This window comes from Vigna umbellata, chromosome 1, assembly GCF_029865625.1.
Source record: "Vigna umbellata cultivar VRB3 chromosome 1, Vumbellata_1.0, whole genome shotgun sequence".
NCBI classification, from domain to species: Eukaryota; Viridiplantae; Streptophyta; class Magnoliopsida; order Fabales; family Fabaceae; genus Vigna; species Vigna umbellata.
In genome coordinates, this window is record NC_142165.1 from 53,487,505 (window position 1) to 53,559,593 (window position 72,089).

The 72,089-nt window shown below is 33.6% G+C and overlaps 4 protein-coding genes, 3 long non-coding RNA genes and 1 pseudogene across 10 annotated transcripts; 2 read left to right on the forward strand and 6 right to left on the reverse strand.

The window, feature by feature from the left end:
* Window positions 1-14,271: 14,271 nt before the first annotated feature.
* LOC124848691 ((3S,6E)-nerolidol synthase 1-like) lies at window positions 14,272-18,129 on the reverse strand. The gene is made up of 7 exons (XM_088105172.1): window positions 17,881-18,129; window positions 17,465-17,735; window positions 16,807-17,179; window positions 16,506-16,724; window positions 16,286-16,424; window positions 15,791-16,039; window positions 14,272-14,631 (listed from the first exon to the last, which is right to left on the reverse strand). The coding sequence occupies exons 1-7, from the start codon at window positions 18,127-18,129 to the stop codon at window positions 14,344-14,346; spliced, it is 1,788 nt and encodes a 595-aa protein (XP_087961298.1). The 3' UTR covers window positions 14,272-14,343.
* Window positions 18,130-21,008: 2,879 nt separating this feature from the next.
* LOC148205736 (uncharacterized) lies at window positions 21,009-28,968 on the reverse strand. 3 transcript variants are annotated; one of them, XR_015783342.1, is made up of 5 exons: window positions 28,858-28,968; window positions 28,589-28,764; window positions 27,345-28,475; window positions 26,818-26,878; window positions 21,009-25,170 (listed from the first exon to the last, which is right to left on the reverse strand). It is a non-coding gene; the product is annotated as an uncharacterized LOC148205736 (long non-coding RNA). The 3 variants fall into 3 exon arrangements; XR_015783340.1 differs by having other exon boundaries at window positions 28,589-28,950; XR_015783341.1 differs by lacking the exon at window positions 27,345-28,475 and having other exon boundaries at window positions 28,589-28,950.
* A 5,181-nt stretch (window positions 28,969-34,149) lies between these two features.
* LOC124848700 ((3S,6E)-nerolidol synthase 1-like) lies at window positions 34,150-37,270 on the reverse strand. The gene is made up of 7 exons (XM_088103756.1): window positions 37,084-37,270; window positions 36,653-36,923; window positions 35,766-36,138; window positions 35,465-35,683; window positions 35,245-35,383; window positions 34,768-35,016; window positions 34,150-34,671 (listed from the first exon to the last, which is right to left on the reverse strand). Exons 1-7 carry the CDS (start codon window positions 37,249-37,251, stop codon window positions 34,384-34,386), a joined length of 1,707 nt encoding a protein of 568 aa, XP_087959882.1. The 5' UTR covers window positions 37,252-37,270; the 3' UTR covers window positions 34,150-34,383.
* An 8,460-nt stretch (window positions 37,271-45,730) lies between these two features.
* LOC148205737 (uncharacterized) lies at window positions 45,731-46,771 on the forward strand. Its single transcript, XM_088105179.1, has one exon. It carries the CDS (start codon window positions 45,731-45,733, stop codon window positions 46,769-46,771), a length of 1,041 nt encoding a protein of 346 aa, XP_087961305.1.
* Window positions 46,772-54,100: 7,329 nt separating this feature from the next.
* Window positions 54,101-55,184, forward strand: LOC124823669 (ubiquitin-conjugating enzyme E2 20-like; annotated as a pseudogene).
* A 1,780-nt stretch (window positions 55,185-56,964) lies between these two features.
* On the reverse strand, window positions 56,965-60,597 carry LOC148205738 (uncharacterized). Its single transcript, XR_015783343.1, has 3 exons — window positions 59,370-60,597; window positions 58,842-58,902; window positions 56,965-57,242 (listed from the first exon to the last, which is right to left on the reverse strand). It is a non-coding gene; the product is annotated as an uncharacterized LOC148205738 (long non-coding RNA).
* A 3,786-nt stretch (window positions 60,598-64,383) lies between these two features.
* Window positions 64,384-69,888, reverse strand: LOC148205739 (uncharacterized). Of its 2 annotated transcripts, none has more exons than XM_088111921.1 (2): window positions 68,308-69,888; window positions 64,384-64,413 (listed from the first exon to the last, which is right to left on the reverse strand). In XM_088111921.1, the coding sequence occupies exons 1-2, from the start codon at window positions 69,886-69,888 to the stop codon at window positions 64,384-64,386; spliced, it is 1,611 nt and encodes a 536-aa protein (XP_087968047.1). The 2 variants fall into 2 exon arrangements, with proteins under 2 accessions (XP_087968047.1, XP_087968051.1); XM_088111925.1 differs by having other exon boundaries at window positions 64,388-64,413; window positions 68,316-69,624.
* LOC148205740 (uncharacterized) lies at window positions 66,081-66,601 on the reverse strand. The gene is made up of 2 exons (XR_015786947.1): window positions 66,366-66,601; window positions 66,081-66,285 (listed from the first exon to the last, which is right to left on the reverse strand). It is a non-coding gene; the product is annotated as an uncharacterized LOC148205740 (long non-coding RNA).
* Window positions 69,889-72,089: the final 2,201 nt, after the last annotated feature.

Sequence of the window (72,089 nt, forward strand, 5' to 3'; positions counted from 1 at the left end):
GATGAAAAATTGTAAATAAGATAAGACTTTCTATATCAATTTTAGTTATAATCAGTATAGAAAGTGGGTGTGGTAATAATTTTGTAATAAAGAAGAAAACTTTTATAATGATTTTATTATAATTAGTATTAAAAGTGAGGATGATGACAATTTTGTAATAAAGGAGAAAACTTTATATACTAATTCTAGTTATAACTGGCATAGAAAGTGGAAGCGGTGAGAATTTTGTAATAAAAGACAAGTTTTTCGAATTTGCATGAAAGTTTAAGTATTAAAACGATATTTCACCATTTTATTTTGGCTTAATACATCATTTGATCCCTAGTTTGGAGCGATGTGTTCAAAGTGGTCCTACCCTTTTTCGGCAATTCACTATTGTCCTATATTTTGTAAAAATGATTCAAGTTAGTCATTTTGGCTTATGGTGTTAAAAACATAACAATGCAATTGCCTTCATGGTCAAAAGTGAATGAGGTGTACAATTTTGCAATACGTGGCACGATAGAATCAATTGAGGTGTAAATTTAAAAATAAATCTAAATGGCATGGAAAAGGTTTAACTGAGGGTTAAATGAAGTTACAAGTAGGTTATAATTCATTCGCAATTTTGGGTTCAAGAATCTGGTGAAAGTGGTCTTCAATTTGAGTTCGTGATTCATTGAAGGTGAAATTGGAAAAATCATGCTCGCCAGAACCGCAACCTGTTTCAGCATTCATAATCTCTCTTTTTTCATTTGTTTTCCAACTCAACCACAACGAAATAGAGAAGGAAACCTACCACACCCATCTTCATCTTCTTTGCATGAGACCACGACAACACCACCTTCACCTACGACTGCACTTTCCTTGTCTCGCTGTTAGCGTCGAGCCGGACATGATTGTCACGCTGCATCTTTTCCAAGGCGCATTGTTGGCCAGGAGCTCCACCAACATTACCATCGACCCTTTTTCTCAATTATTGTTTAACCTTCTTTCTCCTCTTTGAATGTGTTTTTTTCTGGTTGTAGGTGTCTGAGGTGAAGAAGAGGACAACGATGGGGTGATGGTTGCCGAAATGTTGGGAGAGAGTTAGGGTTTCTGATTTTTTGTGAATTGCAAATTGACAATTAGGGTTTCTGATTTTTCACATGATTTTGTGAATTGTGAATTGGAACCAAATGATGTATTAAACCTTTTATTTTTAACTTTCAAAGCAGATACTATGCAGGTTGGACCTTTTAACTAGCATAATATGTTTAATTATGTTCTTCCCTCCTTCATGCACCACTTTTACTTCATTTTCCCATTGAGTTCTCTTTTCTTCTTTGGTGCCACTTTCACTACCTTGCTTTTGTTGACGTCGTCTGCCTTGTTGTTGTTGTTGTTGTTGTTGTTGTCATCGTGCACTGATGTTGTTGTGTCGTCATACCTTAAGTTTACCCTTTGCACGGGAATGAGAAGGTCAGTCTTTGAACCTTAACATGTTACATTACATTTTTGGGATACTATATATGTATTTTATTTTCTTTCGTAGGCAATTAGTTTGTGTCCTTGTGTATATCTTAGTTAGCTTTATTTATGTATTTACCTTAATTTGTAGCTTTATATGTCCATATGTATTATGTTTATGCATGAATTGTACTGTGACCATCATAGATTTATATCATTTTCCCTACATGTACAATAATCATCATGAATTTATATATTGTGTTACTTTGAGACAAAAACAAAGATTGTATATTGACATAAGTATGCACTTAAAGTGCATATATTACATATTAATTTAGAACACCACCAACAAAACAAAATTCTACATTTCCAGTATTTATAAAAATAAAGTAGATGTGACACATTTCAAAAAAAATTTCCTCCTTCTAAGGTTCAAGTTTCAACCTTCAACTATCAAACTGCTTCAAGCTAATGAATTTTCTTAAGGGTGTGTTTTGAATTGATTATATCACATCAAATTTGATTTCAAATAAAGAAATGAATTTTGAGTAGAAATATAGTTCTTGATAATGTGTAACTTCTTGATAAAATGATTATGTGTAACTTCTTGAATGGATTAATGTTACCACATCAACTTAGTTCCAAGTTGTATTCCATGATTATGTGTAACTTCTTGATAAAATGAAAATGTAGTATACAATTGTACTTCTCATATGTACTTTAAAGCAAAGTACAATTATTCTATTTATTTCATGTTCTAGGAAGATATTAGATTCTCAACCAAGTACCCAATGAGATATTAATCTCTTTAAGTCTTATGACTTATAATTTGTTAGCAACATAGAATAGCTATGTTAACACTAAACATAGGAAAACTTGAAAAAACAACACTTAGTCTCACCTTTCCCTATCCTTGCATGAATCAAGATATGGGTTTCCATTTAGATATTTTAAATTAAGGGATAAACAACCAGATCCATTGATTAATTATTTATGTTGTGGTTTGATAGTAGGATTGAGTTCACAATTGGACTGCTTGTTTGGTCATTTATTAATTGTAACTAAAAGCAAAGATGTTAGTTTATATTCACAACAATAGGTCAAAGTTGGATAAATTTTATACACATAACAAATGAATATGAGAGTGCAGTAGAATAAGTTATTGAATTTGAAATTATTAATGTTTTAGATAATAATGAAAGATTTTATTGCTTATGTGTTGATTGATTGAATGAGCATAAACTACAAACTAAAGTTATTCAAGAGCATGTTTTTTGTGATGATTTCTTAAAGAGTTACAAAAAATGGACATGACATTGTAAATTAATAAACATGCCAAGTGAACATGTGTCTCAAGCATAAGTAGAAAAAGTTTATTCAAAGATGGGTGATCGGGTAAAGGAAATGATTTCTAACGTTGGGCATGATTCCTTCCAACGCGCTCATGTGTATGACATAACTATCCATAATGAACAAATATATTTGATTATTAGCGGTATTAAAATTGCTTGAGTTATTGAGTGAAATGCTTTATAAAGGTAACATAATGTAATTATGTCGTGAAAAAGATAGTGTCTAATGGGTATGAAGTACAAAAAAAATCATGTATGCCAAAACGATTGTGTCTTATACAGGAAGGAGTTTGCCAAGTTACACTAATGTTCATAATGTGGGGTATCACGATACAAACAAAAAGATAATGAGTCTGAATCTAATAGTAAAGGTCCTCTTGTGAAAGTCTTGTGGTATCTTCTTGTAGTTCCATAATTGAAATGTTTATTCAGTAATGCGAATGATGCAAAACTCATGAGATGACATGCAGATGGACGTACAAAATATGACCATTTAAGGCATTCGTTGGAAATTGAAGAAAATTGATTCCATGTTGCCAAATGTTTCCAATGATTGAAGCAACATTAGGTTTGTATTTTCTATAGATAGAATGAATTCATATGGTAACTTAAGCAGTAAGCATTGTTCCTGACCTATTTTGTTAGTGATTTATAATTTAGCTCTATGGTTGTGATGAACGCAAATATGTCATATTATCCTTGTTGATCTTGAGTTCAGGATAATTAGGAAACAACATTAATGTTTATTTAACCCTATTAGTTGAAGATTTAAAAATGTTATAGGACGAAGATATTGATATATTTTACGGGTACACTAGTAATTCTTTCAAGTTGCATATCATGTTATTTTGTATAACTAACATCCTTTCAATATATGGTAATTTAAGTGACTACAATATTAAGGGTCACAAAGCATGTCCTATATGTGAAAAAGGCACATGTCACCATCAACTGTAACATGAAAGGAAAACAATATACATTGGACATAAGAGATTTGTTAGTACAAATCCTCCATATCATAAATTAAAAAAAAAATATTTAATAGGTGTCAAGAAAATGAATTAGCTTCAATGGCTTTAAGTGAATATAAAAGTATAGGAGTCTGTGAAAAACATTAAAGTTGTGCTTGGAAAGATGAAAAAAGGCACTTCAAGAAAGTTATTGGAGGGTGCTTAACGTAAGATATTATATAAATGTTATACATGTAGAGAAAAATGCTTGTGATAATATTATCGAAACACATATGAATATTCAAGTAAGACGAAAGATGGTATCAACTCTTATTTGGACCTGGTTAAAATGGATATAAGAGAACAATTAGCTTTACAATCACATAGTAAGCGAACATACTAGCCTTTAACATGTCACACATTGTCTAAACAAGAAAAAAAATAAGTTTTTGAGTTTTTACGAGGTGTGAAAGTTCCATTGGATTACTCTTCCAATTTTAAAAGTCTTGTATCCATGAAAGATCTAAAATTACTTGGATTAAAATTTCATGATTATCGTGTATTTATGCAAAAACTTCTAATAGTGGTTATTCAATGCATATTATTAACAAGATTGTGCTTCTTTTTTAATGTAATATATAGTAAAGTTATTGATAGTAAGAAATTGGATCAATTAGAAAATGAGGTTATGGTTATATTGTGTCAGTTAAAGTGTACTTTCCTCCATCATTCTTTGATATTATGGTCTACTTGGTTATTCATTTAGTTGAAGAAGTTAGAATTTGTGGTCTAGTATTTTTAAGATGAACTACCCTATTGAACGATAAATGAAGATATTAAAAAGGTATGTGAACCAATATCGTTTTGAAACATCAATTGTTGAAAGATATATTATAGAGGGAGGTATTGAGTTATGTACAAACTACTTATCATAAGTTGAAGCTATAGGGGAACTTAAGTCTTGTTACCATGGAAAAGGTGTTGGTAACGATATTCGAAGTGCATAAGTTATGATTTTACATAGAGATGAAATTCTCCAAGCACATTTATATATTGAATGACACTAAAGAAGTCATCCTCTCTTGAGTGCTTGTAAATATATTATAAAGAGAAATAATCCATAAAAGGTCTCAAGAATGGGTCATTGATGAGCACAACATAACTTCTTGAAGTGGTTCAAACAACAAGTTCAAAATGACAATACAACTTCTGATACATTAAACTAGCTAGCAAGTGAGCTAAACTTTGATGTCATATGTTGGAATGAGTATAATATAAACGATTATATATTTCATACAAAAGTCAAATTTAAAAAGAACCATGCAAAATAATGGAGTAATAATGATGACCGAATCAATTCATTTCTTGAGTTCAAAGGATAAATATCTTATTATGGACTCATTGTGCTACTTTGGTGTGATTGAAGATATTTGGGTGATAGATTACATAAGTTTCAAAGTATCTATTTTTATATGTAAGTGGGTTGACAATAATATTGGTAATACTAGCGTCAAGACTGATGATCTAGGTTTTTACCTAGAAAAAGTAGGTTATATTGAAGAGCCATTCATCACGACATCTCAGGCAAACCATGTGTTTTATGTCAATGATCTCGTTAACAAAATATGGTCAATGGTTCTCCAGCACAAAACCATGCATGGTACTGATGGGAATGATGAATTGATACTTTATATTAGTAAAACTGCATCTTTCTCATTAAATATGCCAATCTTAAATGGAATTAAGGAAGTAAATGACATTCATGTCATACATGATGACCACCACGAAGGATTGTGAGAGACCGTCCAACTTGATAATGTATAAATTCAAATCTTATGTTTATATTATCTATTAATTTTTACTAACAATTAATTATTTGAACATGGATATGTTTGGTGACACACCATTTGGTGACCTCCCACCTTACAAGGTGGGGATGAGATTTAGAAGTCTACCTAAAAAGAAAAATTGTGGGACTAGGTTGAGAAAGTTGATAGTCAACTACAACGTTAGTAAGAGATTTCTCATCTAGTTTGATATGCATACTAATAAAGCTTTGGGAGATAACTTCATCAAATTTCCCAATTATGTGGCTTTGCTAATACAACTTTGGGAGATAAAGTCATCCATTCTTATAGATGATTGGGATCATGTTCCAGAGACAATGAAAAATCAAAATTTTCAAAGTATCCTGATATGAAATCTTAACTTATATAATTTATTATGAACATATACATTTGATATTTAATATATATAATTAATTCTTGTACAAGTCACATATGTCGTCCCAAATAGTAATCTGTTGAGGACAAAATGAATTTCATCTGTTGGAGAACGATGGAAGGGTTTAAAGACGAACCATACAAGTCATTATATTTATGGTTCATTAAGTAATAAAAGTCCCTGTGAGAAGTATCAATTCCTTGATGAACACACATGGCAAACTTTCAAGGAGACGGGGTTAGAACTTTATAGGTAAATTCATATAATATGTAGATTCTCTCTCATCTTAGACTTGTAATCCCCCTTAAGATGCTTCTCCTATTTGTATAAGCACAAAAAGGAATTGTGATGTTCCCCTTTAAGAGGCTTCTTCAACTGTTGATGCAGACTAAGAACTATTCATTGATGATCCCTTCGAGTGCTTGGCGACGTTAGGTAATATGTCCAATTATATTGTTTTGCATGTACTTGTTTTAACCTAATTATATTGTTTGATTTATTTTAAAAATATTATTTGGTTACTTTAGGTAAACTGTATACATTGAGGGAACCCATATACCATGAAACCATTACAAATAATATGTAGACATTTGAGATGCTACTACTCAAGTCCCTATAGGGCGGGCCCTTGGACATTTTATCTTTAGGCCAATTAGATTAGCAAAAAACAATAGTAAACGAGGTAATTGTCCTTATTTGTTTCAATTATGCATTTTCCTTTTTATATTGGTGTATACTAATGTTATGTAATTCTTTAAATTTGTATAGTAGGTTGGACTACAAGAAAATAATATGTGAATGAATCACCCTCAGAATCAATAATTCTAGAATGACTTGGTGAATTGATAGTGACTATCGTAGTGCAACCTATAGTGTTATAAATGCCTCCCAAAGTCACAAACATCCCTTTTTTTATATGTCAAATGAATGTTTTTGAAGTTTTCTCTGGCATTGATATGTTATGCATATGAGTAATATAAATTTAGTTTATATAAGTGAATTTTAATTATTTTTAGGATTAAATATGTTTTTCGTCCCTTAAGTATCACACGATTTTGGTTTTAGTCCCTACTTGAAACTTTGATGGTTTTTAGTCCTCATAGTATTGAAACTATTAGTATTAATCCTTAAAAATGGACGGCGTCAACTTTTAGTTGATCTGGCAAACGGCGAGGCCACGTCTTCTTCTTAAGTATCTGCCACGTTGCTTCTTCGTCATCTCATTTGGGGCAAAGCTGAATTCTTCTTTTTCGTCATCTCAGATTAACCAATGTCATGTAGAGCTGAAACCAAAAGTCCATCAAGTCCAAACGCACCCATAACGCTAACACCCTTCACACTCCAAGCGCACCTTAGCAGTCTCCGCCATCTTCGCCACCGCGCTAGCGCCGTCGATGGAGTCTCTCTTCGACAATATCAACTTCTGCGACCTTCTCTCGGCGCAGGACCTCTCGGACCCAACCATCCCCTCTATCAGCGCCCGATCTGCACCTCCTGATCCAGCGCCTCGAGTCGTAGTCCCTCCAGATCTGCTCTCAGGTCCAGTCCTACCTCGTGTCACACCGTGAAGACTTCACGCGCCTCTTCTCTCTACAACGATGTTGTTTCGCAAACTCGCGAGGTCTCCAACGCCGCCGCCGCCCTTATCCGACTCCTCTCCGACCAATCGATGTTGAGGTGTGCGAGGTTGTGTCAGAAATGAAGGTGAAGAAAGAGGAGCTAAAGGTGAAGAAGGAGCTCCTAGGGTTGGTTGGAACCGTTGTGGGGTTGAACAAGAGGTTAGAAAGTGTGAAAGAAGCGTTGAGGAGTGGAAGGTTCGAATTTGCAGCATAAGGGTTGAAGGAGTTGAAAGTGGCGTTGAGGATTGACGAGAAGGATGATAGGGAGCCTTTGGTGAATTGGTTAATCTCAGATGACAAAAAAGAAGAACTCAGCTTTGCCCCCAATTGAGATGACGAAGAAGCAACGTGGCAGATACTTAAGAAGAAGACGTGGCCTCGCCGTTTGCCAGATCAACTAAAAGTTGACGCCGTCCATTTTTAAGGATTAATACTAATAGTTTCAATACTATGAGGACTAAAAACCATCAAAGTTTCGAGTAGGGACTAAAACCAAAATCGTGTAATACTTAAGGGACGAAAAACATATTTAACCCTTATTTTTATCAAGTTTTAATATATTCAACACATTATTCTAACATTATTTATTCTCAATATTTAAGGTGTTTTCATCATGCATGCACTAATGTCCATATACAAGGATTTATTGATCTTGTTACCACTCAAAGAGGAGGTGAAATGCATACATATTTATTAGAGACATTTTAAAAGGGACACAAAGAAATGTCCTAAGCATTTTACTTGCATCATTAAGTATGCATTTTATAAATTAAAGCATATATATGTAAAACTTAATTGTATCTAATATCATTTGAATCTGCAGCGATCACTAGAAGATGCTAATAATTATTCCTCAAAAGTCTCTTACGGTTCTCTTATGTTCAATATAAAAAAACCAAACACTATACTAAGTACATTAGTTGCTAATAATTATTCATTTGTTTTTTGTGTTATTTAATTTATTTTTAATAAGTTTCATACTTAATACAATTTCAATATACATTCTTTTACAGAGCGGTTGAGTCTCATTTAAGGTTGTGGGTCATTAAATTGTTTTTGAAAAGAAGTTGCAATACAATGGACCAATTTTAAGTAGTTAGTCTGGAGACTATTAAAATAAAATTATCAAATATATGATGTTCTATGAATTTATCACGTAGTTTTCACGTTAAATAGAGAGTTATAAGTGTGGATATTGACTGATGAGACACATGGATAAAATCATATCCGCAAACATTATTGGCTCATGGGATCTAGTAGTATGTAGAATTTATAACTCACATCTTAAGTATTATTTACTAAAAGATTGTTAACTCAAACTATAAATTATGTAAATTTTTTATGACGTGTCTCCAATGAAGCAAGGAGTCTTATACGAAATTCGTTAGCACTATGCTTCGTTTCTTGTGAATGTTTATAGAAAATGATGTTAAGTATTTTATGAGTTTACATGCAAATATTATATGCATAGCCATTAGGTTAAGATTGTATTATATTATTAGTACTTTGAATGGAAATTTGTATTGGTTGGCTATTTTGGGTCATTATATTCAGGGATTTTATACGGTAGGGAGCATAAACGAATTTCTAATAAAAAAACATCACTTTTTGTACTGGTTAAGGCCACAACTAGTATAAAAAAATCACTTTTGTTACATAATTTTTCTTTTCAAGTAGACTTTCTATAGTGGGTCTAAAATAGACATAAAATGTGGTCTTTTTATGCTGGAATAAACATATAAGTATTTTTTAATTGGTGTAAAATGATTTTCATGTAGTATAGTGTAGAAAAAGAAAGAAAAAGGAAGAAAAAGAATAGGAGGAAGAAGACCATATCGTGATATATACTAATGAATTTTGATCGTCAATAATTATCGAGAATCACGATGATAATAACTGATGGATTGAAGAATCCGTTAATAAAATTTATCGACTAACATCTTCCTAACAATTTTTTTGTTATTGGTAAGTTGCCAATAATTTTGATTTACTAACAAATTCTTATGATTATCGACGAATTTTATTCATCGATAAACTTTTTCTTCTTGTATTGGGTGAGAACATACAAAACATTGACATATAAAAAAAGACATATCATGAAATATAGGTACGCTATAAAAAGAGATATTGAGTAAAGTAGTTTATAATTCACCCTTAACTCTCATTATACATCATTTTCTTCTTCAAACAATTATTAAAAAGTTAGTTACAATCTGATTATACAAGTCATTCTTGGCTATTACAAATACACAAGGTTATTCCATTCTTTACAAGTCAATCTTTTCATGATTTTTGTTATAATTATGAAGATATAATTTTTTAATCCTGCTAAACAACTTTATTGATTTAGCTTCGGCACATTGTACTTAATATAAAAGGAAAATAATGACCAATATTGTTTTCCTTTTTAGCTAGGTAAGTGTTATTAGTAATTCATACAAATTATGTCCATATATCACACAAATAGTCATTGTGCAAAATAATACCAATATTATTAGTATATTAATATGCACATGGAATGTTTGAATCGATTGATTAGAATAATTAATACAATTATCATTAATGATTGATTTTATAAATACAAAATCAGTTAATTATTTTACTTATTAATAAAAGGTTTAAAGAATAATTCTGATATTTTATTTCAAAGAGTAGAGTACCATATATATACATTTAAGGATCCTATAACCCTTCATCTATTAAAGGAATGACAGGTGCACAAATCTGCACAAATTATAATAATATCTAAATTATAACTAACATAATATTTGATTGCCTAATATCCTTTAATAGAATATTTAGCATATCTTAACACCCCCACTCAAGTTGGTGCATGGATATCACACATTCCCAACTTGAATAAAGACTCATTAAACAATCTTCTTGATACTCCTTTGGTGAGAACATCAGCCAACTGCAATTCTGATCTTACAAAAGGAAATGAAATCATTCCAGCTTCAAGCTTCTCTTTGATGAAATGTCTATCAATCTCCACATGCTTTGTTCTATCATGTTGCACAGGATTGTGAGCAATTGCTATAGCCGAAGTATTGTCACAGTACAAACTCATAGGTTCATTTTGTGTAAAGCCCAAATCTGATAGCACATTTTTAATCCACAAAAGTTCACATACACCTAGTGCCATGCCTCTGAATTCTGCTTCAGCACTAGATGTTGCTACTACAGGTTGTTTTTTACTCCTCCAAGTTACAAGATTCCCTCCTACAAAAGTAAAGTATCCAGAGGTAGATCTTCTATCATCTTTTGAACCTGCCCAATCTGCATCAGTGTACCCTTCTACCTTTAAGTTTTCATGATTTGAGAACAAAATTCCTTTTCCAGGAGCGGACTTCAAATATCTCAAAATCCTTTCAACAGCATCCATATGAAGCTTCCGTGGGTCATGCATAAATTGACTAACAACATTCACTGCATAAGTGATATCTGGACGTGTATGGCACAAATAAATTAATTTTCCTACCAGCCTTTGGTATCTTCCTCTGTCTATGCTTGCTGAATTTGAGCATTGAAAAAGTTTATGATTTTGTTCAATTGGTGTATCAGCTGGTTTACTCCCAAGCAGCCCAGTTTCCGATAGTAAATCAATAGTATATTTTCTTTGGCATAGAAAAATACCATGTTTTGATCTAGCTACTTCAATACCTAAAAAATATTTAAGATTTCCAAGTTGTTTCATCTCAAATTCAGATGCAAGGTATTGTTGTAAACTAGAAATCTCATCTTGGTCATTTCCTGTAACAATCATGTCATCTACATATATAATCAAATCTGTAATTTTTCCTTTTCCTCTCTTAAAAAATAAGGTGTGATCAGAGTTACTCGCTCTATAGCCAAAAGCCTTCATAGAATTGGTAAACCTTCCAAACCATGCTCTTGGGGATTGTTTTAATCCATATAGAGCCTTCTTTAATTTGCAAACCTTCATTCCAATTGAATCAGTCATGCCTGGTGGAGAATCCATATAAATTTCTTCTGAAATTTCTCCGTGTAGGAAAGCGTTTTTCACATCAAATTGTAGAAGAGGCCAATCTTGGTTTGCAGCTAGCGACAAAAGTATTCTCACAGTATTGAGTTTGGCTACTGGTGCGAACGTCTCTTGGTAATCTACACCATAAGACTGAGTGTAACCTTTAGCCACAAGTCGTGCTTTATACCTCTCAACAGTTCCATCAGCTTTATGCTTAATTGTAAAGACCCATCTGCAGCCCACAGTTTTCTTCCCTTTTGGTAAGGACACAAGATCCCAAGTGTTGTTTTTTTCTAAAGCTGCCATCTCCTCAACCATTGCTTCGGTCCATCTAGGATCTGCCAAAGCTTCTTGTACATTACTAGGAATAGAAATTGAAGATAATTGAGATACAAATGATGCATATGACTGAGATAACCTGTGAGATGACACATATTTACTAATGGGATATTTAACTTTGGCTTGGAGGTCTGGTTCATATTTAACTGGAGGTTGACCACGGTTAGAACGAGGTGGAAGAATATATTGAACAGTAGTAGACTCAGTGTTTGGTGTGCTGGTGGTCTCACGCAGACAAGAATCAATTTCATGATCAATTTCATTAGTATTATCAGAGATAGTATCAGAAGGTACCTCTGAAGAGTCAAGTTGAACCTGTGGAGAAGATTGAGCCAATTGGTTATGATCAGAAGACACTGTATTATCCAGAAAAGAAGGGTCCATATTTAGGATTGACTCACTTCCTGCAGAATGATCCTCACACAATAATTTATCTTCACAATCAAACATACCAACATCACGATTATGCACTTCACTTTCATTGCCTCCCTGAAGTGGAGAATCAACATAAAAAAATTCATGCTCATTAAATGTCACATCCATAGAAATATAAAATTTCCTTGATGGTGGATGGTAAGCACGATAACCTTTTTGAGTTGATCCATACCCAACAAAAACACATTTGATCGCTCGTTCTTCAAGCTTTGTACGTTGATGTGGGTGTAAGTGAACATATATAACACATCCAAAAATATGAGGTGGTAAATAAACTATGGGAGGAAGGATACAATGATCAGACAACACATCAAAAGGCCTTCGAAAGTTAAGCACACTAGAAGGAGTTCGATTAATTAAATAAACGGCAGAGCTCACAGCTTCACCCCATAAATGAGATGGGACATTACCATCTATCAAAAGTGATCTTGTCACCTCTAATATATGTCTATTTTTCCTCTCAGCCACTCCATTTTGTTGTGGTGAATAAGGACATGTAGTTTGATGCAAGATGCCTTTAGAGTTCATGAACTCTATTAATTCAGTCTTAAAATATTCTCCTCCATTGTCTGATCGAATGACCTTAATAGATGTGTTAAATTGTGTAACAATCAAATGATAGAAGGAACGAACCACATCACACACATCACTTTTATATTTAAGCAAATATACCCAGGTTACCCGAGTACAATCATCAACAAAACTGATAAACCATTTTTTTCCATTATGTGTAGATTGCGGGGCAGGGCCCCAAACATCTGTGTGAATTAATGAAAAAGGAAAATTAGTTTTGTTATTGCTTAAAGGAAACACAACACGATGATTTTTTGCCAAAACACAAGTTTCACAAAAAAAATCAGAAATATTGCATTTATGAAATAGTGATGGAAATAGTTTTTTTAAATAACCAAAAGAGGGATGTCCCAACCGTCTATGCCACAACCAAATTTCTTTTTTGTTTTTATCTTGTATGTGATCGTTCGCAAGACAAGTCAATCCTTTATTATGGTTTGATTGTGAGACATTTTCAAGATAATACAGTCCTTCACTCTCTCTACCACTAGCAATCTTCTCCTTGGAATGGATGTTCTGAAAAAGACAATGGGTTGGGTAAAATAAGGCAACACAAGAATGTGATTTGGTTAACTTGCTGACGGAGATAAGATTACAGTTTAATGTAGGAACAAATAAAACATCAGGAATCGATAAAGAGGGTGAGAGGGATATAGTACCTATACCTTCAATAGGAGATGAGACCCCATTGGCATTAATAATAACAGTTTTAGAACAATTAGAGGAAAAATTAGTAAATATATGAGGATCACAAGTCATATGATCAGTAGCACCCGAATCAATTATCCAATTACTATAATAAAAGGTTATAATGTTATAAACTAGATGTTCTAGTATTTTATTATTGAATGAATTACTTGCAAAAGTGTTGTTCTGTGATTAACAAATATAAATGTATAATCACATAAATACGTGTAGAAAAATATTATAGTGGAACATAATTAGTTCAATGTTATATTATTATATATCATCAACACTTTTAACACAGGTACTCAGATTTAGGAATATGTTATTTAAATGGGTACTACATTATTTTGACAACCAAGAAACTTAAATGCATTTTACATTTATTATTTTAGCTTTTAATTGTTTTTCTTCTATTACAAATACAAAGATTATTTTTTTTAATGACCAAAATATCTTTCAATTGGTGTAAGTAGTGTAAAAAAAATTCTATTTGAATTGTAGTATATCTAATTCTATTGGTTTTCTCGAAAGATTTTGTCATTGCACTAAGCTGTTGAAGAATTAGTTATGGTTATGAAAAATTGCAACTTCGTTTTGTTTATACAAGTAATACATGCATTTATAAAAATTTAAATAACATTAGTTTAATTAATTATAACATGTAAAAAAGACCAATATATAATTAAAGTTAAAAACATTATCCACACAGCAATCACTTATACAGAGATATGGACTGGGAGTGCTATAAATTAAAGAAAAGTATCATAAAGCAAAGAATTGAATTGGTCCTCTAGTCCTGGGAGGGACTGTTTGTCGTCGTAACTATACATCAATGGTACAATCCTTGCGAGATTGAGTGAAGCCTTAGTGAATGTTGGATGGAAATGTCTATGAAACAAGCACTCTTGGTTGAGGTTCTTCCATGCATCACTGATCTTACTCATCACTCTTTCTCTTGCTACTTCTCTCGTGTATTCTGGGTTTTCATTCATCAGATACTTCACGTACGATCCATCATTGCCTTTTTGATTCTCATCCTTTACAACAATATCAGTGCTATCACTAATTTATAAATAATCTAGAGTCAACTTAATTCATTTCACTTCTAATCCATCTTTTGAAAAAACTCTATTTTTAGTAGGTCTTTTTAAGTGAAGTAAAAAAAGCATCGGTTTCCAAAACTCCATTTTAAATGATTTAATATCAGTTTGATCTTATTAAAATATTTTAATTAATTCTTAAAAATATTTATTATGTTATTAAATAAAATATATAACATATAAATTAATAGAGTTATTGACTATAATCTATTTACTAATTTTATTAATATTTAAGAGAATAAATTTATAACACTTAATAAATATTGTGATAAAGTCTCAAGTATGATAGAACAAATATAAAGTCTAACAAAAATGTGAAAATATTAGATTATAATTTTAATAAAATTCACACTAAATATTTTTATAATTATTATATATTGATTATTAAAGAAAAATAAATAATTAGTAGAATTTAAGTATAAATTTAAGTCATATAAAAAAAAATTAATATAATAAAAAAATTAATAAATTTGTTATTCAAAACTTGATTATTTTAAACTTTCAAATTTAGATGTCGTACTTAATTTTGATTCAAATCTAAATGAATTATTGCATAATAAAATTAAATGACTGTTTTATATACTTTAAAGATATGTTTAGTCAATAAAAAAATTTAAACATATTTAATCAGTTAAAAATTTCAACTTTTTATATTATTATGTAATTTTTTTATATAAACAAATAACTAAATTTATCAAAATCATACAAAATTTATGTTAAACTGAATAAAATATTTCTATTCTAAGCAAATATTTAAAAAAAAATTATGAGCTTCTTCTAGTCTACAAGACTTTTATGATATTTTAACATATGAATTTTTTTTTAATAAAATGTTTTTGACTCAATAACCCATATTAGTTAAAGTAAAAGTCATATGAGAGGAGTCAAAAAGATCTTGACAGAGGAACCAAATTTACACTGATAACAATAGCAAAATAATAACATCGGTAACAATTTCTTTTAATAATTTTTTAATAATAAACTACGTGTCATTATTTTATTTTATTATTGTAAATTTTTTTTTTCAAAAAGACATTTTCCAAATAATAATTTACAACCTTTATGTTAACTCTATGATCACATAAAATCTGTTTACCTGTGCATTTCCCAAGTCATCCCAGAGTCGAAGAATTGTTCCCGGGGAGGAAATGATATCAGGGTTTCTGTCTATGATCTCAACATTTTCCTCAGTTAATCCCTCACCCAAAAGAAAGAAAGTGTGAACCAACATAATTTGCACTCCAGAGCTTACTGTCCCATTCTTTAAGTATTCCCTTGCACTTGCCAACTTCCCACACCCAAACCATTTTGCTTCAACTAGGAAGGCTTTGCACAAACTCTTCCACTGCACAAAAATCACCATCTCTTTTACATTCTATATGATCATCAACATGTAAACGTTCAATTCTCATCAAATTCTCAATATATAGATATAAACCAAATTTCTTGCATATGCGTGACCAAAAATCTCCATCGTCTATTTTCTGTGTAAATGCTTTTAAGTTCGAGGAAAACAAGCTCACATAAATCTTTTTCAACTAAGGTTTTACTGTTGAATATAAAAATAATGCATATGTGGGTATTCTTTTACCGCATTTTGTAGTGAGTGTATGGGGTTCCAGCCGTGCTTCTGATAGACCTTGGAGCTGATTTCGTTTGTGAGATTATAGAGGACACTGAAACTTGTCTTCATGTAATCTGGAAGTTGTTCAACGGCTGTGATATCCCATCTGCATTGTTTTTTATTAATCTTTGTCTGTAATTTGATCTGTGAAAACTTTTATAGTGAATAAGTGGTTTCATTTACCCACCTGCAAACAGCTTCTGTGAACAGAGTTAACTCGTCCAGAGTCCCATAAACATCGAAAATGTCATCTATTATGTATATCAAAGATATTGGTTTTGTGAGCTCAATCCTTTCCTCTGAGAAACTACGATCCGCGAAGCATGCCAACGACCAAATGTACCATTTAAGGGGTTGGTTTCTCGCATACACTAACTCGTTGGCTAAACCAAGCTCGGTCCACCATCTGCAAAAATGATTGAACTTTAAGGACTGATCATCATAACAAGATAGCTTAGTTCATCAATTGAATTAAACATCCATCATACTTCGTAATTTGACCAATCTCTCGATGGTATGAGCACTGTAGCAAACTGAAATCCATTTTTGCAATCTCTCGAAAGGAACTTAGCCATAGATTCTTGCCATGAAAATCGCCCAAGAACTTTCTAGAGGTAAACAAGGGCAAGCATTTGTGAAAAGGGTATTCTAAGGTTCTCTTTACAAACTGATCTCCGTGACTGTCGATGCAATCTACCTTTTCCTTTAGGACCTTGCCACTAAATATTTCTGCTTCAGCAAGTATATCTTCCCCTGCTACGGCTAACTGTGAAGCTTCATATATGTCTACCATCCCCTTTATATTTTCACTAAGTTCTGGCCTGATTTTTCTCTCCTTGTTAGTCAACTTTTCAAACACGTCTGTGATGTTTCCAATGAACAAACATTTTAGCCTTCAAATAATACCAAAAGGGAAAGAAACCATGTTTGTTTGCAGGATTAGAAAATTTTCTCATTAATTAGTCGAGTGTTACTATTTTCAAAATCTTTTGGACTAAAATAAAATTTTCATTAAATATCGATACATATAATAATTTCTTGTTGCCGCACATTTATGTGGGTTTTAGCATATAAGTGTCAGTGTAGTATAGGAGTGAGTGGATGAACATGTAGACACGTGTAAGTATAAATTTTAGTAGAACCAACCTGCGGGCGCAAAGTAACCATGTTGTCTGAATAGCCTGAATCGAAGTGCAATCTCATGAATATGATTACCATAACCACTCCCAACACTACTGTAATTCGCATATTGCTTCTCTAGGAATGTTTCGATTTCGTCTTGGAAGTGGTAATCAATATTTAAGCGCTGCATTACATCAATCATGTACAAACCTTCGAATGAGCTTTCATCCACAGTTTTCCAAACTTCATTCTTCACCACCTCCACTTTCTCTGAGAGATTCGTGCTCAGATCTCCCTGCCATGGAAAGGACATAATCACTTCAACCCTTCATGCATGGAGTATATATGATTGTGTTGTTTTTTTTGTGTGTGTGATCGATCTGGTTATCATTTTCAGGTTCCAAACAAGAAGGTTAGCAAAACATGAAATTTTGACCTACCGTTTTATATACTTCTAAGCTAGACCTTTCCTCTGGAACAAAGTTCCATTTGTTGGCAATGGGAAGAGCATCAAGTTTGGAAGGGTTGAAATATTCAGAATGTTGAGCCTTTGCTGCAACAGTTGGAGGTCTGGAAGCAAAAATGCAGGACACGAAATGCAGTGATGCAGTGATGCAGTGCCATGGCCAAAACAAAACAAATATGGTTAAGCAGATAGATAGAGAGACACTGGTGAGATACATCACCATAATTAGGTACATTTATAGGGTGAGGAATGAAGATGCTAAATAGTGCATTTCAATATCATTTTAAGGTGATATGATATCATGCACAGTGTTTTGTTTGGCAATTCACTGTATAGTCGGTGTTCAAGTGGCCAATGGCTATACGTATACAACACAGAAGTAACAAAGCTGAGCCATTTTTTCCAACTTCCATTGTAGGATGGGACAATTGCACATGGAGTAACATCTATTCAAAATAATGACATTATCTCTTACGGTTGAAGAGTTAATTAACATCTATTCAATAATAATAATATATTATCTTTGTTCATATATAATAATCGTTTTTTAAATTTCTTTATCTCTTATTTTTAAAATTTCATGATTACATAATTTTTTTAATTATATTTCCATTTTTATTATGCATTCAAAATTCTTTGAAAATTAAAAGGAATATAATAAGTAACTTATTTAAAATTACATTATAAACAAAAAAAAATGTATTCTTTAGTGAAAATCATTTATATATATATATATATATATATATATATATATATATATGGACAAAAGGGAATAACTAATATTCAGTTTACTCTATTATATTAATCATGTGTATTTAAATATTACAATATTTAAATAATAGAGTCTATTTTTAAAAGATATTCTAAAAATAAAAAAAAATTATAGCACAAGACTTTCTCAATTTAGTTCAGTCTCGATCAGTTAATCTAATTTGAGATTTTCTTATTGACTTTAGGTGATAGTTTTCTCAAACCCAATATCTATTATTGTCTTACGTGCACGTTATATATGAAGTATTTTTTAATTAAAGTACTTTTAAAAGGTGGAATATAAGCTCATGCATTATGCGTCCTATGACTTGATGATTATTCATTGTTATCAATTTAACATAAAAAGAAAGTTCAAGCGAATGTTTCACAACAACCAAATACTTCTACACGTAAATACTGCATAATTAATTCAATCCATAAAAGTTCTAATTTTCTATTAAAATACTATTCGTGTGTGTTCGGAACCCAACAACCATGCATGCTTGCAAACCCATGCATGACATTCAACATTACGCAAAGGTGATAATAAAATTGTCAGTCACGTGATAAACCATCTGAAATTGCCTTAATATGACGTCTAAAATGTTCTTAATACAATTATCCATGGTGATTGGTGAACCAACGACAGCAAAAATATATACAATCATCTTGATGTCAAAAAGATATATACTGATAGAAAAATAATATGTAACTATGTTTAACAAACTACCGTATTAAAAAAAACGTGTGATGAAAAAAATGTAATTTTTGGAAATTTTTTAACCTTTGTTGACATTTTAACTGTTGTCAAAAATAAAAATGACACAGTTATATAGATAATTGTAACTAAAAGTGAAACAGATGAGAATAACAACATAAGAATTATCGTTGCAAATTTTTCACGATGGAGAAACAAATGAAAAGCTTATGAGTCTTTGTTAACACTCAAATGGAGATCTTTTTTCTCAACTTTAATAGAGTTTCCTTTGTAAATCCTGTCATTATATGAACATTATGTTCTCTCTTTTTTATGACTTTTAGCGATGGTTAAAAACAATTCTCGATGTTTTTGTCGAATTTTTAACCACAGACAACATTTACGATGGTTCGAAAATTGTAGTTGGAGGATTGTTTTAGGTGTCATGGAAAGCTTATTCTATCATATTTGAGAAGCAAATTCAGACCATTATCTTGATGAACATTTGTGTACGTAAGAAACTAGTTCATAATTAAGAAACTTAAAAATGATATTATTGACAACAATGTCTTTAGGGGTGTGAAACTTAGGAAGTGTTACTAAATCTTCCAAAAGACATATAAGCTTAAGTCCACAAAGAGTGGTTGTAACTTGTTCCCATATGAAATAATTTTCATCGCTAAGTTTAAGATTAATGGTAGTGTTGAAGGTATGAGGAGTGACGGAAAGAAGAATAAAGATCAAAGGTAATAAAGAATGAGGAAGACATGGCTAAGAAGGAAGACAAAAAGAAAACTCTTGTTACCATATAACAATATTATAGAAGATGATATTATAAAGGAGAAAAAACTTTATGATTAAACATATAAAACATATATTGCAAAACAACAATAGAGGCAAAAGGAACCCAAGAACCTAATAACCATTCATACATGCAAACCCATGCATAATATTCAACATCTCACAATGTTGACACAATGCCAAAATGTGTAATAGACAATGCTTCTTTTTTAATAGTGTTAAAAATGATGAGCTTTGTTTCTCAACACCAGAAGGGGGGAGTGAATTGGTGTTTTATAAAAATACTCGCTTTTCAAATTTTTTTCGCAAATAGGATGAATCTTTAAACATTTCTTGAACAGCAAGCAATATGTATGCAATATAGTAGTATGCGTATTCGAATGATGAGAATATGTAATCGATTAATGCAGAGAGATAGGGAGAAGAAAAATCAAACTCTTGAGTTTTATACTGGTTCGGCATCAATGCTTATATTCAGTGTCCTTTCAATCAACCTGAGATTGAAAGCCAATTTGCACTATAGAGATATGAGTTTTTACAAGGGTTTTACAGCGACCACATTGTCAAAATTTAAATCACCTCTCTAACTCATTAATCTAATATAGCCAAATAGAAAAACCCTACAGCAAAAACAATTTTCTCCTGCAGTCACCCCTTTGAGAACTCTCTCAAAGTACAAGAACTCTCGTTCTTCTTCCTGGCAACACGCACATGGAACAACAACACACAGATTGCGAAACTTCTCCTGATCACACAGCAAGCACCTCAGTTGTGTAAAAATATCATATTCTTCAAATCAGTCAAGCTTGTCTCTCAAGAAATCTTCAAGAATAGTTCACCACTTCAATTTCTTAGTTTCTTGGAGAATTTTATCACCTTTGTAAAAACTTTTAGCACAATATAAATCATATATGAAAATGTTAATCTCAATTGTCTTACAGAAATCCAATCAATGCGTCTATATATAGTTTTAGTCAATTTAGACGAATTTAATTGATTACTCTTTTAATCTAATCGGTTACATTAAATACTTGTAACAAATTTATAACCAATTAAGCTCCTTAACTGAATATGCAATTAATGCAGTCGATTTCCATTTAATGCTTAGTCAACACATTTAAAAATATGACCGTTGAAACATTATGACAAGCATGAAATAATTTTCAAATCAATAACAAACTTAATTGAATACAACAGTTAGCACATTTTTGAAAACTTTTTCTTTCTAATTCACAACACAGCACATTTGAAAAAGATATGTGCAAACACACGTGTTTTAATCGATACCAATTAATGTAATCGATACCAATTAATGTAATCGATTCAAGACAAGTTGTTTTGCCTCAGTTTAAAAACACAAGCTGTTTGATGACCTGAATTGATTATCATACCTCTGTAATCGTTTTAGTCATTCAGATATGTTTTTGTGCATATGAATTCCTTATCACCAAAACATAATGTTTGCATACACAGATATGATCACTTTACTAACAAAGTATGCAACAATCAACATATTATATATTCAACACATGTGACAATCACAATATATGCCTATTTCACAATAATCATAAATACATACAACATATGACATATACCATAGTACATATTCATGTGTTTTTATTATCAATGTGGTGTCATCATCAAAAACCACTATCACATGGATTGGGTTCAGCTATCATAGTGCTCCCCTTATCAATAATATCCTCCTTTTTTGATTATGCATAACCATGATTAATAAAACCATGTTTGTACAGTAGATAATCAACAACAATTTACACAGTTTCAACTATGCTCAATTATCTCAATCAAATTTCATTTATCTCTCTCCCTTTGGGCATTAGCAAAAAAGGATATGTAATATGATGTAATTGAAACATAGTTAATGAACCATGTAGAGATGCATCAAACAAATTGTACGAAATATAATGATGCTCCTCCTTTCAACAATATTCATATGAATTTAGTATTTTCAACATTTGAACCAGCATATAACAGCATACAATACTCCCCCTATCATCAAGCATACCAAATTTCATTATTACAGATGCATAACAAAGATATAATAGAGTATGTATCATCCAGATATGTTCAAGGAATGTACCATACAAAATTACATTTACAGTATCAGAGCAACTTAGATACAACTTGAAACAATTAAAGCTAGTTTAATTACTCAAAATCTCATTTCAGATTCACAAAGGATTAAACTCATTGAGATATATGATGAACAAACATATCACAAATCATTAGTCAAGGTTTAAAGTATAAGAATCAGAAGTTTAGAGACTTCAAACCAATTAACGAATCATAATCGATTTTGACTTTCTCTTAATCGATTTTATTCTGCAAAGTAATGTCAAATTCACTTCTTAGTTCAGTCAGCAATAAGTATTCCTGCATAACCTTTCAAATTCATCTAGATCAAGCATTTTAGTATTTATGTAATACAATAATCATTATCATAGTTTAAGTATGATTATGCAACAACAAGATGTAACGATGAGATATGTAAAATGCATACATACATACCAGTGATTGAATCTATTATTAATCAGCTCAATGTAGTCAATCATAATTTTTCATTCACACAGGTTGATTAATAACCAGAAATATAGTTTTCATTCATAGTCCAAACGATTCCAACCAGACAAAGCAAAATATATGGCATGTAAGGCCACTCATTACAAAACAAGACAAAACAGAGTAAAACAAAACAATTTTTATATGCTTTTCTTATTCTTCTTTTTCTTCAAGTTAGAGATTAGCACGTCACTAGCACTTTCTTCCGCAACACTGTCGCTTTCACTTTCTTCTTCTTCTTCACTCTCTTCTTCACCACTCTCTTCTAAAGCTTCAAACTTCTCACAAGAATCATCCATGTTCAGATCCTTTTTGATTTCTATAACATCTTGACGAGTAGTTTGACAGGGGATGGTTACAAAATGAAATTGCCTCACGACATTTTTTTCAAATTCTGATCGAGGCCTTTAGGATACTGTTGATGAGCCAGTAGCTTCTTCTTCTTCACCAGCATACTCGTCTTTGAATAACCAGCCATTCAGACCATGTTGGAGTGCCATATGATGTAATGCAGACTTATCAATCATATTGCTTCTATCACAGGACTAACTAGACTCATTTACAATATTTTCTCCAAAATGAATCAGTACTTTAGAAATAAACACGTAGTAAGGTAACATTGCAGACTCAAGTCTAGTAACTTTGAGCATGTTTTCTGATATTACAACAAGCCAATCAACTTGAACATTTTCTTTAATTGCTTTCAAAAGATATAAATCCTCAGTTATTGCTTCTGCATGATTGCTTCCTCTTGGGATCAATATCCAAGAGATGACAAAAGCGCATAAACGATCATTCTTTCTCATTCCACCAGTTTTATAGTGGGAGTAATCCCTCACTACATCTGGATTACTTAAACAGTCTTGATATATAGAGAACTTATGAAATCCTTCCATACCTAGATCGCATTGCTCACCACCCAACCGAAATCTAGCCATCTTTGTCCAAACATCATTTATCAGTTTTATGTCAACACCTTTTACCCTGGTGTTGGATGATCGACAAGTGTACCGAATCGCACAAGTAATATAAAATGGTAAGACCAAGTCTCGTATCCCAGAGGACTCTCGTCAATAAATGAAGACGTAATTGACGCATTTTTTAAATGATGGACTAATTTGACATTTTCGAGCGAAATTGGGAACAAAATAAGGTATTAAGCCTTTTAGTTTTGATCTTTAGAGTAGTTGGGTAACTTATATACCCTTAGAAGGTTGTAGAATTAAGATATGTGGGACTTAAAACAACCTTGAGACATGTTGTCCAGACTTGTAGGCTTTCAAGTCTCACATCCTTTAGTTTTTTCCACTTACTTCATCTTCTAGTGTTATATAAGCAACATATGGTCTCCTTTGTACATACACCTTGAACACCATCAAATTTAAATATAAAAAATGTTTCGCATTCAATTGCATTACTTTTTTAAGATATATGAGTTTTCCAACTGGCTTTCTATATCTCTCTGGATCTGAGAAAAGTTCACCTTGGTATTTCATTAACTTTTGATTTGAGTCCATATGACTATCAATGGGCTTGCAATTTATCAGGCTTGTTTCCTCCAAAATATCAAGAGCATATTTTCTTTATGATATGATGACACCTTCCTTTGATTCTGTCACTTCAATACCAAAAAAATATTTTAACCAACCCAGATCTTTAGTCTAAAAGTGGTTGAACAAATGATTCTTTAATTGAGAAATTTTAGTGACATCATTTCCTGTAATGACAATATCATCAACATAAACCATAAGATAAACACATTTATCAGGAGAAGGGTGACCATTCAGCGACAGCGGAGCAAACTGCGACAGCGGAGCAAACTGCGACAGCGAAGCAAACTGCGACAGCGAAGCAAACTGCGAAAATGACAAAGTGATGACGACTCCGATGATAGACAAGGAAGACAAAGAGGTTCGACTCTTGATACCAACTTGAAGAGTTAGATAAGCTAAAAAGTCTTATTTTTCACTTAGTAAATCTTATATAACTTACTACTATATTTATAGGAGACAGTAGTTTTAAAAAGTAAAAGGAGTAGTTCTAAAAAGTAAAAGGACACGAAGCCCCTAACAAAATCCTAATATAAATATTAATAATAATAAAGATATTATATTTCAACAGTGACAATAGCAAGCTTGGGATATTATTAAGATAGACATTTTGAGGGTTGTTAATTGTTGGTTCATAGTTGTGGTAATTGGCCCACTGAAAGTAATGCATCCTTTATTATACCTATGATTGAAAATCCCTAAGGGCTGGAAGAGTATAGGCCTATTTCGTTAGTCAGTTGTGTATATAAAATAATCTCTAAAATCCAAGCAAAGAGGCTGCAGAAAATGATACATAAGATAATGTAAGGAGGTTATTAGACACTTTGGGGTGTATTCAGTTGTTTTCCCTTGTTGTTAACTGTCATTCTCTTCATCTTCAGGTGCTCTACAAAAAATTACATAAACAAAACTTAAACCACCTATATAACATATAATCAATAAGTAAATAAACTTAAACCACCCAGTAAGAAAATTCACATCCGTCAAATTACAACCCAACCCTCTTACCACAACGTAACATCATTTCAGTTCAATAGTGTGGACATGAATTATGAAATCCACCTTACTCAAATCATGACCTCATCAATATATAAAATTTATTTTACTCACTCATTGTAACCTCTTTTCAAGGTATAATAAGACTTAATCCTACTCTCTAACATATCACTTCATCTGCTTCAATACAGACTCCAATGGGAGTGAAGTGGATTTAAGTTTAGAAATTGCAGTTTTAGTTTGACATGGTGCAGAGTGTGGTAACAACCTCAAAATCCTAAAACCTTATGCCAACTGGGAATAATAATGGACCTAGGAATGCATGTATTTAATGGAAAGAATTAATTCTGTCTAATAAACATTGGAACTATATTGAGTAAAAAAAGACCGAAAGAAAAATATGGAACAATTGTTACAGATATTGGTACCAAATGAGATATTAATATTAAACATTCTTTGTTATTGGGTGCATAATCTAACATGTAAGTCATCATCGTTCTCATTACCATTTATCCTTCTTCTTTTTTTATCTTAATTAAATCTTCATTTATAATAAAATATTCATCTCTTTACTTCTATTCCAACTCTGATTGCTCTTTCGTTGTGCTTAAAACTGTTTGAATCAGCTTAATCGTTTAAAATCACACTACACTTCAACCATAAACTCGTTAGTGGAAGTACTTGCCTATCGTTTAATCACATAGTACAAACTACTTTTACATCTTCAATTTTTGGCAAAATCAGAAGAGGAAATTAGTAAAATGAAATTAGATGTATAGATTTATTCAGATGTATATATGATGAGAGGTGAAAATGTGGCATGCGGCAAGGGTTCGAGCACGATGTGAAAGCAAGTTCAGCATTAAATGCGATCCAGGTAATAACTACCCTATATTTTTTTTTTATATACACTACGGCTTGTTTTATCAATTTAATTAATCAATTATATGTGCTTAAATTGATAAAATAAATAAATAAATAAAACCAAGTCTTAAATCTTGAGGCATTTGAATTGGTTAAATTGAGTGATTTAAAACGAAATGAAATACAGTGCATTTCATTTTTTTACTTCTTAAACATATTTATTTTTAAAAAGTAACAATTTTGTCTGTCTAATTTATACATGAATAACAAATATATGTTCTACTTTTTTAATAACATTCAATTGTTAGCTACAAAGTATGCATGAAGGCCACGCATGCGCATAAGTCTTTCATCTTTCCAGTCAACTTTTATTTGAATCTTGTTAAACTTTTTGAAGATATTAATTAGGAGAAGTTGTAATAACTATGATCCAACTGAGACAAGTTCATTTTTTAAAGCCTACTAAAACAATCGTTACAAATATGGTGATAGTGGTGTGTATTCTACAGGAAGAAGAGCAAATTAGAAACAGACCACAACAACCAAAGCACATGAATAAACTTCACTTTCGAATAACAACCAATGACCCAGTAGAAACATAATTTATGCAAATTCTTTATCTTGAAGGAAAAGATTATAAAATATGTTAAGAGAATGCGAAAGAAACGAGTACCTTCTTTTGCACAGTGGAGGAACAGACTCTATCAGAAAGTGATGCACTACTACATATTATTCTGCAAAAGACACAAAAAAAAAACCTGAGAAAAGAAACAACAATGTGCATATCACTTCATAACCGATTTAATTAAAGCAAAATCAAATATGCTTTATACGAAATGGCCAAATTAACAAAACGGCAAGTCATAGCTCAAATAGGAAAATTGATGATGCATATAAAGTAAGAGAAAGGTAGAACAAGCAAGTCATAGCTCTAATAGGAAAATTGAAAATGCATATAAAGTAAGAGAAAGGTAAAACAAACGAACGAGATTCATAAACTTCAAAACAGTGAAAGTTTTAAAATACAAAATCTTTGCATTCAACCCCATTTTCTATCCACATTTGTAAAACTAATTTCGTAAAATTCCAATAGGGACTAGGTTCCAAATTTCTAGGGTTTTCGGAAGAGTTTAGCAGGATGGAAAACGGAGTTCAAACGAGAGGCGAAACAATTACGGATTGCAGAAGAAGAGAACTTACGGGTGAGGAGCCAACAACGACCGAAGGTTACCGTTGCACACTCCCAAACGAATCGTGAAAAAGGAGTGCAAGTCGAGAAGTCGAGAACTGCAGTGGAGAAGACGATACTGAATTGTGAATGTGAGCAAGATGGAAACTGGATAACTGGGCTGGAGAAGCAAATGCTCAACTGTGAAGGCAGTAGAGAGGAAAATGGGAAATGGAGAAGAAGAAACAGAGGGAAGCCTGAGAGAATTACAGGATTCGTGGGGGAAATTTTTTTTAGCCGGAAATGTAACTTAAAAAAACATGAAAATTTATGGAAAAAAATGGAAAACTTAAACGGCCGTTTAGAAGAAAAACCGCCGGAAATATATTTAAAAAAATGCATGTGAGTTCAAAGTTTGGTTCAGTGACACCATAATCTTCTGCTTGTTTGGAAAACCATAGCCAATATTAAGTAAAAGGTCATAATTAAAACAAAGACAACTGGAGATGAGCTCGGAGTGTCAATTACATCATTCAATAGCAGTGAAGAAGCATTACCAGCCACCACATTATCTACCATTTCTGTTGGCCATAATAGAAAGCTTGATGGTAAAAAAGGTTTGAGTTCTTCAAGAAACAAGGGCTCTTATAAAGAAGACCTTGCTATAAATTCTAAAATGTCTTCCCAGAATGTCAAACAGTATCTACATTCTAAAATTAAAACAAAGACCATTGGAGATGAGCTTGGAATGTCAATTATATATCTTCAAAGGGTGAAAGTTAATAACTATGATGAAATAACTTCAGCAGTTGGAAGCTCTGCATCTAATGAAAATTCTAGTGGTAGGAATATTGAAGATGAGATGAGAATGAAGGGTTTGCATCTGCATAGCCTAAAGAAAAAAGGAGAGAAATATGAAGTCTAGTTCTGATAAAGGTTTTTCATCATTAAAATAAAAAAATAAAGGTATGTTATTTCATTCTCAGAAGCAAACGAGTTCCAGAAGCAGTGAACTCAAGAACAAGATGAATCAGTGGCACAAATCCGTGGCCATAACAGAACCAGGTTCAGCCCCTTGTTAAGGTTATTAGACCCAATCGCTCATACTTTCCTCTTCAACTCTTCTTTCAGCCAAAGCAAATATTTTAATTAACTCAGACACTCTGATGATAAGAAGACGAAAACGAACACGTCAATCGATAGGTATATGGTTCTAGAAATAGAAAAGAGAAGTTGTAGAGTCCCGCTTCATTCAATAAAACACATGGCAACATACCTTAACTCAATCACGTTATGAAACAATAAACACGACTGTAGAAGAAACGCACGGTGAGAGATGAGATGCAGATATCGTTGAGAGCTACGATGATGGATGTAGATGAATCGATGGGGTTGTCGTTGAGAGATGGATGCAAAGTTCAAATCTTTACGTGATGGCTGCAAAGGAGAAGGCTACAAAAAAGACGAGGCACAGGTGCGAAACTTATTTTTGATGAATGAAAATGGGTTGTCATTGAGAGATGAATGTAAAGTTCAAAGCTTTACGTGATGGCCGCAAAGGAGATACGTGATGGCTGCAAAAGAGAAGGGCTGCAGAGGAGAAGATGAGGCAATGGCGTGAAATTTATTTTTGAAGAATGCAAAATGAGGATATGTTTTTTTTAAAACAACGCTGTCTATTGATATAATAAAGGTTTAATTTCTCAATAGTTCCTTATTTTTGTTCAGAATTTGAAATAGGTCTCTTTATTATTAACGCCGTTTGATGAAATTGACAGAAAGGATTTATTTGCATCAAATTAACAAAAATAAAAGGACCTATTTCAAATTCTGAACAAAAATAGAAACTTATTGAGACATTAAACCTATAATAAAAGATAATAGATAATGCTTAAATTTACTAACACTGTTGATCCATTTAATTTTAAAAAAATATAGATAGCATCTTTCTAAAAAGTGTTGTTTATGTATACTATTTTTATAATGTTTATTTCATAGTGTTGTTTTGATTTATAACATTTAATGTGATAAATGTATGATCTTTTGAATACCACAGCTAATTTATTTAAATTAGCGACAGAAATTAACATTCATTAATGCATATATAACAAATCATATAATTGATATAATTAGGTTTTTATGTTACAGTGGAAAAAGAAATTAATTTCTTTATATTTTTTGCATGATAATTCTAACAAACTAAAAAATAAAAAATAGAGTATTAAAGTTGATAAGTGTTTTAAAATAATAAAACGAGTGTTTTATTTTAAAATAATTCGATAATATAAATAAAAATTTTTAAACTTGACTCATTATTTAAAACACCAATTATTTCTTTAAAACTCTTCCTTTTTGTTCTCTTTCACTTTTCTTTACCTTTTTTAACTCCTCGATTATATGTTTGACGACCAGAAAGCTTCTAAAAGATCACGGCGGAGTAACCTTCATTCTTTAGTGATCAGTTCTTAGTATTGAACAAGTAAGTTTCAACTTATTTTTTTCTTTCGTCCTTAGTTTGAGATCATGTGTAGTGATTTCTATCGCATGTGTTTCTTGTTATCTATTCCTAGTTTCTTATCAATCTAAAGTCCTAAGGACTCACTTCGAACACAATTTGGTGATTCGTAAGTGTTTCTAGAGTTTCTTGCGTTTGAAGCAACGATTGGATGTTCTTAGAGCCGTAGTAATTCTCTGTGAGGTAAGGGAAACTAGATTTTGTTCTTGGTAAATTTTATAAAGCATGAATTGATATTGATTAAGATGTGTAATTGTAGATATTGGATGTTTATGATTAAAATGCTAGTAATGTGAATTGTTGAGTAAGTGAATTTGATCATGTGATGATTGTTGATGTTGAATGATTCTATGTGAAACTCTAATGGTATGATAAATTGTGTTGTTGAGGTGTTTGGTGGTGTTTAATTTGATTTAGTGCTGAAGGGAATTGAACTAGGTTGAGTGGTGATTATCATTGGTCAATTTTGCATTTTTGGTGTATGAGTTCTTAAGGTAAGGGCTAGAAAGAGGAGATGAAGTCCTAGAATATGTTTAAATGTGAATTGAGAGTTGTTAGAGTTGTGAAGTGGTTGAAATTTGTTTCAAAAGAGAGGTAGTAGCATTTTGATGATAGTTTAGTTGGTTTTAAGAGTATTTATGGGGGTTAGGACTAGTGAGATTTTGAATCAATGGTTCTATGTCCAAATAGAAGGTTCGAGGTGCGTTAGTAAGTCATTTATGACTTGTTATAGTTCTTAAGTTACTTTAAAATGAGCTAGAATAGGTAGAATGGAATTTGGTCTCTAAGTTGAGAATTTAGAGGTTTTTGAGTTGATGTCCTTCTATAAACAATTTATTATTAGTTTAAGATAGGTTATACTCTTTTGTTTAAGTATAAAATAGTTTATAATCCAATCTAGGAGTATTAGAAATTGGTAAAAGTGGTTAGAAGAGGTAATGGGTGGTCTAGAAGTGTTAATTTTGTAGTTTTAGTGCTGCAGAATTAAGTAGTCTGGTTGGGTGAGCAGAATTGGCTAGTTGGGCAAGTGTGGGGGAATTTTGGCAGTGAGTTTTAGAGGTTGGGCGAGCCAGCTCGCGTAGCTTGGGGAGCTCTCTATTTTGGCTCTTGCTAGGCGAGCAAAATTGGCTAGTTGGACGAGTATTTTGGGTTTTTGGCAGAGAGTTACAATGGTTGTGCGAGCTAATTAGCTTAGCTTGGGGAGCTTGTGGTTTTGTTACTCGCCTAGTTTGGCGAGTGGGTCTGTATTCTGAAGTGGTTTTAACTCCTTTATTTTATGTGTATGGCATTAAGAGTTATAATGAATTAATGTATGTTATGTAACAATGTTTGGAATATATGTTTGAATGGAAATAAGTTGTATAAGAGTCCTAAAGAGGATTCTTAATGGTTGCTTCAAGTATTGTAAAGTATGAATATAGGAAGCTCAGTATTGGGGTTCATCCGGACACTTTAATGGTCATTCATTCTTAAGTAAAGAAGGGTGAGACATGTGGTGAGAGTAGCAGGAGGTCCTAGTCTAGGGGTTTTACCTTGGCCTAAGGCGAGTGATAACGGACTAACCTTGTGCGGTAGCTTAGGGTGGGCCAATTGTTTCACCACTACAAGTGCATGAACCGCCATAGCTCGATATTCATACTAATCTAGATAGTTCAATCTAAGTCTTGGAATGTTTATAGAGTCTTTGGTTGGTTTGGTGTGAAATATGAATCATGTGTGAAATGTTTAAGTATATTATGAAAGGTTTTGTATCTCTACCTTACCTTTTTGTTTGATTGTTTTGTTGCATGTATTGTGCTTTGTGATCTTGACTATGATCATCCGGTGGATGTGAGCAGAGGGTGATGAGGTAACTGTAGAGCAAGCTTTGGAGGGAGGATCCGCAAACATCTAGTTTTCTATAGACTAGTTTTATGCATATAGTTTTGTTTCTTTTGGCCTGTATAAAGTTACATTTTGTAGTTATGTTTTGTATAACTATGATGGAACTTTTACTCCCTGTCTTGTTAACTGTTCTATTTTATTAAATATGTGATAACTCCTTTATAACTTAATACTATATTTTTGGATGTTACATTTTTTGTATCAGAGCAGTTCTTTCCTTAAGAATCATGTAGGTTATGAGTGTTCCATGTTTTGGTTGTGTGCTCTTAGTTATGTCTAGTTAGTATTTTAGTTTCTTTGAGTTGGACTGATGGCTTTTTTCTATGTAAGAAGAAGATGACACCTAGGCCTCCTCCTACCCCACCCATAAATCCCGAGGTTCCTAACCTGGTCAAGATGATTGAGTCCTTTGTGACAGTGATGCAACAACATAATGCATCATTGGTACTGTAGAATACTATTGCCTTACAACATTCTTTAACATATTTGTTGGGCTAGAAAGGTACACAACTCATTTCTAACAATAATATAATTGTTAATATCACTTAGCGTAGAATTTTACTAAATACACCGTCTGACCTAAATTCTCATCATCAATAAAAAAAAACAACATGAGCAAAGAAGGGATTCGACCATGAGAACACAAAAATGAATTTCAAGCTAACATGAAAATTTTGCCCTTTGTTAGGTCAATTTAATCTAGAGATCCAATATCATGTTGTGTTCCTTTTCCAGAAAGTTCAATATCATAACTTGTCTTTAATTCTATAGTAAAATTTTATAACACAATAAAGTACTCATTTACACATCCCAATTTTGTACAACAACAAAAAACATGTATTCCTTCTATAGTTTGGTAAAATTGCAATGACAAACCTCATCATGGTTAAGTCATTTTCTTAATACATCAATATCAGCCTAACAATTTCACACATAACTATATTGGCTATAAAAGATTTTTAATATCCTAAACTTAAAAAACCAACAAAAAATAATTAATGGATTTTGCATAATACTATATTGAAAAATATATAGGCATTTATTAATGAAAATAATTTAAGAAAGAGAGAGTCATTAGAAAAAAATGAATTATAAACTAAACAACATGAAAATTTTACATGTGTTATATTTGAGAAATTCCAAAACTACTTCATTCTAAAGTATTCACTTCATTTGATTTTAAACACTACAACTAATTTATCCTCCTACAAATTACAAAAGGATCAAAGAAGGGAGTCATTAATGAGACCATAAAAAGTGAATTTCAAACCAAACAACATGAAAAGTTTACATCGGTTGGATTAATATAATCTAGAGATCAAATTACCAAGGGAAAAAATGTTAATAAATGTTTGTCTATAATTATGAACACTTTTTTTCTATAAGTAAAATTCGTTAACAAACATCACAACATAGATCAATTTAATCTAAAGGTCACAATCATGGTAATTACCAATGAAAAAAATACGCCAATAAATGTTTGTCGGTAATTATGAACACGTTTTTCTATGGATAAAATTCGTTAGTAATTATCATCATTTGGTTCTTCTTCTTTTTCTTTTTTCTTCTCCTCTTTCATTGCCACCACCGCCTCCACCATTACTAGTATTTTTTCATTGTCTTCATTGTACTGCCTTCGGCTCCTCTCCTTCTTCCCTTCCTCTTTATTATCATTTTCGTTCTTTTTTTTTCACACATCTCTAATTAATTTATAAATATGTTTCTTCATATTTGACAAAAAATTTGATGCTTATTTTACGAATAAAAAAAACTATCGTTAATCAAAATTCTATAGTAATTACAAATTTTAAAGTTTTCACTTAATGAAGAATTTATCAACATATTTTATCATGATGGTCAAAGATCAAAGCAAAAAATTTAACATCATCTTACTAAAAAAAATCCATCGATAATAACAATTCAATATTATTGATAAATTTTATTAACATATTTTATCGATGGATATTGTATAACAACTATTTCTCTGCACATCTCAATTCTACGTGGTGAAACTATCAAGCAAAATAATTATTCCTTCATCAATTTAATAAAATTAATATTTTAGTGACAAAATTAAGATAGTTTAATAATTTTATTTCAATGTGTGACTCTTAATTAGTTATTGACGATAGAAAGTAGATTAGGTAAAGATAATAATTATAGGCAAGAAAAGAAGGTGTGGTTGGCACGAAAAGGTAACGATCGAAAAGAAGGTGTGGTTGGCACGAAAAGGTAACGATCGAAAAGAAGGTGTGGTTGGCACGAAAAGGTAACGATCGAAAAGAAGTGATTGGACAATTATTATTAACTCTAATTGTGGCTATGTCGTGATAGGTCTATTTCGGAAGAAATTGATATGCTCAAGTCTGATTGAAACGTATTATGGTAAAGGATTTAATTGAGTGAATAGAGAATTTAAAGGGACACAAGAGATAAGGTAGAAAGCAACATCTAGCTTAGGGATATCCATATTTCCTTGCTAGAAACTAGAAATTTATATTTATGATCATACAAAATACATTTAATGAAATATTGAATTACATAAGTTTTAATTCCAATCAAATAACACCTGAACGTGTATTTATTTTCCATATAAACTCGTTCTCAATAGAACTAAGGTAAAGTAGTAAACCTTCTTAAACCAACATACTGATTTATTGGATTACTATAAATTAAAGAAAATTATCATAAAGCAAGGAGTTGACTTGCTCCTCCAGTTCTGGAAGAGACTGCCTGTCATCGTAACTATACATCAATGGCACCATCCTTGCCAGATTCAGTGAAGCCTTAGTGAATGTTGAATGGAAATGTTTATGAAACAAGCACTCTTGGTTCAGGCTCTTCCATGCATCACTCATCTTACTCATCACTCTTTCTCTTGCTACTTCTCTCGTGTACTCTGGCTTTTCCATCATCAGACAATTCACGTACGATCCATCATTGCCTTTTTGATTCTCATCCTTTACAACAATACCAGTGGTATCACTAATTCATAATATGATATAATACCACAATAACCTCTATGTTAACTCTATCAACACATAAAATCTGTTTACCTGTGCATTTCCCAAGTCATCCCAGAGTCGGAGAATTGTTGCCGGGGAAGAAATGATGTCAGGGTTTCCGTCTATGATCTCAACATTTTCCTCGGTTAATCCCTCACCCAAAAGAAAGAAAGTGTGAACCATCACAATGTGCACTCCAGAGCTTACTATCCCATTCTCTAAGTATTCTTCAGCACTGGGCAACTTCCCAGAGCCAAACCATTTTGCTTCAACTAGGAAGGCTTTGCACAATCTCTTCCACTGCACAAAAATCACCATCTCTTTTACATTCCATATGAATATCAAGATGTAAAGGTTCAATTCTCATCAAATTCTCAATATATAGATATAAACCAGACCAAAAATCTCCATCGTCTATTTTCTGTGTAAATTCTTACAAGTTCGAGGAAAAAAAGCTCACATAAATCTTTTTCAACTAAGTCTTTACTGTTGAATATAAAAATAATCCATATGTGGGTATTCTCTTACCGCATTTTGTAGTGAGTGTATGGGATTCCAGCCGTGCTTCTGATAGACCTTGGAGCTGATTTCGTTTGTGAGATTATAGAGGACACTGAAACACGTCTTCATGTAATCTGGAAGTTGTTCAACGGCTGTAATATCCCATCTGCATTGTTTTTTATTAATCTTTGTCTGTAATTTGATCTGTGAAAACTTTTATAGTGAATAAGTGGTTTCATTTACCCACCTGCAAACAGCTTCTGTGAACAGAGTTAACTCGTCCAGAGTCCCATAAACATCGAAAATGTCATCTATTATGTATATCAAAGATATTGGTTTTGTGAGCTCAATCCTTTCCTCTGAGAAACTACGATCCGAGAAGCATGCCAACGACCAAATGTACCATTTAAGGGGTTGGTTTCTCGCATACACTAACTCGTTGGCTAAACCAAGCTCGGTCCACCATCTGCAAAAATGATTGAACTGTAAGGACTGATCATCATAACAAGATAGCTTAGTTCAATAATTGAATTAAACATCCATCATACTTCGTAATTTGACCAATCTCACGATGGTACGAGAACTGTAGCAAACTGAAATCCATTTTTGCAATCTCTCGAAAGGAACTTAGCCATAGATTCTTGTCATGGAAATCGCCCAAGAACTTTCTAGCGGTAAACAAGGGCAAGCTTTTGTGAAAAGGGTGTTCTAAGGTTCTCTTTACAAACTGATCTCCGTGACTGTCGATGGAATCTACCTTTTCCTTTAGGACCTTGCCACTAAATATTTCTGCTTCAGCAAGTATATCTTCCCCTGCTACGGCTAACTGTGAAGCTTCATATATGTCTACCATTCCCTTTATATTTTCACTAAGTTCTGGCCTGATTTCTCTCTCCTTGTTGGTCAACTTTTCAAACACCTCTGTGAAGTTTCCAATAAACAAACATTTTAGCCTTCAAATAATACCAAAAGGGAAAGCAACCATGTTTGCTTCAGCAGCATGGAAGAGAAAGAAGAAAATAAATAAATGAATGAATAAAAACTGTGCCCTTGGTTTTGCAGGATTAGAAAATTTTCTCATTTATTAAGTGTGTTAGTTTCAAAATCTTTAGGACTCAGAAAATTTTGTTTAAAGGTATAATAAAATGACATATTTTTACATTTATTTAGCATATAATATAAAAATAAAATAGTTATAAAGAAATATATTTTTTTAAAAAAAAGAAGAAACTAAAAAAATAAAAAATAATGTGAAATAAATATAAAAATTTAATGGTTATCAAACTATGATGATTGTTTCTTTAAATATCAATACATAGGTAATAATTTCTTGGCGGACATGTATGTGGGTTTTAGCATGTAAGTGTAAGTGGGGTATAGGAATGAGTGGATGAACATGTAGACAGGTGGAAATATAAAGGTAAGTGGAACTAACCTGCGGGCTCAAAGTAACCATGTTGTCTGAATAGCCTGAATCGAAGTGCAATCTCATGAATATGATTACCATAACCACTCCCAACACTACGGTAATTCGTATATTGCCTCTCTAGGAATGTTTCAATTTCGTCTTGGAAGTGGTAATCAATATTTAAGCGTTGCATTACATCAATCATGCACAAACCTTCGAATGAGCTTTCATCCACAGTTTTCCAAACTTCATTCTTCACCACCTCCACTTTCTCCGAGAGATTCGTGCTCAGATTTCCCTGCCATGGAAACGACATAATCACTTCAACCCTTCATGCATGGAATATATATGATTGTGTTTTTTTTTGTGTGTGTGATCGATCTGGTTATCATTTTCAGGTTCGACGAAGAAGATTAAAAATAATCTAATTAAAAATAATCTAAGTTTGACCTACGTACCGTTTTATATAGTTGTGTGTTAGAGCTTTCCTCTTGAACAAAGTTCCATTTGTTGGTGAAGTGAAGAGCATCAGGTTTGGCAGGGTTGTGATATCGAGAAAGTTGAGAGTTTGGTGCAACAATTTGAGGTTTGGAAGAAAAAATGCAGGACTCGAAATGCAGTGCCATGACCAAAAAGTATAGATAGATAGAGAGACACTTGTGAGATGTATCAACATAATTTGGTACATTTATAGTGTGAGGTGAAGATGTTAATCAGTGCGTTTCCAATACTTTTCGGTAATGTGATATAATGTACAGTGTGTTATTTGGAAATTGACTGTAGAGTTGATGTGAAGGGGCCATGGCTATAGAGAGATACAAACAACACAACCAATGAAGTTGGGCCATTTTTTTCCGACTTTTATTGGAGGATGGGACCACTCAAATTCAAAAGGCTTAATACCCTATTTTGTCCCCAGTTTCATTCGAAAATGTCAAATTAGTCCATCCTTTAAAAAGTGCGTCAATTACGTCCTCACTTAATAAAATTTGCATCAATGAAATCCCTTCCGTTAAATTCGTACAAACGGCGTTAACTATTTTATTAAGTAGAAGAGAAAAATAGTTAACGTCGTTTGTACGAATTTAACGGAAGAGATTTTATTGATGCAAATTTTATTAAGTGAGGACGTAATTGACGCACTTTTTAAAGGATTGACTAATTTAACATTTTCGAGCGAAACTGGGGACAAAATAAGGTATTAAGCCAATTCAAAACGAGTTTCACGTTACTAAGCTTTTTTAAAACGATAACTATAATATATAACCTATTCAAGCATTCCTGAATAATCAATGTCATTTTTAATCATAATGAAACAAAAGATTCTCTTTCTATCCCAAGATGGAAAAGCTAATTTGTTTATTTTTTGCATGATAACCGTGATAAACAGAGAAAAACCTTCTAAGACAAAAGTGTACACGTTCTATACTGTTTGAGAATGTTTGTAACAGCCCTATTTTCATTTTATTAGCAAATTGGACATTTATATATATATATATATATATATATATATATATATATATATATATATATATATAATAACTAATTGTGGTTAAAGACATATATAACGATTATAAATAATATTTTAAATTATTGAGAGACTAAATTAAAATATTGAAATTTAAGAAAATGTAATTAAAATTACGGATCATAATCTTTACGCAATTATTCATGTTTTCTTTCTTTTATTTCCATAAGAAGAGAAACCTAAGATGATTTATAGGTAGAATATCAAATACAAGTTTATGTTATTCTCAATTATTAATTCAAATACACTTTCATTTTTCTGTTTCAAAAAAAATTTTAAAATTACTCAATTAAAAAAAGATTTATCAGTCATTAATTATTTATCCATGCATAATTTATCACACCTAAAACTTCCACTACGTACTCACGCATGTCACGCATTATGTCCCACGACCGACTAATCACTCTCAGCTAAAGTAGCACGCAATACTATCTTCAACTTAAGATTTAAGCCTACTATGTTCACATTAACTATAATTAAAGATAAAACACATAGGATGAATGGTTCATAATTTTTGGAATGAATCATTACTGCAAAAAGAACCTCTTATGTTATTTTCGACGTTCCACGTCCAATCTAGATCCGACATTTTATTGGGAGGCGTCAATTTTAACGTTGAATCCCCTTTTCGGACGTCAATTTGACGTAGAACCCCTCCTAACCGACGTCCATTTCTTTTTTTTTACAACATTACCACACTTGAAATAAAAAAATGATTCCAGCACATCAAAAAATTGCATATACTATGAGTTTCAAGCAATGGAGAATCATCACTCAATGTTGTCCCCGAAATCTGTGAACTCGTGCACAAAACTACATCATAAGCCAAAATTAATCGGTGCAAATGAAATTTAATCAGTGCAAACTAAAGTTAATCGGTGCAAAATAAATTAACTTGAAGAAAATCAATCAAACATACCTTGCAGCAGCAATTCTGAACACGAACGAAACAAAAACCTAAACGAAAATGCGAAAGAAAGTGAGACTCGCATTCTGAGTTTTTGGGATTTAAAAGGGCATTTAACGCCAGCCCCCTCCACAACCGACATCTAATTGCTAAAAAAATCCATTTTGGCGCTACTGGGATATTTTCACATCTTATTGATGTCCCGGAAAGCGGATCTGACGTTTATTGTATAATAGACGTCGACTCCTTCTACAAGTGATGTTTAAAGATAATAAAATAGTGACTTTTTGATTCTATATGTAGACCATTTGACGTCTGATTCTATGAGAGCCGACGTCTAATATTATAGTCTTTACTAATGTATAAAATAATAGATTTCCTTGAGAAAGAAAGAAAGGAACATCTAAAATATTTTTAAACTTAAATATTTATTTTTCTTTTATAAGGTTTTAAAAATATTTTTTAATTTCATAAACTTTGTTTTATTGTTGTTTTCAAAATTAACTATTGTTTTAGTTGTTATGAAATTTTATTTATGTGTAATTTCATAATATTTTACATAATCATTTTACTATTATCTAACTGTTATTTGTATTTCTAAATATTTGACAACGAATACATTCTTTCAATATTGATTAATTGATAATATTAAGTTCTTATTTTTATTTTTAATAAAATTTAATTAATTAATATGGAAACACTAGAGTGAGTATATGCATATGCATATATATATATATATATATATATATATATATATATATATATATATATATATATATATATATGAATATATATGAATATATCTGTTATTAAGTGAGATGTGGATAAGACGTATATCTTTTATATTTTAGATAAGATTTTAGATATGAGATAATGATAAGTATAAATTTTTACTTCATTTATGAATATAGATATTGATATAGACTTGTCAATTTGGCCTCCTTACATGGTTTGGCCCTAACCCACGTGGGTTGGGGCCAAAAAAATCCAAGGACCAACAAGCTCCTCGTAGAAAAAGCCCACGGGGCCAAAATATCTTCAAAAACCCTGTGAGTCAGGGCCAACCCATGGACACTTTTTTTAGAAAAAGTGTTCATTTTGAATACAAGAAAAAATATAATTAATTCCTAATTTGTTACAAAAATAGTTACTATAGAAAATAAATTGAATTTTTTATAAGAGGAGAGTTCTAAAATCAAGAAGCAAAAGCAAAATGACAATATTTATTGAGTTAGATTCTCTGAGTATATAATTAAAGGATCATTTTATAAATTTAAAATTTAAATATTTAATTTCACTTTTTTTTAAGTTATAAGTAAGAAATTAACTTTTTATCTAAAATTATCCTAATTGAAATTTAAGAGAAGATTTTCTCTAATTGAAGCTCTTAATTTAAAAAAAAATAGGCTTCTTTATTTTCTTAGAAAGTTATTGAAAAAGAAATTAAATATAAATGATTTTCTTTTTCATTTTATACTAAACAAATCATGTTCATAACAAAAATAATATATAAAAAGAAAAAACTCATAAACCTGTGCAGACTAAAGTTGTATTCGTCCATAGAATTCAATCTCGTCTTACTACTCACTCAAAATGTTTACATTTTAAATATCATAACATAAATATAAACATAAACATAAACATACATTTATGTTATGTGTTCTAATTGAAAGTTAAAAATAAATTATTTAATGTGTTAGTTAAAGAATTGAAACACTATAACATTTGTCATTCTTTAGTACTTTAGGTCTATTTAAAATTTTATTTTTTTATAAATTTTTAAGAAATTAACTTTCTTTTTATAATATATCTTATGGTGATTTTGAGAAAAGATTATCAGAGAGAAAAAAACAAAATAAAACATAAGTTTAACTTACACATAAAATATTAATACTATTTTTGATCAAAAAAATTTAGATAATAAATTTTTGAATTATTTTTAATTTTAAATAATTAAAAGCAGATTAAGTGATATTTTAGAAGTCGAGGAAACAAAACAGTGATTCTTTTTAAGAACTGTGAAAGCAGTGCAAATATTAAATCAAATTAATATGTTATTATCTCTCTTTAGAGTTATTTTGATATTACTAATTATATATAATTTTCTAATAATTGGTGTCTGCAACATAAGACATAATTTTATTAAAATTGACAACAAAATAAAGCATTTTTATAATATTTTAGTAAAATAAATTTGTAATACTATTTAGTTGTATAAAATTAAGTGTGTGGTTTGCAATTGTTTTTAATTATTTAAAAAAGTGGTTATTTTGAATATTAAATATTCTATTATACTATAATTAGTTAGTTTTATTTAATAATTTGAAATAAGAAATCAATTACCTTTTAATAGTTACTATTAAGAATGTTGAAGTTTAGTTTTCAAAAAAAATTTAGTGGACTAAACCCACCTTAAGAGACTTCTTAAGAGGGGACTTTTTCAAGAGTGGGTTAAGACTGCCCCCGGGTGTCAAATTGACACCTCTATACTCCACATAGGCTGCATTCCAGGAGAAATTTCTGCACGTGGAACACCTGGATCACTATGTGTAAAGACGAAAATGATGCAGTGGTCACTTTCAATGACGAGCTTAAATCATTAGTTGATCGTTTCAATAAAGAATTCCCTGATTCTAAATTTATTTTTATTAACGCTATTGAAGCGATACTAACTGGAACGACTAAAAACGTCCAAGGTAACAATCTTTAGTTGTTATACCCAAAGCTATAGTAATACCAGAGAAGTGTATTGATATATTTGATAAACCACCTGACAACATATACATACACGGATTTTGTATAATTTACTTAAAACTATGACTGACCCAAATGCATGTAAGCAATTTCTACAATACTATAATATGTTAATGAGGTTAAAAAATGAAATGTTAATGCAGGGCTTGTTGATGTTGTTTCATGCTGCAAAGTTAATCTACAAATTTATCTACAAACACAGGTTTATATTTCTTTTATTTCTTTTTTCATTTTACAACTAAATTTTTAATTATATTTTTCAATTTCTTGTTCACGTATGGTAGTGTGATAAATTATTATTACTATTATTATTAATTATAATTATATGATAATTAGTTGTTTATAAGATTTACAACAAACAACACCAAGAAGTCAAAGAGCTACTATAACATAGATATATGTATACTAAATATCATGAGGTCGACAAGAAAAAAATTAATTAGTTATGTATTGATATTATATTTCTAATCCAAATTTTATTATTTATACGTTGTATATCTTACTTTAATAGTTATTTTGAAATGTTTTGTTCACATGTTCTGCTTGAGATATATAGTTATACTGATCATGCACTTTTTTTTACATTGTTTTCAAAATTACTAATTAGTATAAAATGTATTGTGATCCACAGAATTTTGTAGAATAGAATAATAGGTAAAGATACATTTAATTGTAAAATCTAAAATACAACATTCTTATGATTTTTTTAAAATGCATTAATACTTTAAATTGATTTTAAATTCGTATTTTTTTTAAATCTTATGATTTTACTAATCTTTTAAAATCCAAGTCATAAAAAAATCAATAAAAAACTCATTGAATTCTTGTAAGACCTTTTAAAATCTATACAACTTTTTAATTTGAAAATATATTTTGAAATCTCAATTGAATCCACCAAAAATCTTATTTTTAATTTATTTAAAATAGTTGTTTCACTTTTTTCATGCGGGTGTGGACTTTGGATAAGCATAAAAAAATTGTTTAACTACCTAACAACTTTTATGAAAATTAAAATGAAATATAAATTAAGTAAAATTGAAATTTTTTTATGTTTTAAATTTTAATAAAGTTTGATTTTTAAATTTTAAAAGTAATAAATATAGTCATTTAATCTATTTTTGTGAAACATTTTTTTTATGTTAAATTACATTTCAGGTAACGCTTGAACTCATATCATTTAACATGTTGTAAGACCCACACATGAACTTCTTTTGATGTCAGTGAATCATGTGTATGTTTCTGAAAATCAAGGAAAAAAAAAACAATTGTGACACTTCCAATCAAAGAAACTTTCGGCTATCAATTTCTATACAAATACTACATATTTAGTATTTTACAACTACAAATCGGAATTAAATTAAAAAAAAGTAATTATATAATATTTTGTACTACAGTAAAAATACATATGTAATTAATAAAATATTCTCATCTCAACTATCCATGTTGACAAAGTTCTTAGCGTTCTAACATGTAAGTTTTAACTTATATATGATTTATGACTTATAATCTCAACAAATAATTTTCTCCCTAGGTAGACTTTGTATTTCAAAGTAAGGAGTTCTAATGCACAGATTTTATAAGAAAAAAATTTTAAACAAGTTATAATTTATTGTATATTAAAATGTTAATTTTTTTATTGTTTGTTGCGTCTCTTTCCATTTTCTTGAATTTCTTATATTTTACTGTTAGATTTAGTATTGGGGAATTCACAGTGATGTCAGTTTTAATTAAAATTATAAACATAGACAGATTCAGAAAAAAAATAACATAAATGTATCAATTTGGTCGAAAAATATTACTTGTGCACTATTTTAAAATAGGAAAATATTTCTTTAACAACAAAATGTTTGACACAATTTTGACAACGCCACGTGGCAGTTGTCAATTAGCCGAAGTTTAAAAGCATGAATTAAGTTTTTTATAATGAGGCAGGGGCATATTTGGAAGCAAAAAGAATTGGAATTTCAGTTTCGCGGTTAGTTTGATTGGCATTGGTACGGTTTCGTTCTCTCCTTCTCTCATCACTGTGGTATCACTCTCTGTACGTTCTTGTCTCTCTCGTTCTCTCATCACTCTCGTATCACTCACTCTCATATCACTCTCTCTTGCTCATCTCTCTCTTGTTCTCTCATCACTCTCACATCACTCTCTCTCGCTCATCTGTCTATCTTTCTCGCGTTGTGCCATTTTTCTTGGCATTGTTGTGGGTGTCTTGTGCGTTGTGTTTGTGCGCCGTTGAAGCCCTCTACCATATTTCTCTTGTGCGTTGTGGCTGTGTTGTTAGTTTTTGGTAAGTCGAAGTGGTCGAACACTAACCTAATCTCCACTATAGACGTTTTGTTCTTTGTCGAAACCTAACGATTTTGTGGGCATTGGTTATGAATGCAAGTTCAATGGCAACCGAAAAACCAAATTGTTACGACCGAGTAGGGTCAGCCGATCGGGCATACTTGTTTTATTGAGCACGCAGGGTTGACCGACCAATTGGACCGATCGGGCACATGAAGGTGATAGAAACTTCCTAGCCGTTGGCTGGAGACAACTTTTGAATAACCATGAATGCGTAATTAATAGTGTAACGGTTAGTGTCGGGCAGTTAAGGTGGGCATTGATCGTCATTAAGAGGTAAATTAATGGATAAGATTCTTTGAAACCATATAAATAACAAACGATGGAGAAGGTAATCTCTCTGATTTCTGATTGATGTTCATTAGACTTGCAAGGATAAATTCTGACTTAAGCGTCGGAGTGTTTCCTGCAGGTCACCCCACTTGGACACTGAGAGGATTTAGGAGTGAAGGAGAAGGACTGGTCGGCAGTAGAGGAGCATTTCCGAACGGGAGCAGCAAGAGTTTCCCTCGGTCCCTTTCAGCAGAAACATTTTGGCGCCCACCGTGGGGCCGAGGATTGTTGAGGACAACCTACTAAGACCATAAGGATGGAGCAGGACCCGGCAGTGTTTATGCAGGAGATGAGAAGAAGGATGGAGGCGATGCAGGCAGAGATCGAGACCCTTAGGGGTGAGCGTGATGCGGCTAGAGGGGCACAAGCTAACCGTCAATCTTCTGCACGCGCCCCGACACCACCTATCGTTGAGATGCTGGAGACAATGCCGGATTCGGAGGAAGACACAGATCCTACCCATGACAGTCATTATCACGGGGAGGATCAGAGTGATGTTGGCTCACATCAGACCGCCAATCGCCCGGTCCCAGCCGGCCGAGCGAGAGCTCTGCATCCGTTCACAGCGGTGGTCATGGAGGAACAGATCCCGTAGAGGGCGTTCCCGATCGTAGAGAAGTATGATGGGTCAGGTGATCCGGAGGAGCATTTGAGGTCCTTCGTCGACGCCATGACCATTTACTTCCCCAGTGAAAATGTGTGGTGCAGGGTTTTTTCCTTATCGATTAAGGGAGAAGCCTTAGCATGGTTTCATTCGTTGAGACCTCGAACCATTAGTAATTTCGCCACCCTGAGGGACATGTTCGAGCGGCAGTTTTCGGCGGGTAGAGCTCGAAACTTGACGTATTTGGAGTTGACCAACATAAAACAAGAGAAGGGAGAAAGTCTTCGAGACTTTATGGACCGGTTTAACATAACCGCTCGACAAGTGAGGGGAGTGGGTAAGAAGTTTACCATCAGCACTCTGGCCACCGATTTTTGAGCCCTCCCCTTTCGCCAATAACTTATTTGCAGAACCCCCTTTAACCTTGGACGAGTTGCAAAAGAGAGCCACATGGTTCATCAGAATAGAAGAGATGAGGGCGGTTCAGAGGCGACAACAGGAGTAGAGCTCGACCTCAGGGTAGGAGAAGAAGGAAGGTAAAAAATCGTTCGTACCTGGCGAGCGGTCAAAAGGCCAAAAGTACAGAGATGGTCCGAAGGGGGTAGGTTCGAAAGATACACCCCGTTGAATATGCCAAGGGCTAGAGTTTTGGAAGAAGCTTTGAGTGCAGACCTGATTCGGGTAAGACCTTCTCGGTCGTCACCCAAGGCGGACGGAAGTAAACATTGCGCCTATCATCTAAACATAGGGCATAACACCGATGACTGTACGGTGTTTAAGGATAAGGTGGAAGAACTAATCCGGGCGGGTCACCTAAAAAAGTTTGTGAAGGAGGAGCGGAGGGCGAGAAGCCCACCACGGGCGAGAAGCCCACCCCGGAGAACGAAGGTGGAACGAAGTGATAGGAGAGATGACTGGCGCCCGGATCGGAGGCGGAGTAGAAGTCGTAGCCATGACCGATCACTGCGTGGCACGATAAACACTATCTCGGGAGGTTTTGCTGGAGGGTCGTTGGCATCGGCGAGGAAGAGAAATTTGAGGGAGCTCAAGAGTGTTTCCCGGGTGGATGTGAGGAAGCGCTCCATGCCGCCAATCACATTCACCGATGAAGATTTTCATGCTCCTGATCCGGATCAAGATGATCCGATGGTGATAACAGCTGTAATTGCTCGATACAGCGTGGGGAAGGTGTTGGTGGATCAAGGCAGTTCTGTTAACATTCTTTACTGGAAGACGTTCCAACAGATGGACATATCCGAGGACCTGATAGCCCCGTATAACGAGCAGATAGTAGGATTTTCGGGGGAGAGAGTGGATACGAGGGGATATGTAGATCTGAGGACTTGCCTGGGAACTGAGCGGAATAAAGAGTTGAAGACCAGGTTTTTACTGGTAGAGGCAAACACATCGTATAATGTGTTGTTGGGCCGACCATGTTGGAATGCGTTCGAAGCGATCGTTTCCACGCCTCACCTCACACTCAAATTTCCATCGGACAATGGAACCATTTGCACCGTTCGATCCGACCAGAGGATTGCCAGAGAATGTTATGTGGTCGGGCTGAAGGTTCAGCCATCTTCATCTGATCTATCTAATCGGCAGAGGAGAAAACGATCGGAGGTAGCCATGGCGGATCTAGATCCGAGAACTAATACTAACGATCGGATGTAACCAATGGGAGAAACAAGGCCTTTCAGCCTTGGGTGGAAGGAGGAACAGGTTACTACCATCGGTAGTGAGCTGGAAGAAGACCAAGCTAGGTCGATAGGTGCAGAGTTGAAAAAGAACAAAGATTTGTTTGTCTGGACTGCAGTCGATATGCCAGGAATCCACCTAAAAATCATGTCACACAAGCTGGCATTCTTCAAATCAGTCAAGCTTGTTTCTCAAGAAATCTTAGAGAATAGTTCACCACTTCAATTTCTTATTTCTTAAAGCATGTGATCACCTCTGTAAAAAATTTTAGCACAATCTAAATCAGATATGAAAATGTTAATCTCAATTGCCTTACAGAAATCCAATCAATGCGTCTATATATAGTTTTAGTCAATTCAGACGCAATTTAATCGATTACACTTTTAATCTAATCGGTTACATTAAATACTTGTAATAGATCTATAACCAATTAAGATCCTTAACTGAATACACAATTAATGCAATCAATTTCCATTTAATGCTTAGTCAACACATTTAAAAATATGATCGTTGAAACAGTTATGACAAGCATGAAATAGTTTTCAAATCAATAACAAACTTAATTGAATACATAATTCATGTAATCGATTAAGCTTCAACACTTAGCACATTTTTGAAAACTTTTTCTTTCTAATTCACAGCACAGCACATTTGAAAAATTATGTGCAAACACATGTGTTTTAATCGATACACCAATTAATATAATCGATTCAATTTAAAAACACAAGTTGTTTGATAACCTGAATTGATTATCACACCTCTTTAATCGATTTAGTTACACATATATGCTTTTGTGCATATGCTTTCCTTATCACCAAAACATACAGTATGCATACACAAATATGATCACTTTACTAAATGCAACAATCAACATATTATATGTCCAACACATGTGACAATCACAATATGTGCATATTTCACAATAATCATAAACACATACAACATATGACATATATCACAGTACATATTCCATGTGTTTTCATTATCAATGTGTTGCCATCATCAAAAACAACTATCACAGGAATTGGGTTCAGCTATCATAGTGCTTCTCCTATCAACAAATAGATAACGCTTTTTAGGTGGTGTCTATTAGAGCAATGTTTATTAACAGATACAGCTTGTAAAAAAGCATTATTTAATGACATTCAATAGACATCGGTTGTGAACACAAGCACTATCTAATGATATTTTGAAAGACAATGCTTCTTAAAAAAAATATCTATATCAGTATGAATTGTACTTCAATAGACAACACTTTTTCAAATAAGTGTTGTCTATTGGTTCTAATATTTTTTTTAATTTATTTAATTTTTCGTTCAACACGCTCTAATTTAGTAAATGGCAATTGTTTACAAAAAAACATAAAATATTAAGAAGAATAAGAAAAGGACAGAGGTCACAAAAAGTCTTGCTCATTACTTTTGTGTATCACATGAGAACAATATTCTGAAATACATAAAAATAAACAAAACACAGGAAAAAAAAATAAATGGTGATGCTAACAAGTATAGCTTTCTAACATGTTGCATATAAGTCTCTATTTTTAATATGTTGGTAGTAAGACATAGCTTTGTAGGTTGTCTAGTTCCATTAAAAATGTAGTTTAAACCGTTCAAAGTCTAGGGCTTATCATGACTTTGTTACTTAACGCACTCCTGCCCACAATCGAGTGTAGTTTTATAAGACAATATGCAAGTATTAAAATGAAATGTTTAGATTCAAATTAGCATGAGGAATGACATAGTTTTATAAGGCAATATACAAGCATAACATATTAACCTCTAATAAGCAGTTATAATGAGATAAAAACACAAATCTTCCCTACTTCAATGATTTGATTTGTTGACATCTGCAATTAGGAAAATACTACAACAAAGAAAAATAATATAAAATTAGCCAATTAAAATTCTATTACAAATTAATTATATATACAATCAAGATAACTTATATATATTGGAATTGTTCCTCCTTTACAATATGTGATAATTTCCTTCATATAATGACAAATGTAATATCCACAATCATTGTCGTTGGCTTCTTTTGGACACTAAGAAACCAAAAGAAGAAAACATCAATATAATTGGTATGAACAACATCAAATGATATTGAAATAAACAATTGTAATCTACCTTAATTGATGTCCACTTGATATTGTTTAACTTAGACTTAGAAACCATATATTCTCTTTGAGCTCGATAGTTTTGTATAACCCTAGTTAATATGATCATACATAGGGCAAGAATATAGAGTTTAAAGAGTGACAATAAGCTTAAAATGAATAACATAGATTTTTCTTAGGCTTGTATTTTTCCTATTCTAGTTTCTAATTTCTTTCTCTTAATTTGGTTGTAAACAAGCTTATATATTCTTGTTTTTTTAAGGTGCAAGTGAGACTTTACATAGTTTGGACTTAAAAGAAAGAAGAATAAATAAGTCTCTTCTCTTTTTAGTGCTTGTATTGCAAGTTATTTCATGTATAGTTTTAGTTTTAATCTTTAGACTAGTTAGGTAACTTACATACCCTTAGGAGGTTGTAGAATTAAGAGATCTAGGACTTAAAACATCCTTGAGAGTTGTTGTCCAGACTTGTAGGTCTCCAAGTCCCACATCCTTTAGTTTTCACCACCTACTTCATATCCTAGTGTTATATAAACAACCTAAGGTCTCCTTTGTACATACACCTTGAACACCTTCAAATTTGAATATAAAGAGTGTTTTGCATTCAATTGCATTAATTTTTGGGTTAAATATGTTTTTAGTCCCTAAACTATTGGCCGTTTTTGGTTTTCGTCCCTCTTTCAAAGTAAGGTACAATTTGGTCCTCATTCTTTTCGAAACGTTCGTTTTAGTCCTCGGAATTTTGGTTTTAGTCCTCATTTGTTGCTAAATGAGGACCAAATTTTTAAATAGTGTTTAGTTTTCGAGGACTAAAACGAACGTTTCGAAAAGAATGAGGACCAAATTGTATCTTACTTTGAAACAGGGACGAAAACCAGAAACGGCCAATAGTTTAAGGACTAAAAACATATTTAACCCTTAATTTTTTAAGATAGAATTTTGTCTCAGTCTAAATTTGGGTCTTATTTTATGAAGAAAAAGTGGCGATCCTCCTTGGCATTTACCTTGGATCCTTCTTAGTGGCATGTCTCCAAATTCATAAGTTTCCTTTCGTTTCTCTCTTTCATTTTTAATCTTTTAATTCTATTTCTTAATTGTTCTCTTTTAGTTCTTAGTTGTATTTTCTATCTAGGCATGTTGTTCCATATCATGTGGCATCTAGAGCTTTAGGTTTGATCAATTTAGGAATGCATGTTAGATAGAAAAAGAAACTTTCATAGTTTTCTCAGCGCTTAATGCTCTTCTCCAGTGCCAGCGCACATGTTAATTTTTCAACCACACAATTTTGCTTTTATCTTGCGTTTCCGATTTGAGTGAAACTTTATATGTTAAGAACAACTTCCAATGCTTATCTACCTTAATTCCATCACTTATTGTGTTCATTTGGTGTTAATTCATTCAATACTCCATAGTTTGCTTGTTGTTTGGTTATTTATTTTTTATTTAATACTAATTGCTTGATGTTTATGTGTTTGTTGGCTGGTTTGTTTCCTCTGAATGTTATACTTCATTAAGAACACCTCAAGATTGATCAAAAGACTTCAATTAAGTGCCTAGAAGTGGTCCAAAAGTTGTTATACAAATGCTACAAACAGAACCTTCCAGGACAAGCAACAAGCACCTCTTGAAAATCGCCAATGAGTAGGCTTCTAAATTCTTTTTGTTTGCTTTTCCAACTATTATTTCTTATCTTGGCTGATCTGTTTTGAGTCCTTATTGACTGTTTAGCCTTTGATTTAAGTCATATATGATTCCTCTTTAGGAGTTTTCTAGAAATTTTATCTTGAGATGCACTTGCTAGAGTCCTTTGCATGATTGCTCAATGAATTGAGATGGATTAAATTAGGAGTTAAGTGTGTATGCTCTGCTTGTATGTTTTGCACTAGTGGAAGTATCACTTTTGGGATTGAATATGGCGAAGACTTGCTTGTAGTCTTGTGTGTGTTTGGCATCAACTTTTTAGCTTATACTTACATCAGTTTACAAAATATATTGGTTTGAAGCATGCCAAATTATTTTCATTCATTTATAGATATTTCTCTTCATGTATGCATATAGATTTTTTGTGTAATTGCCTCTTGTTTGTGTGAATTCTCTTGCTGCAATATTTTCATATGTGCCTTTGTTTTGAATATTTCATTTTCCTTGTTGTTTTGTCTCTTTTAGTACTTCAGTTTGCTTCCATTTTTCTAAGCCAATTTTTCTTGCTTTACTAGCTTCCTTTTACATCATTTGTTTAATAGTTTTCACTTGATTTTTGGCCTCTTGAAGTGTATGTCTCTTGGATTGTGTCCTTGTATGTGTGTAGGTTGATTGTACATCCTTTCACTTGTATTTTTCACTATTTAAGGGCTCTGAATTCTGACTTACACCATGTTATTTTTAGTGAAGTTTGCAAGCGAGTGGAGTGATCCTTACCTTCATTTTGGCCAAAACTGGGAGCAAACACTAAGGAGAGTACTATTGTTTTTTGTGTGTTTTTGTTGTTGTTCTAACCTCTTTTATTGTGATTTTTTTTTGTATAAACATGTCTATGAGTTCAAGGTATTCTTCCTTCAAGGTAGTTAGCACTCATTGAAGTACACTAGCAAATAGGACATGAAGAAAGCTATCAAGCAAATCCAAAACCAATTTAATGCTCTAACCAACAAGATGGATAAGGCTTTCAAGTTAAAGGACCATCGAGAAGAGCACAAGTTTTTTTCTCATATGCTTAGCATGCCTAAGAAGCACCATGAGGACCATCCTTGTGGAAATCCAATGATGCCTTTTCCCAAGCTCAAATTGTCTTCCTTTCATGGAGAAGAAGATCCTTCTATTTTTTTAGATGGCTAGCTAAAGTAGAACAAGTTTTTGATTTGTATAGTATAGATAATTCTTTGCATGTAAAGTTAGTTTGTTTAGCTTTAGAGGGATATGCCAAATAATGGCTAAACAGGAGAAACTTGACCATGGCCTCACTCGTGAGTACATCGGAACAACTTAAGAACATTATAATTGCGCGCTTTGTACCTCCTCACCATTTTAGGGAACTCTTGCTTAAGTTCCAACGGCTTACGCAAGGTACACAAAGTGTGGAGGATTATGCTTGTGAGCTCAAAGTGCTTATACACCATACTAACACTATTAAAAATGAGCAAACCAAAATAACAAGGTTTATTAGAGGATTTCATAGAAACATTCGAGATCTAATTACATTCCATGATAATGAGAAATTGAACGATGTAGTTCATAGAGCCATAAAGATAAAAGAAAGAAACTCTAGAGAAAAGAAGTTATTCACAATAAAGATTTGAAATCCTTAAGGGATGCATTCTATAATTTCTCATTATTAGAGGAGCTCGCACAAAATATTTCTAGGAAGCCTTCTCTTAAATTTACTCATCCTTCGCCTTCTAGTCCATGTCATATTAAATGTTTCAAATGCTTAGGACATGGTCATATAGCTTATATTTGCCCCAACAAAAAGGCAATGTGCATTGAGGGTGAAGCAATTATCATTAATGAGTCTACCTCTTCCTTTCCTTCACCAACTTATAACTCTTCTTCCTCATCAAGTGATGCAAAGAAGAAGGTCATGCTTAATTGTTTAAATAAGAACCTACAAGATAAAAAAGAGGAGAGAGTAAAAGAAGAAAATGAGAGGAAAAAAAGCGAGGAGAGAGTAAAAAGAGAATATGAGAGAAAAGAAAGAGAGGTGAGAGAAAAGAAAGAAAAGAAGAACTTGTGAGAGGAATGCAGAAGACACATTTCCCTCCTATCATTCAAATGGATCCACACCATGACAAGGGAGTTTTTCAATCCTTCTACTTTTCTCCTTTTACTAAGTTTTCTTTCTTATTCCAAAAGTATTTTGTACAAATCTCTCCACCCCCCTCTCTCCCTTTTTTCTTATTTCCAACTCTTCAATAACTATTTTTCAAAGCACATCTTGAATTCATGTTAGGCCTTTGGTTACATTCAACTAAGACAAAAATAATTTTTTTTCTAAAATAGGTCTCTTAGTTTTCACCAATAAATACAATAAAAAACTAAGGAATCTTTCTTCTAGTATTACTTATCTATATAACTTGTTTGGAAAACATAAATTCATTTATAAAATGTTTGATGCTTTATGTAGATTAACATTTGATCCAGGAGGAGTTTTATTGGATTACAAAAGAAATAAGTCACTAATCTCTCTTTTTTGCAGGTTTTTCAAGATTCGAGGTCGAAAAATCCTCTCTAACCTGGGGGAATGATATGATAATAGATAGAGCAAGAATGAAGAATTTAAAGAGTGACAAGAAGCATAAAAAGAATACCATAGGTTTTTCTTAGGCTTGTATTTTGCCCATTCTAGTTTATATTTTCTTTCTCTTAGTTTGGTTGTAAAGAAGCTTATATATTCTTCTTTTCTTTAAGGTGCAAACAATGTCGGACTTCACATAGCTTGGACTTAAAAGAAAAAAGAATAAATAAGCTTCTTTTCCTTTTAGTTGCTTGTATTGCAAGTTATCTCATGTATAGTTTTATTTTGGCTTAATATCCTATTTTGTCTCCAGTTTCGCTCGAAAATGTCAAATTAGTTCATCCTTTAAAAAGTGCGTCAATTAGGTCCTTACTTAATAAAATTTACATCAATGAAATCCCTTCCGTTAAATCCGTATAAACGGCGTTAATTATTTTTCTCTCTCTTCTACTTTTTCTACTTTTTCTACTTTTTCTGCTTTTTCTACTTTTTCTACTTTTTCTACTTTTTCTACTTTTTCTGCTTTTTCTGTGCAACGCAACAGCTTTTTTTCTCTCTTCTATTATTCTTCTTCTCTCTCTTCTACCAATTATACAATATTTAAAAGAGGACCTTTGTTAACTAATACTTCAGACCTTTTGTGCCAAAAGGAAAACAAAATAGGGTGTAGTTAGTACTAGTCGTCGTGTTCTGATGTTTTGTGCCACTAAACGTTTAAATTTGAACTATTGAACTATTGTGCATGTAGGGTTTGGTGAAATCCCCAACGGCTAGTACAACCTTTAAAGTCACACTTTTTCTCATTCAGTAGCCATCACAACTTCTTCTTCTCATAACCCTTTGCAAGAAGGAAGATTCATATTGAGAACACTGCTACCTGTGTCTTCCTTCATCTTCTTCTTTATGCAAATCAAGGGTTATTTATTTATTCTTTTCATTCATTCCATTCGCTCAATATGGCTACTAACACCATTCATGGCAACAATGAATCTGCTCAACCCAACAACATTTCTTCCTCAAAGCAGCCTCTTCCTCCTACCAAGACAGTTTATTCTTAATCTGTTCTCAGAAGGTTCTTTTTCATTATTCTTGTTTGCTCTCTTTTGTTATGTTAAAGCAGCCTCTTCCTCCTACCAAGACAGTTTATTCTTAATCTGTTCTCAGAAGGTTCTTTTTCATTATTCTTGTTTGCTCTCTTTTGTTATGTTACTGTTTAGAAATACCTTCAATTTCTTCTTGTACTGTCTGTAGTGAGTATCAAACAGATTCATAAATAATCTTTCAAGAATTAACATTCATGGCAAGTAACCCATCAAACTGATACAGAATGTTGATAAAAGATTCCAACTTGGAGACTGATCAGATAGATATCCAATACTCAGAATTATGTATATGATTTAATTTAATTACTCCGAAATTATTAGTATAGGAGGTAGAATAGTATTTGAGAGACCAAGTTCATGTTTTGTTCCATTACTTTTTTTGTGGGTTAATTGTGTTAGATGAGTGGAGATTCTGGGATATCTACATTTCCGGAAGAGGACAACATATTTTTCTGGAAAGGAACAAAGTGGAAGCAAAGATATTGTGTTTGAAGGCACAGAGTATAAGTTGTCTCTCTCTTTTCCCAATGATGCTGCCATTATATTTTGATGTGTGTTTTTTATTGTTTTACTTTGCTTATGTAGGATAAATGGTCATCTGCATATGATGTCAGAACAATTCTTATATCTATCCAAAGTCTGCTTGGAGGTAATTTGAGAAGTCTCTTAATGGTTAATGCTTACTCATACTATTTGTTTTATTTTTTCTTCTTCTAACTTTTGTTTTTCTTAAACTTAGAGCCAAAAATTAGTTCACCACTAAACCCACAAGCAGCACAGCTATGGAGCAATCAAGAAGGTGACAACAACATTGATATCTATATTTGAAAACTTTTAACTTTTGAGGATTTTGCATGTCTCTAATAAAAGTTTGTTTGTGTTGTGTTGTACAAAATACAGGAAGACGGTTGAGAAGTTGTACAAATTTGGAAATTGATTAATCTAGTGGGAGAAAAAATGAAGCCACAGTTGTTTTTTTAGGTGTCCTTTTCTGAGGAGCCTGTTTTTATATTTTTATCATTTACCAATCATTGTATGTTCCTTTCTTTTCTTTACAATCAAAGGTTAAAAGGTTTTGTTATTTGTGAATGTCCTTATTTTGTGTATCATACTCTTGATATTCATGCCACAACAACTACTACAATTCAATTAATTAAGTTTAGTTAAAAAAACTCATTATGTTAAAATTCTGTTAATCAAATTAGGATTTTGGATTGGATTGTGTGCATAGAGGTTTATACTTATAAAATATACCATAATCTCTTAGTTGCATGCTTATAATTGAATAGCATTTATATCAATAAGTGCTTTCATGTCATACCATATTTTAGAATTTATACTTCAAGAACTTTCCTTGAAAGAAAATAAAATGAAAATAAGCTTAGACAAGTTGTTCCAAATTTAACATTGATTATAATATTTTAGAAGGAAAAATAAACTTAAAAAAACTTAGACAAGTTCTTCCAAATTTCATATCCTACAAACTATTATTATAATATTTTTAAAACAAATTAGTTAACAAAACAAAGGTGGTCCTATTTTAAATATTGTATAATTGGTAGAAGAGAAAGAAGAAAAATAGTAGAAGAGAGAAAAAAGTTGTTGCGTTGTAGAGAAAAAGTAGAAGAGAGAGAAAAAGCAAATTTTATTAAGTGAGGACGTAATTGACGCATTTTTTAAATGGACTAATTTGACATTTTCGAGCGAAATTGGAGACAAAATAAGGTATTAAGCCTTTTAGTTTTGATCTTTAGAGTAGTTGGGTAACATATATACCCTTAGAAGGTTGTAGAATTAAGATATGTGGGACTTAAAACAACCTTGAGACATGTTGTCCAGACTTGTAGGCTTCCAAGTCTCACATCCTTTAGTTTTCTCCACTTACTTCATCTTCTAGTGTTATATAAGCAACATATGGTCTCCTTTGTACATACACCTTGAACACCATCAAATTTAAATATAAAGAATGTTTCGCATTCAATTGCATTACTTTTTTAAGATATATGAGTTTTTCAACTAGCCTTCTATATCTCTCCGGATCTGAGAAAAGTTCACCTTGGTGTTTCATTAACTTTTGATTTAAGTCCATATGACTACCAATGGGCTTGTAATTTGTCAGGCTTGTTTCCTCCAAAATATCAAGAGCATATTTTCTTTATGATATGATGACACCTTCCTTTGATTCTGTCACTTCAATACCAAAAAAATATTTTAGCCAACCCAGATCTTTAGTCTAAAAGTGGTTGAACAAATGATTCTTTAATTGAGAAATTTTAGTGACATCATTTCCTGTAATGACAATATCATCAACATAAACCATAAGATAAACACATTTATCAGGAGAAGAGTGACCATTCAGCGGAGCAAACTGCGACAGCGGAGCAAACTGCGACAGCGGAACAAACTGCTACAGCGGAGCAAACTGCGAACAGCGGAATAAACTGCGAACAGTGGAGCAAACTGCGGAAATGACAGAGTGATGACGGCTCCAATGATAGACAAGGAAGACAAAGAGGTTCGGCTCTTGATACCAACTTGAAGAGTTTGATAAGCTAAAAAGTCTTATTTTTTTCACTTAGTAAATCTGATATAACTTACTACTATATTTATAAGGACGCGAAGCCCCTAACAAAATCCTAATATAAATATTAATAATAATAAAGATATTATATTTCAACAGTGACAATAGCAAGCTTGGGATATTATTAAGATAGACATTTTGAGGGCTGTTAATTGTTGGTTCATAGTTGTGGTAATTGGCCCAGTGAAAGTAATGCATCCTTTATTATACCTAAGATTGAAAATCCCTAAGGGCTGGAAGAGTATAGGCCTATTTCGTTAGTCAGTTGTGTATATAAAATAATCTCTAAAATCCAAGCAAAGACTCTGCAGAAAATGATACATAAGATAATGTAAGGAGGTTATTAGACACTTTGGGGTGTATTCAGTTGTTTCCCCTTGTTGTTATCTGTCATTCTCTTCATCTTCAGGTGCTCTACAAAAAATTACATAAACAAAACTTAAACCACCTATATAACATATAATCAATAAGTAAATAAACTTAAACCACCCAGTAAGAAAATTCAAATCCGTCAAATTACAACCCAACCCTCTTACCACAACGTAACATCATTTCAGTTCAATAGTGTGGACATGAATTATGAAATCCACCTTACTCAAATCATGACCTCATCAATATATAAAATTTATTTTACTCACTCATTGTAACCTCTTTTCAAGGTATAAGACTTAATCCTACTCTCTAACATATCACTTCATCTGCTTCAATCCAGACTCCAATGGGAGTGAAGTGGATTTAAGTTTAGAAATTGCAGTTTTAGTTTGACATGGTGCAGAGTGTGGTAACAACCTCAAAATCCTAAAACCTTATGCCAACTGGGAATAATAATGGACCTAGGAATGCATGTATTTAATGGAAAGACCGAAAGAAAAATATGGAACAATTGTTACAGATATTGGTACCAAATGAGATATTAATATTAAACATTCTTTGTTATTGGGTGCATAATCTAACATGTAAGTCATCATCGTTCTCATTACCATTTATCCTTCTTCTTTTTTTATCTTAATTAAATCTTCATTTATAATAAAATATTCATCTCTTTACTTCTATTTGAACTCTGATTGCTCTTTCGTTGTGCTTAAAACTGTTTGAATCAGCTTAATCGTTTAAAATCACACTACACTTCAACCATAAACTCGTTAATGGAAGTACTTGCCTATCGTTTAATCACATAGTACAAACTACTTTTACATCTTCAATTTTTGGCAAAATCAGAAGAGGAAATTAGTAAAATGAAATTAGATGTATAGATTTATTCAGATGTATATATGATGAGAGGTGAAAATGTGGCATGCGGCAAGGGTTCGAGCACGATGTGAAAGCAAGTTCAGCATTAAATGCGATCCAGGTAATAACTACCCTATATTTTTTTTTTTTATATACACTACGGCTTGTTTTATCAATTTAATTAATCAATTATATGTGCTTAAATTGATTAAATAAATAAATAAATAAAACCAAGTCTTAAATCTTGAGGCATTTGAATTGGTTAAATTGAGTGATTTAAAACGAAATGAAATACAGTGCATTTCATTTTTTTACCTCTTAAACATATTTATTTTTAAAAAGTAACAATTTTGTCTGTCTAATTTATACATGAATAACAAATATATGTTCTACTTTTTTAATAACATTCAATTGTTAGCTACAAAGTATGCATGAAGGCCACGCATGCGCATAAGTCTTTCATCTTTCCAGTCAACTTTTATTTGAATCTTGTTAAACTTTTTGAAGATATTAATTAGGAGAAGTTGTAATAACTATGATCCAACTGAGACAAGTTCATTTTTTAAAGCCTACTAAAACAATCGTTACAAATATGGTGATAGTGGTGTGTATTCTACAGGAAGAAGAGCAAATTAGAAACAGACCACAACAACCAAAGCACATGAATAAACTTCACTTTCGAATAACAACCAATGACCCAGTAGAAACATAATTTATACAAATTCTTTATCTTGAAGGAAAAGATTATAAAATATGTTAAGAGAATGTGAAAGAAACGAGTACCTTCTTTTGCACAGGTGAGGAACAGACTCTATCAGAAAGTGATGCACTACTACATATTATTCTGCAAAAGACACAAAAAACAAAACCTGAGAAAAGAAACAACAATGTGCATATCACTTCATAACCGATTTAATTAAAGCAAAATCAAATATGCTTTATACGAAATGGCCTAATTAACAAAACGGCAAGTCATAGCTCAAATAGGAAAATTGGTGATGCATATAAAGTAAGAGAAAGGTAGAACAAGCAAGTCATAGCTCTAATAGGAAAATTGAAAATGCATATAAAGTAAGAGAAAGGTAAAACAAACAAACGAGATTCATAAACTTCAAAACAGTGAAAGTTTTAAAATACAAAATCTTTGCATTCAACCCCATTTTCTATCCACATTTGTAAAACTAATTTCGTAAAATTCCAATAGGGACTAGGTTCCAAATTTCTAGGGTTTTCGGAAGAGTTTAGCAGGATGGAAAACGGAGTTCAAACGAGAGGCGAAACAATTACGGATTGCAGAAGAAGAGAACTTACGGGTGAGGAGCCAACAACGACCGAAGGTTACCGTTGCACACTCCCAAACGAATCGTGAAAAAGGAGTGCAAGTCGAGAAGTCGAGAACTGCAGTGGAGAAGACGATACTGAATTGTGAATGTGAGCAAGATGGAAACTGGATAACTGGGCTGGAGAAGCAAATGCTCAACTGTGAAGGCAGTAGAGAGGAAAATGGGAAATGGAGAAGAAGAAACAGAGGGAAGCCTGAGAGAATTACAGGATTCGTGGGGGAAATTTTTTTTAGCCGGAAATGTAACTTAAAAAAACATGAAAATTTATGGAAAAAAATGGAAAACTTAAACGGCCGTTTAGAAGAAAAACCGCCGGAAATATATTTAAAAAAATGCATGTGAGTTCAAAGTTTGGTTCAGTGACACCATAATCTTCTGCTTGTTTGGAAAACCATAGCCAATATTAAGTAAAAGGTCATAATTAAAACAAAGACAACTGGAGATGAGCTCGGAGTGTCAATTACATCATTCAATAGCAGTGAAGAAGCATTACCAGCCACCACATTATCTACCATTTCTGTTGGCCATAATAGAAAGCTTGATGGTAAAAAAGGTTTGAGTTCTTCAAGAAACAAGGGCTCTTATAAAGAAGACCTTGCTATAAATTCTAAAATGTCTTCCCAGAATGTCAAACAGTATCTACATTCTAAAATTAAAACAAAGACCATTGGAGATGAGCTTGGAATGTCAATTATATATCTTCAAAGGGTGAAAGTTAATAACTATGATGAAATAACTTCAGCAGTTGGAAGCTCTGCATCTAATGAAAATTCTAGTGGTAGGAATATTGAAGATGAGATGAGAATGAAGGGTTTGCATCTGCATAGCCTAAAGAAAAAAGGAGAGAAATATGAAGTCTAGTTCTGATAAAGGTTTTTCATCATTAAAATAAAAAAATAAAGGTATGTTATTTCATTCTCAGAAGCAAACGAGTTCCGGAAGCAGTGAACTCAAGAACAAGATGAATCAGTGGCACAAATCCGTGGCCATAACAGAACCAGGTTCAGCCCCTTGTTAAGGTTATTAGACCCAATCGCTCATACTTTCCTCTTCAACTCTTCTTTCAGCCAAAGCAAATATTTTAATTAACTCAAACACTCTGATGATAAGAAGACGAAAACGAACACGTCAATCGATAGGTATATGGTTCTAGAAATAGAAAAGAGAAGTTGTAGAGTCCCGCTTCATTCAATAAAACACATGGCAACATACCTTAACTCAATCACGTTATGAAACAATAAACACGACTGTAGAAGAAACGCACGGTGAGAGATGAGATGCAGAGAGTGTTATGAGAAAAGAAAGGATAGGAATTGTATTTCTTATTCCATAAGAAGAGAGTACAATTTTTACATATATATAATTGTTTGAAACAATATATAAACGGAATATAAATATAAATTTAGAATATAAATATATGAAGATAAATGCACAGATATGAACGGAAAATAAATTAAATCCAATATCCCCTCAAGCTGCAACATATATATCCTTAATGCTCAGCTTGGACAACAAAGATTGAAATTGTGTTGAATGCAAAGCTTTAGTATGAATGTCTGCAAGTTGTGCTGAAGTAGGAATGGACAGGAGCTTAATTACACCAGCTTGAACTTTATCTCTTATGAGATGACAATCAATTTCAATATGCTTTGTTCTTTCATGCATGGCTGGATTTTGTGCAATTTGTATAGCAGATTGATTGTCACAAAACAGAGAAACTGGTTGTGGTAGAGGTTGTTTCAAATCATGGAGCAAATACAGAAGCCATTGAATTTCACATGTTGTGGAAGCTAAAGCTCTATATTCTGCTTCGGTTGATGATCTAGATATAGTACCTTGCTTCTTGGATTTCCAGCTAATTAATGATGCACCATAGAACACATTAAAACCAGTCACAGACCTTCTAGTGTCAGGGCAAGCAGCCCAATCAGAATCACTAAAAGCCTTGAGAGCATGTTCTGTGTTGGAGGGAAAGAATAATCCTTGTCCTGGATTGTTCTTGATATATCTCAGGATTCTTATTGCTGCTGCATAGTGATCTTCCAAAGGATTGGAAAGAAATTGACTGAGAGTACTAACAGCGAAACATAAATCTGGTCTTGTGTTGGTTAGATATAGTAATCTGCCAAGAAGTCTTCTATAGGCCTGCACATCTGAATAGGGTTTCCCTTCTGTCTTGGAAAATTTTGTGCCTGGCTGTATAGGAGTAGAAACAGGTTGACACCCCAACAATCCTGCATCTTCTAGTAACTTTAGAGCATACTTCCTTTGTGACAAATTAATGCCCTGTTGAGATCTTGCAATTTCTAAGCCTAGAAAATACTTGAGTTGGCCTAAGTCTTTAATCTTGAACTTTGCATTCAATAGAGCCTTCACAGTTTGGATTTCCTGGATGTCATCACCTGCCAAAACTATATCATCTACATAAACAAGTAAGATGGTAATATGAGCAGAATCACTTTTGACAAAAAGTGAATAATCTGATTTTGATTGTGTGTAGCCCAAAGAAAGTAAAGTAGTTGTCAACTTGTAATTCCATTGTCTAGAGGCTTGTTTGAGTCCATATAAAGACTTCAACAACTTGCAACCTTGTCCTGGTTTTTCAGATTTATAACCAAGAGGAAGAGACATGTATACTTCTTCATCTAGATCCCCATGTAAAAAGGCATTAGTTACATCTAGTTGATGTAAATACCAATGTTTGGAAGCTGCTAAAGCTAGAACCAATCTTACTGTTGTGAGTTTGACAACAGGTGAAAAAGTCTCAAAGTAATCTAAACCTTGTTGTTGTGTGTAGCCTTTGGCTACAAGCCTTGCCTTGTATCGTTCAATACTCCCATCAGCATGCCTCTTTATTTTGTATACCCATTTACATCCGATAGGTTGCTTTCCATTAGGTAGATCAGTCAAAACCCAAGTTTTGGTATTTTCTAAAGCTGCAATTTCTTGATCCATGGCATTTCTCCAACAATCATGTTTGATGGCTTGGTTATAGGTTTTAGGTTCACTAACTTGGGAAAGATTAAGGACATATGATTTATGAAGAGATGATAATGCATCATATGATAGATATGAAGAGATAGGATATAAGGTACCTGTGGATGACTGAGTGGCGGAAGAAGTAGATGACATGTTGCAATGATAGTCCTGCAGATAAGATGGTGTATGTTTTGGCCTAATTGATTTCCTTTGTGGAGTAGCAGTGACAGGTTCAACAGAAACAGGCTGAGAAGAGAAAATAACAGGGTCGGAAACAATAGAAGGAGGAGATGTAAGTGGTAAAGAGGGTTGATCAGTAACTTCTGAGAAAAGAGGTGATGGAGGTGAAATAATTTTGGTGACAAAATCCAAGGAATTTTGTGTATTAATAGGTGAGTGCTTGTCACTAGTAAGAAAAGGAAATATATTTTCATAAAATACTACATTCCTTGATAGAAAAATTTCCCTAGAATTGAAATCTAACAAAAGGTAGCCTTTCACTCCTGTTTTAAAACCCAGTAAAACACATTTTCTTGCACGAGGTTGAAATTTTGTTCTATGAGTTTGAAGAGTTGAAGCATAGCAAAGTGAGCCAAAAACTCGTAAGTAAGTAATGTCAGATTTAACATTGTGTAACAGCTGAGATGGAGAAAAATATGTCAAAACTTTGGAAGGTACACTAGTGCAGAAAGGGGTTTTAACGTCCGATATTTTGGCCTTTTGACGTCCGCCGTACGCCCGACGTTTATGTGGGTGACGTCGCTCAGACGTCCGTTGTGCAGGACGGACGTCTCTGTAAACGTCCGTTGTGTCAGCACGGATGTCTACATGAACGTCCGTTGTGGCAGGACGGACGTCTCTGTAAAACGTCCGTTGTGTCAGCACGGACGTCTACATGAACGTCCGTTGTGTCATGACGGACGTCGACATGAACGTCCGTTGTGTCAGGAGGGACGTTTACATGAACGTCCGTTGTGTCTGGACGGACGCCTATATAAACGTCCGTTGTGTCTGGACGGACGTCTATATATACGTCCGCCTCCTCCCCCCTGACGTCTACCTTGCTGAAATGTTTTAGGTAGGAGCTGGGGGGTGGACGTCCGTGTGTGCACTGACAGACGTCTGTAGACGTCCGACTGTGCACTAACGGACGTCTACTGGGCGTGTTTTTTTTAAAAATTAGTTTATTTTTTCAATAAAACCACACCTGAAAAGCAGAAAAATGTCCCAGAACAATTTTGCAATAATATAAAAATGCGTTTTATATAAACAAAGTTCTACTTAATGTGGAGTTCAATCCACTACCAAACTATCAACATAAAACTTAAACTAAAAAACTAAACAATGTTCAACAAGAAATATAACTATTCCTAACTCCATCTTTGCAGAAGATAAGCGGTCCACTCCTGCCTTATCTGTTTAATTGTGTCTTCTGTAATAGGCGATGTAGTCTTGAAGCGCTGCAAAATTCAACAAAGATTCATTATTGTTTCATATATAGTTGTAGATGAATATGATTTGTAATGTATTGAAGGTATACATCATTACCTCATTCCAGTCATCTGTAATGACTGCTCGAATGATGGTCTTAATCCAACACATCACATAGAAGCCACATTCCCATGAATCTACCTGGTGGTTACACTAAAATAACAAACTAAATAGTTAAGAATTTAGATCATTCAATAACATAAATGAAAAGGAAACGTTAAATGACTTACAACCTTTGGATACAAAACTTGAACCAGTTGACCACGAGATTTACCAATAACTCTGTACAGATTGAAAACACAAAGTATAATTAATATGACTATTTTATCATAAAAGTTGAAGGTGAACATCAAATTCAAAGTCATTTTTGGAGAAACACTTACCCTTGAAGCATGGTTCTCAACTCAGTTTTCATCCTCCTGTGCAACGAACAAAAAAATATAATTTTACATTGTTTGGGAAGGATTACCATCAGCTGCCAGTGCGACCTATCACGAAGGACAAATAGTTATTCAACTAATTAACGAAACTATAATAATAAACTGACCACATATAACAACACCTACCCGTCAATGTATGGCACAAGGTATACGTCTCTTTTTGACTCATCCATCCATGTTTGCAAATAATCTTGTCTGTTTTGAAGTGTGTTACCAGACGGTTGAATGGTCTGAGGTTCAACAAATCCGTACATGGAAGACCGACCTTGGTCTACAACGATTGTGTCCATGTACCTAAAACAACAAAGTTAAGTTGTTAGAAACTATATAACAATGTAAATAAAAGTAATATGAAAGACCAAATTGAGTAACTTACATGCACCACAGCTGAATGATGGAAATATTCAACATCCTGTCTCCCCCAATCACCTCCAATGCATCAGAAAATGTGATATAAACTGGCACATGTGGGGGAAGACCAAATACCCTCAAATCCCAGTAGAGTTCTAATGATGCTTTCTTTAATCTGGGTAATTTTGTCACTAACTTTGATAGAGGATCATCCTCCGCTTCAGCCATCTCATCATCTTCATGTATGACTGTATCATGAATTGGCTGCTTCTGAGGACGTGTGAACTGAAGATAAGAATTTACGTCAAAGCTTTGTCAACAATTATATGAAGAATAAACATAGAAATACTATTTTAAAAGACATTATACCTGTGGAGTAGCGATGTGGGACATGATCAATGCTCTAGGCCATGCAATAAATGATCCTATGGCCTCCCCCACAAAGTTAATTTCTGGAGTGGGTACAGGCACCTGAGCCTGGGGATCCCGAACCTCGTCAATGGTCACACGCACGTGCTGGGGTAATATGGCAACACCATGAATGGTCTCCCCTCCCTCAAGCACTCGTCCGACAGCCACAATGCGTGGGGGATCCCCATCAACCAACAGCTCATATTGACCGCTATACTGAGTGGGGTCTACAGCAGAGCATGATCCTTTAGTGCTGACACGAGGTGGTGTGGGAGTTTCATCGACCCCCATGTCGCCTTGCGTCATGGAATGCAGCTTTTCTTCAAGCGCTCTTTGTATTTGTTTTTGTTCTTGTAGCTGCTCCATGAATCGTTGCTCCATTGATCTCATGCTTTGGTTGAGTCTTTCCTCCCATTGAAGATCCATCTGCCTCAGTGTCTCCTGACTCATTGATTGGGGGGTTTTCTGTGTAGGGCCAAAATAGTCACGAAGACCAATCGCCCCAGGAACTCCACGTACACGTCCTGGGTGCTCGGGCCTTCCAATGGCCGTTGTCAGAATGTCGTCCCTACCTTGGCCAGCAAATGTGCCCTGAGTCTGCTGCTCAACCAACTCATCCTGCACATAAAAAAACCAAGTTACTTAGAAGACATGCTGTGATAGATACACAATCAAATAACTGCTTATAATTTGAACTTACAATTCTCTGTGAGATCAAGGCAGCTGAGGAAGATGTCATGTTCCCATCAGATTTAGTCCGAGCAGCCTTCCACAGCTCGTACCTAGCAGGTGCAGGTGCTAGGTCGGGCGACTCAAGTCCCAAGGCATCGGCTCTAGACTTTCTCAGTTTCTTCTCCAATTTTGCATATCCACCTCGTGATAACAAGTGGGGTGCGTCGTTTAACTTTTGTCTTTCTTGGGCGGCTAACCTTTTATCCTGTGAAACCATGTATATAAGTAAGTGTATAATCATAAAAACTCAATGAAAGGCGATCTTAAGAAACATACCTTCCATTCCTCAGACTCTCTAGATGCACGAAACTGCATCCAATCCTCCTCTGTGAAGGTATAATGCTGAGATGGATTTTCATGTTGTCTATCTCCAAAGACATATAGTCGTGTCAGCCTTGTCTTGAAATCCCTCCATCTTATCGCTATATGCGATAACACTTTCTTTCTGATTTGCATTGTGTTTGGAATATCAAAATGTTGCTGTTTAAAACCAAAAACTTGTTACCAAAAGAAAACATAACAGATAAGTATATCACAAATTGCATGAAGTATAAACATACCTGAACATCTTGCCATAAGAGGTTCTTGTCGACCTCTGGGACGTCATCCCAACATGCATGAAGGATAGAGACATGACTTTTTGCTAACTTGCCCAGATAACTCCTAAACCTATCAGCATTTGGCCCTGATGGATGACCTGATCTGGGGTCAATGTCAACATGCCTCCTCTGACCATCCACGCGTCCGGATGTCACATCTGCCACTCGGGTGACGCCTCGTCCACGTCTGCTCTTTCCCGATCCTGAGTCTGAGGCCGACATACCTAAAAAAATTATACAACGTTAGTAATAATTCAATTATGATGAACATACATATAAAGTCAATAAAAGTTAAAATATTAACCTATTAATTAATTGTTTTTTCCCAAATGCCTTCGTTGTGATCACTACGAATTGCCTGCATTACATCGGCAACGTCATCAACTGGGTCTTCAGTGGGTCTACATGCAACAGATGTTGTCTCAAGTATATCAAGAGAATCGTCATCCTCATGTCCATGCATGTTTCTACCTTCTAAAACCACTGACAATTTGTTATTCGATGGATCACTTACGTAGAATATTTGTCTTGCTTGACTAGCCATGATAAATGGTTCATCAGTGTAATTCATCTTGTTCAAGTCTACCAATGTGAAACCAAGGTCATCCATCATGACACCAGAATTTATATCAACCCATTTACACTTGAAAACTGGTACTCTAAAAGTAACGTAATCAACTTCCCATATTTCTTGTATTATTCCAAAATAACTGATGGATGCTGTGATTGGATTTTTGTCTTTAGAACTAGCAAAGTGCACAGCCTCAGCTTGTAGTGTGACGCCACTATTTTGAACTCTGCTTTTGTCATCTTCTACCTTTGTCTGAAATGAAATATTGTTTATATAGTACCCACCATATGTAATGACCTCTGTGTTCGGCCCACGAGATAACCTCAATAAAGTTTCAGAAACATGTGGAGTCGCATACATCTTTTTCTTAAACCATCCCAAGAAGGTTTTCACATGTTCATTAAGATGCCATTTTTCACTCATTTTTGGGTTTGCTGCCTTTATTTCATTAACGTGGTCAGAAATGTAAGGAATCACATCAACAGTGTTGTTTAAGACGTACAAATGAGCTTGGTCAATTTCTTTTCTGCTAACACTTTGAATTCTCACACCTCGAACACCCTTACCTTCACATTTTCCTTCATTTTTGCTCTTCGGAAGACCGACGGGTTCACAAGATGGCATATAACTTGAACAAAATTCAATGGCTTCTTCTGCAACGTATCGCTCTATGATTGAAGCTTCTGGTCTATACTGATTCTTGACATATCCCTTTAAGATCTTCATGTATCTTTCAACTGGGTACATCCACCTTAAGAAGACCGGCCCACATATTCGAATTTCTCTGACTAGATGAACAATCAAATGTACCATGATGTCAAAAAAGGAAGGTGGAAAATACATCTCCAATTGACATAGTAGTCTTATTCCCTCATTTTCCAATTCATCTAAACTTCGAGGGTCAACAACTTTCTTGCAAATGGCATTAAAGAAAAAACTCAGACGTGTCAGAATACCCCTAACAGAAGGAGGTAATATACCTCGAATAACAACTGGTAACAACTGTTGCATCAATACATGACAATCGTGAGACTTTAAACCAACTAGCTTTAAGTCTTGCATAGACACAAGGTTACTAATGTTTGAAGAATAACCTTGCGGAACCTTCACACTTCTTAAACAGTTACAAAAACTTTGTTTTTCTTTTTTGGAAAGTGTGTGACAGGCTGGGGGCAGATAGGTGCGTCTTCCTATTATCTGTGGATGTAACTCAGATCGGATTCCCATGTCAGCCAAATCTTGTCTTGCTTTTATTCCGTCTTTGGTCTTCCCTTTGACGTTTAATAAAGTTCCGATAACACTGTCACAAACATTTTTTTCAACGTGCATCACATCAATACAATGTCTAACATCAAGTTCACACCAATATGGAAGCGTAAAAAATATCGATCGTTTCTTCCAGATGTTCTTTGCATAGGTACTTTTATGATGTTTTCCAAACACAATGTCAATGTTTTTCACTTCGTTGTACACCTCTTCACCATTCCGGGGTCTGCACACAACCTCATCCTCAGCACTTCCATTAAATGCTTTTTTCAATCTACGATAAGGATGATTACGAGGAAGAAATTTTCGATGTCTTGTATATACTGTCTTCTGACCATGCTTCAACTGAAGGTAACTAGTGTTTTCTTCACATATGGGACATGCAAAATGACCTTTAACACTATAACCGCTCAAGTTTCCATATGCTGGGAAATCATTTATAGTGCAAAACAACATTGCACGCAAACGAAACTGTTCCTGAACATGTGAGTCAAACACGTCGATGCCTTCTTCCCACAACAATTTCAAATCATCAATTAAAGGTGCTAAGTAAACATCAATGTCATTTCCAGGTTGTCTAGGACCCGATATCATCATGGACAACATCACATATTTTCTCTTCATGCACAACGAAGGAGAAAGATTGTAAATCATCAACATAACTGGCCACGAACTGTGTTTGCTACTTAAGTTTCCATAAGGATTCATACCATCAGTTGCAAGTGCAAGCCTTAAGTTTCTTGGATCTGCACCAAATTCAGGAAATTTGTCATCAATCTTTTTCCATTGTGGAGAATCAGCAGGGTGTCGAAGAAGATTATCGCACTTTCTTTCGTCAGAGTGCCATTTAAGGTTCTTTGCATCTTCTTTAACAGAGAACATACGTTTGAACCTAGGTATTATAGGCAAATACCACATCACCTTAGCAGGTGCACCATCATTACCTTCATCACCAGTGACTCTGTCAGATTTCTTTTTAAAACGGGATAAACCACATGTTGGACAATACTTTAACGAAGCAAACTCCTTTGTGTACAAAACACAATCATTAGGACAAGCATGTATCTTTCGATATTCAAGACCCATTGGACATAAAATTTTTTTGGCCTCGTAATTACGAATAGGTAGAGTATTATTTTCTGGAAGCATCTCCTTCAACAACTCCAACAACTCGGTGAAACTTTTATCGGTCCATCCATTCCTTGCTTTTAAACTAAATAATTTTAAAGTTGAAGACAGACGTGTAAAGTTCGAGCATCCTGGGAACAACGGTTGCTCTGAATCATTAATAAGAGAATCATACAAATTAGCCCTTACAAAATTTTCTTCACCGACATCACGTATCATGTCCTCTAAATGGTCACTCATCCATTCTTCCACATAATTCGTTCCTCGTGACGTGGTTTGCTGCTCCAGTAGTTCTCCATGCCAAGTCCAAACGGTATAAGTCCTCATTATGCCGTACATGAATAGATGGTCACGCACATTGCCTAAGTCTTGCCGTATTTGATTAAGACAACGCACACAAGGACAAAAATATTTCCCATTGACGGACTTAGCATTTCGTTCAACGTATTGCAAGAACTTCGAAACACCCTTCTCATACTCTTCACTGATGCGACGTTCCTTCATCCAGCTTCGATCCATACTATGTTCGTAAAATCATTAGTTCAAGTGTTTTAACTCTCACAAGGTTAGGCCCTACCCATTCAAAAAAACTAATTTTCATAATTATATCAGCCACGTGCATTGAAGTCTACATCATAAAATTGATAAGATTTCGGCAGCATTTCGCATTGGTCTCCGAAATACACGAAATGAGAGTAGTCAACGATGACCACAATCAAATATGCATCCGGAGAACAACACAAGTACTGAACCGAAATTTTATCAATCTTATCCTTAAACTCCAAATGACATGGAATTGCAAATTATGGAAATTAATTTTCTCAAACTGTCCAATCGGACAATTCAAAATTTAACACAAACGATTAAAAGATTAATCGTTTGTCTTAAATTTCAAACGGGAACTAAGTGTCACTCAATGATTTGATACTTATATAATACACAACTAATACAGATATATTCAAAAGCCAATTACGCAGTCACATTTTACAGTAAAAAACGTGCATTCACAAAACTCAATTACATGCATACAAAAAAATTTCAACCAACAAGCTAACCTGAAAAGTAGATTCGAAATGAAAATGATGAAAACGGAGGAGTGAACGGCCTAAAACGCAGTCCAAAAACAGTCAAAGAAGCCTCCAAGAACACGCAAGAGTCTACAAAAAAACGGACCGAAAACGATTTTTAATCGGTTCAAATCAAAGGTATTTCATCACAGAGCAATGTAATCGGATTGAAAATGAATTTAAACGGTCCAAAAACGAGAAAACTCACCTGGAAATCAATGGCGCAGCAGCGTTTTGCGGAGGAAGACGATGAACAGTGCGTTTCCAAACGTTAACTGGTCACTGGTTCGCGGGAGCACGATATTATACTCTTAGACGTCCGGCGAGCTTGTGGACGGATGTCTATAATAGTATAGACGTCTGGTTCGTCACTAATGTGACGTCTTTGAGGATTTAAAAATGATATTCGCGGGTGGGTTTAAACGTCAGTGCTTGGTTGCGTCGACGTCTCTAATATGATAAACGTCCGTTTTGGGGGGTTGACGTCTATTATATTGAACAAACTGGACGTTTCAACTCCCCATGGCAGGCCCTCAACGTCCGTCCTACGACGGCCCGGACGTCTATAATAGTATAAACGTCTGGCCCCGCATATGGGACGTCTCTGGACCTGAAGAGAATTAAATATCCAACCACCCTGTCAGTACATTAAACGTCCGTTATACAGGCTCGGACGTCTATAATATTATAGACGTCCGTGCCCTCTTAGGACTGACGTTGAGGGCCTGAAGAGAATTAAATATCCAACCACCCTGTCAGTACCTTAAACGTCCGTTATAGGGGCACGGACGTCTGTGTTTATTATAGACGTCCGAGCCCTCCCAAAACGGACGTGTAAGTTCCCTACTTGGGAAATTGAAACGTTCAGCCTCGTAGACGTCCGTCCCCCTAAGACGGACGTCTAAGGGCTGCAATGGGTATAAACGTTCAACTATAAACGTTCAGCCTTTTAACGTCCGTCTCCGAGGACGGACGTTCGCTAGAGTATAAACGTCCGTCTCGGCCAGGGACGGACGTTCAAAGCCTGCAAATGGTTTTCACTGTTCAGCCAAATGAACGTCCGTCACTTAAGACGGACGTTCACTCAAGTATAAACGTCCGTCTCGGCCAGGGACGGACGTTCAAAGCCTGCAAATGGTTTTCACTGTTCAGCCAAATGAACGTCCGTCACTTAGGACGGACGTTCACTCAAGTATAAACGTCCGTCTCGGCCAGGGACGGACGTTCAAAGCCTGCACATGGATTTTCACTGTTCAGCCTAATGAACGTCCGTCACTTAGGACGGACGTTCAATCAAGTATAAACGTCCGTCTCGGCCAGGGACGGACGTTCAAAGCCTGCACATGGATTTTCACTGTTCAGCCCAATAAACGTCCGTCACCTAGGACGGACGTTCACTCAAGTTTAAACGTCCGTCTCGGGCAAGGACGGACGTTCAAAGAGCTGATAGGTGTTTACTAGTTCAGCCTATTAAACGTCCGTCCCCCAGGACGGACGTCCATAACATTATAAACGTCCGTCGCGACCAAGGACGGACGTCCAAAGGGCTGACACGTGTTCACTTTGTTCAGCCTATAAACGTCCGTCTCCAAGGACGGACGTTCATAACATTATAGACGTCCGGCGAGCCCCAGGACGGACGTCTACAGTTCC

Excerpts from the sequence above, each read along its gene's own strand:
- LOC148205739 (XM_088111921.1), bottom strand. The coding sequence starts at position 69,888 with ATGGATCGAAGCTGGATGAAGGAACGTCGCATCAGTGAAGAGTATGAG. Across the intron at positions 64,414-68,307 it reads ATGTTAGACATTGTATTGAT|TTTATTATTATAGTTTCGTT; the intron begins GTGATGCACGTT and ends ATATGTGGTCAG.
- LOC148205737 (XM_088105179.1), top strand. The coding sequence starts at position 45,731 with ATGCCAAGGGCTAGAGTTTTGGAAGAAGCTTTGAGTGCAGACCTGATT.
- LOC124848700 (XM_088103756.1), bottom strand. The coding sequence starts at position 37,251 with ATGGCACTGCATTTCGAGTCCTGCATTTTTTCTTCCAAACCTCAAATT. Across the intron at positions 36,139-36,652 it reads TGGTTACTTTGAGCCCGCAG|AGGTGTTTGAAAAGTTGACC; the intron begins GTTAGTTCCACT and ends GAAACTTCACAG. Across the intron at positions 35,017-35,244 it reads TACACTCACTACAAAATGCG|TGGAAGAGATTGTGCAAAGC; the intron begins GTAAGAGAATAC and ends ATTTTTGTGCAG.
- LOC124848691 (XM_088105172.1), bottom strand. The coding sequence starts at position 18,129 with ATGGTGATGTATCTCACCAGTGTCTCTCTATCTATCTGCTTAACCATA. Across the intron at positions 17,180-17,464 it reads TGGTTACTTTGCGCCCGCAG|ACGTGTTTGAAAAGTTGACT; the intron begins GTTGGTTCTACT and ends GAAACATCACAG. Across the intron at positions 16,725-16,806 it reads GAGATTGGTCAAATTACGAA|ATGGTGGACCGAGCTTGGTT; the intron begins GTATGATGGATG and ends TCATTTTTGCAG.